A 72,089-nucleotide genomic window follows, 5' to 3' on the forward strand; every position below is an offset into this window, starting at 1 on the left:
CTTTGGTGACACCTTGATTCTGGACTTAAAGCCTCCAGAACTGTGAAAGAATATTTTTCTATTGTTTATACCTCTCAGTTTGTGGTACTTAGTTATAGAAACCTTAAGAAAAGGCTGAGAAGGATACAGGATGGCACAGCAGTAGTCTTTGCCATGTGGTGGCATCATGATTATACAAATTATTATACTATTGGCTTAGGACAAAATAAATCTAGTATGGAAGATTTTGAAAAATCAAGAAACTGTAGCACTTAGGCACAGTATTAACTACAGTCTTTCTACAAAAATGTGCAATCCTATAGAGTAGAACAGAAGTTAAACAGAACAGAAATGGAAACTCGTTTTTGAAAGTTTTGAAGGAGTCACTTATTTCTTATAATTTTTTTGGAAAAATATGTTCATCATCCCTGAACATGATTATGTTTGTAGAGTTGTGGTGTTAAGGGTCTAACTTTGCTAAGACTCTTCTAAGAAAAGAGAAGTGGTAGGGAAAGAGAGTCTAAAATAGGAGATGGGAAATTTGACCTAATGGATGAAGCTGAACCACCTTTAAGGTCTTTTCCTCCCAACTTGGAGGAAAAAATATATAAATCTGGGATATGTTGATAAAGCTTAGCCAAATTTAACACACTAAATAACAGATCTCTATGATCAAGAGACTAATTCCTTCTCTACCTTCGTGGCTTGCAACTCTCTATTTGTTATGGCTAAGAACAACCCTTGAGTTCTTTTACTCTGGGATCTCATTTCTCTCATCAATATCAGGGAAGAGATTCTGTTACAACATTCTCCATACTTATCTTCAACCTAAAGAGAACAAGCACCAGAGACAGTATTGACAGTATGATGTTATATAACATCCCACCAGAAGGCAGCCCTGTAGGCAAGACAATAATCAGTTCAATTGATCAAACAGACCCAAAGCAGATGCATTTCCTGGAGTTGCTAGTTTGGTTTGCCATATGTTCATAGATCTGACCAGTAAGGAGAAAACAAATGAAAATTGACTTAGAGTTTATTATTCATGGCACAAGATGGATGTAGCAGGAGCTTCATGTCTGCATTGGTTCCTTTTGACCCCAGTTCTCATTAAGGTGATGCAGGCATCATGCACACAGTGCTTAGGAAACCCCTAATCCTTTAAGGGCATTGCTAGCAAACATGTCTAATCTTTGTCTCCAAGGGAAGACATTACCTGTATTCCCCTGACCAGGAAACAGATCTGTTCTCTGACCCAAAGAGAGACACTCTCTGTAGCTTACAAACAAAAGATGATCCTAGATATCTTATGTAGATAAGTTAGGGAGAATTTTCTTTAAATAGAAAATATTACTTGTCTTATGGATATAAATAGGATTTCTACCCCCCAGCAATTGCAGTGCTTCTTTAATAAGAAAATGTCCAAGGTTATCATGTTGGCAAGGGTTGTAGCTGTGCAGGGGTCTACAAAGTGGGTTTTTCCTTAAAAAGGCTGATTTGATTATAAAATTCACGTATTACCCAACCTTCAAAACCAGAGGCCAACTGAGCACCCCCTCGCCAGTCCCCATAGGATAAAATTTCCTGGGGAAGCCAGCTAGTAGGTTGATGACATTAAATCCTTTCCATCCTGGGGATGGCAGTGATGTTTCCTTCCAGGGGCGGATATATTCCAGGTGTGAAAATGCCTTCCCTGACCTGATCCTTTTGCCAGTGCCCCTATCATGGATTTCCTGAATGCCTTAGTCATCACCATGGTAATCTACACAGCACTGACTGCGTGACATGCAAGGATAAATTCATTCACATGGAATTCACTAGTGTTACCATGTACCCAGATGCAAAGAAGCAGTTGAATCAATACAGCTTAGTCGTATTTCTAGTTGAGAGGAAAATCCCTGCAGTGTTGGAATTCTTTACAGTAATATGAAGTATTTACTTTGAATCAGCATCCAATATTTGGAGTCAAATCCTTTTAGTTAGGATACACAGGTCCAGTAATCAAATGGAGGTGGTTATTACACAAGTAACCTACTGAAAGAATTTTTGACTCTTGTACAATCAACCTGGGGAATCAATGAATTTGGAAGTCTTTGAGTACCTAAGAAAATAATACTTCTTCTAGAAAACAGTTATGATTATAACTGGAAACTGAACATACTTGTTGGGTATTTAGGGGTTTTCATGTTGTTCATTCAACAGGGATGAAGGGGAGATTACTCTAGGGCCAGAATGACTAAATTAGTTTTCCAAAGGTAACCGATGGGTGAAAAGATGATTCAGCATGAAGATCAGGGGACTTACTGCACATCTCTAATATTGCCTTCCCAATAATCTTGAACGTTAGTAAGCTTCAGCAGTTTGGTAAACACAGATCCATAGAATACCCAAATACAACAGGAACAAAGCTTCGTTAAAAAATCTTTCCATCCAAAGACAGCCTCTTCAATAAATGGTGCTGGGAAAATTGGACAGCGACATGCAGAAAAAATGAAATTGGACCACTTCTTACACCACACATGAAAATAGATTCAAAATGGATGAAGGACCTCAGTGTGAGAAAGGAATCCATCAAAATCCTTGAGGAGAACACAGGCAGCAACCTCTTCAACCTCAGCTGCAGCAACATCTTCCTAGGAACATTGCCAAAGGCAAGGGAAGCAAGGGCAAAAATGAACTATTGGGATTTCATCAAGATCAAAAGCTTTTGCACAGCAAAGGAAACAGTTAACAAAACCAAAAGACAACTGACAGAATGGGAGAAGATATTTGCAAACGACATATCAGATAAAGAGCTAGTGTCCAAAATCTATAAGGAACTTAGCAAACTCAATACCCAAAGAACAAACAATCCAATCAAGAAATGGGCAGAGGACATGAACAGACATTTCTGCAAAGAAGACATCCAGATGGCCAACAGACACATGAAAAAGTGCTCCACATCACTCGCCATCAGGGAAATACAAATCAAAACCACAATGAGATATCACCTCACACCAGTCAGAATGGCTAAAATTAACAAGTCAGGAAATGACAGATGCTGGCAAGGATGCGGAGAAAGGGGAACCCTCCTACACTGTTGGTGGGAATGCAAGCTGATGCAACCACTCTGGAAAACAGCATGGAGTTTCCTCAAAATGTTGAAAATAGAACTACCCTATGACCCAGCAATTGCACTACTGGGTATTTACCCTAAAGATACAAACGTTGTGATCCGAAGGGGCACGTGTACCCGAATGGTTATAGCAGCAATGTCTACAATAGCCAAACTATGGAAAGAACCTAGATGTCCATCAACAGATGAATGGATAAAGAAGATGTGGTATATATACACAATGGAATACTATGCAGCCATCAAAAGAAATGAAATCTTGCCATTTGCAACGACATGGATGGAACTGAGGGTATCATGCTTAGTGAAATAAGTCAATCGGAGAAAGACAACTATCATATGATCTCCCTGATATGAGGACGTGGAGATGCAACATGGGGTGGTTAGGGGGATAGGAGAAGAATAAATGAAACAAGATGGGATTGGGAGGGAGACAAACCATAAGTGACTCTTAATCTCACAAAACAAACTGGGGGTTGCTGAGGGGAGGTGGGATTGGGAGAGGGGGAGGGGGCTATGGACATTGGGGAGGGTAAGTGCTATCGTGAGTGCTGTGAAGTGTGTAAACCTGGCGATTCACAGACCTGTACCCCTGGGGATAAAAATACATTATATGTTTATTAAAAACAACAACAACAAAAAAGAAAGGATGAATATCCAACTTTGGTAGCAACATGGATGGGACTGGAAGTGATTATGCTGAGTGAAATAAGTCAAGTAGCGAGAGTCAAGTATCATATGGTTTCACTTATTTGTGGAGCATAACAAATGATATGGAGGACATTGGGAGATGGAGAGGAGAAGGAAGTTGAGGGAAATTGGAAGGGGAGGCGAACAATAAGAGAATATGGACTCTGAAAAACAACCTGAGGGTTTTGAAGGGGTGGGAGCTGGGAGGTTGGGGGAACCAGGTGGTGGGTAATAGGGAGGGCACGTATTGCATGGAGCACTTGGTGTTGTGCAAAAACAATGAATACTGTTTCGCTGAAAAAATAAATAAATAAAAATTAAACAAAACAAAAAAAACAAAAAACAACCCACAGAAACCTTCCATCCAGTCAGAATGCTGAAAAAAGTAAGGAAGTCATGGAATCCCCTTGAAAAAGGAAGCTATAATTATCATCCTACACCTCATGAGTAGCTACAGAAGTGAAAACAAAAAAAGCCATGCCTTTTAGTTTCTGTTTTCTTCATTTTTATCCCTGGTATCTTATTGAAAAGGACTAGAAGTGACTAATACTTTAGGCCCCAGGGAGCAGTATGACAACATAAGTGGTATGCTGTTTATGATGCGGTAACTGATGGGGTCCCTATGTGTTCCCTGTATGACTGTCACAGTTTTTCTTATTCTGGATAAAAGAAGTTAGTGTATGTTGAGGGGTAAGTTGGGGAATATTGGTAGCTTTGTTCAGTTTTTTCCTCCACATTCACTTTTCACCAATATCACCTTCATGGTAGGGGCTAGGGGAGTGACTTTTATGGACAGCTTTATAAATTCTCCTGCCATTTATTTTCTGGCTGACTTTGGCCAGTGGAAGGCCCTGGCCGTATATCAGAGGGTTGAAGAAGAGAGAGACTGAGATATTTAATCCATGGCCCCATTCCTCTGAGGTTTTATCTCAATCCAATGTGTTGACAGTTGATTTCCCATAAAACCCCCAGAAAAAAATCTCTGTGGGCCAAGATAAGATTATTAAATTTATGCATGAAGAGCAAATGCCCCCCTCACAGTCCTAGAATCTCAAATGAGGAAATCATTAAAGTGTCTTATAAGGTGTTAGGGCCTGGGTTGAGGGTCTTTGAGGCAGGTCTGATAAGTTCAAATGAGCAGTGTGATTCCCATGCTTTAGAAAACATCAGCCAGGACTTGTTAGACCACAGATTATTGGGGGCACTCCAAGTGGTCTGACTCAGTACATCTGTGGGGGTAGTACCTGAAATTTGAATTTCTAATAGATTTCCCTGGTCAAGGCCCAGACTTAAGAACCACTATCAAGTACATTATAGATGTTTATGCTTTTTTGCCATTTTTCTCAAGCTGGGAGTCATGTTCAAGTGTTTTACCATCTCAACCTTGCTGTGACTGACAAGACTCTACAATCCATATGGAAACATTATTTTATTTTTCCTCTTAAAGAGAACCTTTTTGATTTGGGAGTCAAAAGTGAAGCTATGGGCTTCAATTTTGATCCCTTCATTTAGTATCTATGTGAAATTTTCCAGATTGCTTAATCTTTATATTATCTGTTAAGCAGCAATAGTAACATCTATATTGTATGGCTTGTGTGCAAAGAAAATGAGATCATACTTATAAACAACATAGTGGATTGCTTGGTGTAGTAAATGCCCAAGAAATGTTTGCCCTTGTTGATATATATCTTCTTCATGTCATGGTATTCTCATTTGTAGATAGCAAATAGATAGCAGATAGAGTAGATAGCAAAGAGGTATTTGCGGGATTTGAATAAAGTTAAGTAAGTTTTTTAAAGTAAGTTTTAAAGTGTGTTGTGCAAAACAAGGATTAAATAAGTATATTGCCCATCTGTCTTCTGTGAAGGCCACCAAAGGAAATAGGATCTTTCTCTACTCTAGAACTTCTTTAACATGATTGCTACATTTCTTCCTTTCTTTTTCCTTATTTATGAAATATTCTCAACTCAGAGAAAACATCAAGAAAGTGCTGCATGCAGGGCGGTGGGGGGTGAGGAGGAGCTTTGTTTAGGGGAGATTAGAAATTGCAGCTCTAGCCACATCTTTCTCATAACACTAAACATGTGGTCCAAAAGATTGGTTGATTTCTTTTACAATGAAGATGGCAACTCTGTGGTTCTTTCCTTCTTCCAAAAGCAAAGGTGTGAATATTTTGTAAGGACAAAATAAAGAAACCACTTTTCTTTTTTCCTTTGTGAACATTTTCAACATTATTGAAATAGATCAGATATGGCTTTCAACTTTGCCTGGTAGTTAACACCTCAATTAGTGATGGATTTCAATGATTATGGGAAGAAAAGTAATGAGACATTGTGCATATTGAACATGAGATAAATTCAGACTGTTGCAGTTTATCTTTTCTTTGGAGGTACAAAGGTTTATGAAGATTTTGCAGAGCTGATTCTATCCATTAACCTTTCTCTCAGCCTGTCTTCTGACAATGTTCTAATTTCTAGGACACAAGTCAAATCCAAGGAGACTGAGAAAATAAAATGTGTTTAACATTAGATGGACAGATATAGTTGGAAAAAAATGAAAAGAAAAATAAGATTAGTTACTGAAATAATTCAGATATAAAAATAAAACTGACATGAAGTAAGGAAACTGACACTAATTTGTGAGTCAGATAACACCAGACTTAATCTTGATTTTATAATAAAGAATTATATGATTTCGATTATTTTTTCAACCTCTCTGAACCTCTGTTTTCTCATCTAGTAAAAGACGTGTGGCCAAGCTATCCCTTTTAGGTCTGAAATTAATTTGTTGATATTTGGCCCACAAATAGTTTTGGACATTACTAGGCTAAAGCACCTGCTAGACAGTAGGAATTTGGAGATGGTAATATTATTTCTGCTTCAAAGAGACATAGTCTAATGGGGAAGCCAACATGTAAAAATAAAGTGATATGGCCAAAAAAAAAATCACCGATTAAAATACGCCCCATGTAATACAGAAGGAAGAAGAGATGATGGGTTAGGAAAAGACTGAGGAATGACTTCACATTATTTAAGACAAAATGTAAGTCCTTGTGGGACAGAAAAGGAAGGAAAGACTTTTAAGCAGAGGAAGCAGCAAGTTCTGGTACATAGAGCTGGGAAGGATATCAGTGCTTGAAATGACAGAGCTTCAGTAGGTGTTCAAGAAAAATCTATGTATTAAATTCTGAAAAATGCGGAGAGAGCATGAGGGTAGCAAGAATTGAGCCTGTAAAGGAAGATATAGACCTGATCATAAATCCCACTCTCATTCGGCTACATATTTTAAATTTCGTCTTGTGGACAATAGGCAGAAATAACCAGAGTAATATACATGATTGGATTCGGGTTTCAAGAAGTTCCAGTTGGCAGTTACCTGAAGTTTGTTTTGGAATGGAGTCATATCAGATCAGGTAAAATATTAAAAGCTATGGAATACTATGCAGCCATCAAAAGAAATGAAATCTTGCCATTTGCGACGACGTGGATGGAACTAGAGCGTATCATGCTTAGTGAAATAAGTCAATCGGAGAAAGACAACTATCATATGATCTCCCTGATATGAGGACATGGAGAAGCAACATGGGGGGTTAGGGGGATAGGAGAAGAATAAATGAAACAAGATGGGATTGGAAGGGAGACAAACCATAAATGACTCTTAATCTCACAAAACAAACTGGGGGTTGCTGGGGGGAGGTGGGATTGGGAGAGGGGGAGGGGGCTATGGACATTGGGGAGGGTAAGTGCTATCCTGAGTGCTGTGAAGTGTGTAAACCTGGCGATTCACAGACCTGTACCCCTGGGGATAAAAATACATTATATGTTTATTAAATAAAAAAATAAAATTAAAAAAAAAAACTCTTTCAAGCAAAAGTTGAGGGTATTTATTTTAGGATTAGGTATGGCTTCAATAACAAAAATATACAAAATAATCACATTAATCAAGATAAATGAATATTTTTTTTCTCGTATTTGATAAGTCTCAAGGTTGTTGGCAGAGGGTCACAATGGCTCTTCATATTGTCAGGACCACAGGTTTTACCCCTGTTGTTCCACCTGGCCTGATGGTCATTCCTGAGACTACTTCATGAGCCACAGGGTCAGCCCCAGCTGTTGCTGTCTGCTCATATTTTAACCAGCAAGAAAAAGAAAAAGAAAGGGGGAAAAAAGCACTCTCCTCTTGAAGATTCTTTTCTATATGTCTTCCCCAGGAGCTATCAGAAGCTCCATGACTACAAGAAGCTACAAAGAATTGAGACATATGAAGATTTTCTTCTGAAGGCCACAGCTCTGGCTCATATTGATTAGCACTGTAACATTGTAACATTCTGATACAATGGAGGATAATAAGCTTCACTGTCATAAGGTTTGAACAAAGACAAAATGCCAATTGCTGTAGAAAGGAGGCAACACGTTGGAGGATTATTTTGAGGAAATGGCTAACAAGACGTGGTAACTTGAAAGTGAAATGTGAGTGTGAGGAATTAATGAGAAGTTTGTTTATGATGCCATCTGGCCTGACTGTGTGGTGAGAGATACTACTAACTGCGCTGAGCTTAGAATGGAGAGCAGGATGGGACAGGTCTGGTTGCATACTTGGTATAAAAAATACCGTAATGTATAGTTGCCATGTAATCATCTAACAAAATAAGAAAGGAAAGGAATTTGAAATGGAGATTAGGAAGAAGATGAACAAGTAGGCATGGTGTTTGTTCAAAAAAGAAGGCTCAGAAGAAAGTTTTTACTTCCTCCCACTCAGTACAATAGAATGAGTTATGAGAGCTAATTCATGTTTCTTGGCATTATTCCCCAACCTTTTCCCACCTACACAGATATAATGCATTCTAGTCATTCCGTGACACATTTGGAGTTTTGCTCATCATGGTAGCTAACAAAGGTCTTGGTCATTTTTGGCATCTCTTCATTTTTCTGATTATCATCTGTGAACAATTTTGTATCACATTTTTAAAATGTAGGTTCTTCTTTCTCACATCCTATATGTAACTTTGTTTAGTGGAATTTATTAATTTTTTAATTAGATTTCCTGCTTGGAGCAGATAGCATTTTTATCAAAATTGATTTACAATAAAACTAATTTGGCCCCCATTTTGCCCTTTATTTATTGCATTCTGTTTAATTGAATGTATGTATGTGTGTGTGTACATGTGTGTGGCTCTCTTCATGTAATCAACTATAAAATATGCCCTGATTTTTTAGAAGCCTGTCACATTAAAATAAATGTTTTTTTTTAATTTATTTATTTTTATTTGTTTATTTACAGCATAACAGTGTTCATTGTTTTGGCATCACACCCAGTGCTCCATGCAGTACATGCCCTCCCCATTACCCACCACCTGGTCCCTCAACCTCCCAACCCCCCCACCCCCCTGCCGCCCCTTCATAACCCTCTAGTTGTTTTTCAGAGTCCATAGTCTCTCATGGTTCATCTCCCCTTCCAGTTTCCCTCAACTCCCTCTCCTCTGCATCTCCCCATGTCCTCCATGTAAAATAAATGGGGTTTAAGTGCACAAATTAGAGAAGCTATTGTAGAGCTATTTATGTCAGAACCTTTACAATTATGTTTGTGATTTCATGTGTTTTTTAAATCTACTTTTGAAGTAATATGTACAAGGACTCATTGGTCCTTCAGATGGAAAATAATCAAGACAGCAGATAAGTTTTGGTATGTAGAATCCAGTGTTTTCGTTACATATTACCTTGAATTGCACTGATGGCTCTTGTATGTGTTGTGTGCTCTTCTGGCCAATGTCCTGACATCGTATCCAACATTTTTAATTTTAGAGGAATAAGAAATAAAATGAAAATGGGTATTCTTGTTAATTCTTCTAGGCTCTACAATAGTTACCCTCTAGATGTATTTCAATTCTGTGTGGTCACAAACACAAGAAAATTTAGAATCTGTAGGAGGGAAGTTTATAGTAGGGAGAGAGAAAGTATCTTAGAATATAAACCTTGATTAAATTAAAAGTTATGGAAAGATATTTCAATAAACAGAAACTGAAAGGAAGTTGTGAAATCTCTCTTCAATGAGTAAAATCAAGTATGATCAATTTATCACAGACTTCCCAAGTTAGAATAGGTTGGCTTTTGATCTTAAAAACAACGACAAACTGTCCTGAGTTGGCCCCTGTATGAGTATGGTTCCCAAATTGTGGGTGTGATCAGGATCACCCCATTATAGGATCTGTTAATACTTGGAATGCTGTGGCTTACACCCAGAATGTGTAATTCAATAAGACTGACATGGGCCCTGAGAATTTGCATTTCTAACAAGTTCCCAGGGGATGCTGATACTGCTGGTCCAGGAACCATGCTGAAGAGCACTGCTGTATTATGAGCCACACATAAGAATGGACAAAACATAAGCAACAACCCTGAAAGAGGACTAGTTTGCTTTGCTTATGTGAATACCAATTTAAGGTAATATATTATATTTGATGCCGCATTAACCTTCCTATTAAATTATATAATGAAAAATCTCTCAATAAACTTTTTAATTTTCTGAAAGAGGGCCTCTGGAGAGGTTTCTTTTGAACTTGGGTGATATAATTCACAGTCTATTCTGTGATTACAGTAGAATAAATTAGCCACATTATATTCCTTAAATGGTAGGTAGGATTTTTAAATCCTAAGCATTGTTTTAATTTTTTAAATAAATTAATGCTGGATTTTTAGAGAAGGTTTTAATTTACCTTACTGGATGAATTTAGAATTTTTTAAAATAATTTTTTGGCTAACACCTGTAATGCTTCAATGCAACCCTTTCTGCCTCTGCCTCTTATAATCGTGGTTCTTATTCTTTATTATGAAAGAGGATTGTTCATAACAGGAGGAGCAGAACTGGAAGGGAATTAGAAAGACTCATATTTCAGACAAAGGAGTCTGGCCTGTATAAGCCTGAAACATCCCAAGACCTCCTGTCATGCTCATTATATTGCATTCTGAACTGTGCTTTCTGAAGGGTAGTTGGACATGCAAGAAGGATAGGTATACCTAAATATTCTAATTTTCTCTCAACCGTAACTCCCTATTCCATTAAAATAAACCAAAGGTAACATAAATACCTATGTTCAAACTAGGAATAGCTTGTGTTTACATACTTCGAAGTATACTAGCTTGCTATAACTTAAACCAAATTAGAAGACTCAAGATACTGATATTAAATTCTGCCATTGGTTGCATAGTGCCTTGTTGTGCATATAGAATTATGAACTTATAAATAAAAGTCTCCAGTTAGGATAGTTTATGGAAACAGTCTTTATTTTTAAATTAGGGTAAAAAAATAATGAATTTAATATCATTCATATAATATTATTTTAATGCATTCATATAATATTAAGGAGAGAAAATCAACATGGAGTCCAGTTTCTACCTCAATCTGTTAAAGCTGACAATGTTGAAGAAAAAAGTTTTCATCCTTCCAAACAAAGGAGCACTGTTTCTGAAACTCAAAGGGTAAGCTGGAGAGCAAAAACATCAAGACATTGTCTCTGTGGAGTTTATATTCTAATGAGTTCTGGCGAATGTGTGGGGGGAAATTAAAAACAAGGATTATCAGAAAGGCTGTCTGTAGGGAAATTGGGCAATAGGATAGAATTTGGTATTCCAGACAGAATGCTATCAATATGTTACCCCTGACAAGACTGGAGCCATAAGAAAGCAATGCAAAGATCAGGGGACAAGACCTCCAAATATAAGGAAGAACGAATGCAGTGATCTGAAGGCTTGAGGTTTGGATACCCACAAAAAAGTCTAACTTCTTTTTTTTAATGAAACAAAACAAATGGGAGATGGAGTAGGGGTGACTTATAAGCATCAACTCACCCAGGGCACACGAGGCCATGACAGGTGTTTATTTATTTTTTTGTAAAAGATTATTTATTTATTTATTTGACAGACAGAGATTACCAGTAGGCAGAGAGAGAGAGGAGGAAGCAGGCTCCCTGCTGAGCAGAGAGCCCGATGCGGGGCTCGATCCCAGGACCCTGGGATGATGACCTGAGCTGAAGGCAGAGGCTTTTACTCACTGAGCCACCCAGGCGCCCCCATGACGGAGGTTTAGATTTTATTGGAAATAAAACAGAAATCGAAGAATCACACAGCCAAGTGAGGAGGCAGATTTTATAATTTATAAGGTATAGTCATCATGATATAGTAGGAAAAAAAAGAAAAATGTAAAATGTTTAAAAAATGAAGAGTCTGGGGCGCCTGGATGGCTCAGTCAGTTAAGTTTCTGCCTTCGGCTCAGGACATGATCCTGGGGTCCTGGTATCGACGCCCGCATCTGGCTCCCTGCTCGCCAGGAAACCTGCTTCTCCCTCTCCTACTCCCCCACTTGTGTTCCTTCTCTCACTCTCTCTCTCTGTCAAATAAATAAATAAATATTTTTTTTAAATGAAGAGTTTTCAAAGTAAAATAGTATTAGCTGATTTCAGGAAGCCAAAATTCAATTTAGGTAATAGCTTTAGTAATTATCATTACAAGGATATTATGTTTATTGCTTTCCACAACTATCTCTGTCAACTTTATGGGAAGAACCTAATTGCAAATTGTTAAGTTAAGAATGTTCTGGCTACATGTAAATGAATTCTTAACCTTATTAATCCCTATATAGGTGATGGCCTGTGCAAAGTCATACCTTTATATGGACATTGACTATTTTTTACTATTTTCACAATTGATAATGACATCTTTTATAGTAGGTATGATGAGCTTTGACCACTAGCAATATTTTTTTCCAATATGCGTAACTAATTATTTAAGAACTCACTAGATGATTGATGATCAATAAGCCAATCTCAGCTTAAAACAATCTGTAATATTTAATGATCCTCAACAACATTTCACTAAAATTCCAAAATGAAATAAAGACTTCTATTATGAAGTTGATTTAGGCCTTGTCTATTCTAAACTCTCCAATGAAAAATGATGGTGATACAGTGTTCTCACAGTGTATCTTAGAACCAGGAATAAAAGTGCTTCCTAAACAAGAATGAGTTATGGGATTTAATTCCAGCTCTGGCAATGATTCATTGGATAACCTTGGGAAAGTTACTTCAACACTCTCCTGTGGTTTCCTAGTTGTAAATGTGGATATTAACCATTTGCCACTAAACTCCTAAGCCTGACTTATAGGATAGTAGTTGCTTACTAAGAATTTTAAAATATAACCGTAAACTTTGTGATAAGCTAGATAGTCTGTTATAAATACAACTAAACAACTGAAATATGAAGATAACTGAAAATGTCTTAGCAAGATTTTATGTTCCAGGTCCTAGATTAGGAGCAGGACAGCAAAAATTATCTCAAGGACATCATTTTCAAGGTAAAAAGATAGGCTCACATGAAAAGTAAATTTATTTACATGATACATAGTATAGAACTGTGACCACGAGAACATAAGAGCCATGAAAGAGAAGAGCTCATTTATCTTGTTCAGTGCCTTGGTCCACCTCTTGAAACAGTGCCTGGTATTTTGGTCATTCAACATTCATTCTTTAAGTCAATATTTATGGAATTTTTACCATGTCCCAGCCACAGTTCCAGAGCTGGAGATAGTACCACGGACAAGAGAACACCCCTGACCTCAAACACTTTATCTTGTAGTGGGTAGACAGGCAATAATAAATAAGCAAGATATATGATATAAATCAAGTAGTGGTAAGTCCTTTAAAGAAATATAGTGTATAGGATGAAACAGAGAGTGTCTAAGGCTGCTATTTTAGCTATTTTGATAAAAAAAAAAAGACTTGTCTAGAGAGGCCACATTTGAACAGTGGCCTGAAAAATACGAGTGCCTGAAACATTACATTTTATGGGAGAATGTCCTCTACTAAGTCCAAAGGTCCTGAGGTGGGAAACACCTGGGTTTATCTGAAGAATGACAAATTCTTTTAGTTTAGTGTAAGAGCTGAAATTTGTCAAAATGCAATTGGAAAATGTTGGAGGGTTTTGAGCAAGGGAGTGACATGATCGGATAGGTATTTAAAAGACCACTTTGACTTCCCTAGAGAATAGTCTGTGGGATAGTAATAATGGAGCAAGGAGACCTGTTATGACCATGTTACAGTGATCCAGACAAGGAGCAAAACAAAACAAAACCAAAAAACCCTCCATGGACAAAACAATGAAAGAAGAATAAGAAATACTGGAAAAAAACTAAACCCATACAAGCAATGAAGAAGACCAGAAGCAGGCTGCTTTGTACCACAGAATTCCAAAAATGCTCAGGAATTATAACCAACAGGTGCTGTGAGCAAATGGCTGGCTGGCAGAGAAAATGGGTAATGGATTAAAGAATCAGTGAATGATAAGGAAGATGTGGTCCATATACACAATGGAGTATTATGCCTCCATCAGAAAGGATGAATACCCAACTTTTGTAGCAACATGGACGGGGCTGGAAGAGATTATGCTGAGTGAAATAAGTCAAGCAGAGAGAGTCAAGTATCATATGGTTTCACTTATTTGTGGAGCATAACAAATAACATGAAGGACATGGGGAGATGGAGAGGAGAAGGGAGTGGAGGGAAATTGGAAGGGGAGATGAACCATGAGACACTATGGACTCTGAAAAAGAACCTGAGGGTTTTGAAGGGGTGGGGGGTGGGAGGTTGGGGGAACCAGGTGGTGGGTAATAGGGAGGGCACATATTGCATGGAGCACTGGGTGTGGTGCAAAAACAATGAATACTGTTATGCTGAAAAGAAATTAAAAAAAAAAAAGAATCAATGGCCATGATATTTCAGGACACTGGGTGAAAAGATCATGTGACATTGACAAAAATAGGAAGTCAAGAATCCAAAGAACATCATAGCTCATAAGAGGTAACAATCAAATTCAGTGGAGCAGGCTTTAGAAAATCTGAGAAAAATTATTTTCGACCTAAAATTTTTTTTAAGATTTTATTTATTTATTTGACAGAGAGAGAGAGCACGAGAGAACAGCAGAGGAAGGAGGAGAGGGAGAAGTGGACCCCCCTCTGAGCAGGGAGCCCGCCCTGGGACTCGATCCCAGGACCCCGAGATCATGACCTGAGCCAAAGGCAGATGCTTAACCGACTGAGCCACCCAGGTGCCCCCTCGACCTAAAATTTTTTACCTGGGAAGTCCAACTTAGAATCCAGTCAAACTACAACTCAATGAGTTGGGTATATTGTGGAACCACTTGCCTGATAGGAAATAAAGGGAAACATTGTAAAGATTATATTATATGCAATTGTGGGAGCTATTGAGAAATTTATGGAAGTTTATTGTTTTCATGTCTGATGGCGGGCCTGAAGTTATTGTAGGTCAGCAGGACTGGCAAATAGGATGAAAATCTGGACATGAAGCGGAGAAGAGTAGGGGAGAAACTGAAATGCTTGTTGTCTTTCAGTCCTTCCAATTTTGATGTAGGGGGCTTGCAAAAGATGTCAGTACCATTACCTCACAGCTGCACATCCTCCTGGCCCAGGATTCTGAGAAGCCAAGGCAGAGATCAGGCAGGAGCTGGAGGAGCTGCAGGTCTGGTTGCTACTCTGCATGGGCAAGGTGAGCCAGGAGATAAAGAACAAGGTATGAGGGCTGCAGTGATGCCTGACCCTAGATTGGCCTTAGAGTTGAATGGCTGCTGCTTCAGTATCACTCCCAGATTTCACCCACATTTTTCTTATGGCCAAACCTAACCTGGAATCTGAGGGACAGAAATTGTGTATACATTGTTCCAATGTATACACTGTAGCCCAGTTATTCGTGTTAGAAACCACCACATAAAGTATACTGCAGGCATTGTCAGAAATTCAGACATTAAACAATCATCTCCCACGAATCCTATTTCCAGAAGCTTTTGGAGAATATACTCCAATTAAAAGTATAAACCACCATAAAGAAAAAGATACAGAGGACACAGAGGTTTAATACATCAGAGAAATGATGGGAATCCATAGGCAGATGGTGGAGGAATGCCAAGGACTATGTCAAATTCAAGAGCATATAGTCTAGTAGAGCAAAGAGGATTCTAAGAAGAAAAGTGCCCAGGAAAAACATATTAGAGGTTGCAAATTTTCCTAATATGTTTTACTAATGTCGGGAGGAGATTTATCAGTCTGGCAGAAGTTTTAGGAATGAACTAAGAACAAGTAGGCAAAAAACTGATGGAACAAGGAAGAGAAAGAAAGAGAAATTGAGAGAGAGAGAGAGAGAGAATATAAAGGACTCAGAAGAAAACAGAAAGTAATATAAGGAAGGAAGAGTACTCAAGTGTAATTAATATTTTAAATTCCAGACAGTTAATGTGAGTGAATGCTAATTAACTAAAAATAATGATTATATTGGGAAGACAGTGGAGGGGGTATAGTGCATATGTGGAGATAACACAGATTATTATGAAATAGAAAAAAAAAATCCCTGTTATTTAGAAACTTGGTGGCAAACAGAAGATGAAACAGTGGTCATCAGGATAGAGCAGTTGATTACTGTTTTTCATGAAAAAGCTTGTTGAAAATATTGAGCTTTAAAATAAAACACACATTTTGACAAAAGTTGAAAAGAAAGTTTCTGACTCTGAAAGTAGTTTCTTTTTTTCTTTTTTTTTTTTAGGTTTTATTTATTTATTTGACAGGGAGAGACACAGCGAGAGAGGGAACACAAGCAGGGGAAGTGAGAGAGGAAGAAGCAGGCTTCCTGCTGAGCAGTGAGCCCAATGTGGGTTCTATCCCAGGACCCTGGGATCATGACCCGAGCTGAAGGCAGACGCTTAACCACTGAGCCACCCAGGTGCCCCTGAAAGTAGGTTCTATGGAAAGATATCATCAAAAGCCAGACTTGTTTGGTACAAAAGATGTGAGAAGAAAGCAAAGAAAGAGCAAATATTCCCTTTGGAAATTTTTATATAAAGAGGGGCAGAGAAATAGGGGCACTCTCAAGTAGGAAGTATTTAATTTAATTTTTACTTTTAGAATTATTTGGATTAGAAGGGAATACTACTATAGCTTGTCTCTATGCTGACAGGAATAATCCTGAAAAGAAGAAATGAGGGGTAATTGTTAGGATAAAATTCTTGAATTCACAAGGCAAAGCTGGATTGTATTCCTTGTGGGGTGAAAGTACAGGCCCATATTTCCCACTCTGGTCTAATTCATCAAAAGCACTTGAAATACTACATCACCTCAGAATATATTACCCTATGTCTTCACTTAGTTACCACAGTCTTATCCTAACATAGCAGCTTGAGTGATCATTGTAAAATATAATTCAAATCATACTAGTCTTCTGCTTTACACCCCACAATCCTTTCTCTTCTTGCTTAAATTAAATCCAAAAAATCTTACAGTTACTTACATGTCTTTTGGGGTTCTAGATCCCAATTACCTTGCCAAACATTTCTCCTCATTGTTCTTGACTTGTTATCCTCTCACTCTCTCAACTCAAGCCCACAAGTCTTCCTGTGGAAACCTGAACTTGCCAGACACACCCCTGATTCTTGGCCTTGCTCCAGCTCATTCCTTATTTTTTTCCTCCCCTCCTCGATGTCTATATGAGTCACTCTTACACCTCCTTCAAGGTTTTGCTTAGATTTGACCTACTTGGGGAAGCTTTGTAGAGTTATTTTATTTAAATCTGCACCATCCCCAATTCCTTATCCTATAGACACCTATTAATTACTCTTCGAAAGTTGAACCTGATTCTATTGATTCATTTAAACTTGAGGTTATCAATTTTAGGTGAGATGGATCAGCATCCTCCTGTGGTTTTCTCCAGCTACACTGAGGAGGGGAGGAATGGAGAGACTAATATAGATTTAACCAGGACTGAGGTTTACTAGAAAATATATAGGGATAAAGGAATGATGAATAAGTAAGGCTGAAAACAATGAAGTTTTTGCAACAGTGGATCATCCAACTCACACTGTTAAGGACGTGGTCTTACACAGTAAAACTGGTAGGGTAGATGGAAGTCCTGGTGGGTACAGGAGTTATTGGTCCTGTAGAGGGAACAGAAGAGAGAGAATGTGGTTGGAGATGGGCATATTTTAAATTGGAAGTCTATATTAATTCATAATGGCAAGTTCTGGGACTTTGACACCATGGTTGAAATTCAGATAGAGGACCGAGGCATTAGAAATATATAGAGGTCTAAGACAGAGAGGTCAGAGAGTTGGATGAATCACATGAATGATATTAAAATAATTAGGGGTACCCAGGTGGCTCAGTCAGATGACCACCTGACCCTTGGTTTTGGCTCAGATCATGACCTCAGGGGTCCTGGGATCAAGTCCTATGTCAGGCTCCATTCTCAGAGGGAGTCTATTTCTCTCCCTCTCCCTTTACCCCTCCCCTTGCTCCCTCTAATATAAATAAATAAATCTTTTTTAAAATAACCAAAAAGTTGACAAGGGTTAGTTGTAGCTAGTGAGAGAGAAAACCAGGTATGAAATATGATGTGGACAGAAAACAGTAACATATTAACAGAACTACAGGGGAAACTGTTTTCAGGGAGTATACAGGTTTCTGAGAGGACAAAAATATAAAGTAACTTTAGAGAAAATTTGAGGACACAGAGAAGTTTTTCCAAAAAACAGACTCATTTCCAGCAACCAATGGAGAGCGAACAGGGCTGAGTCAAGCTATAGCCATGTGGGCCCACGGATGGCCAGTGATGAAGTCTGTCCTTGGAAGCCTGGCTTCCCCAGAGAGTCTGAGAGTTCCTGAGATGTGAGATACAGTGGTATTTGCCCTGAGAGCTTCTTAGTGGGAGGCAGATACTCAGTTCTCATTGCAGCCTATTCTTGGTCCTGGAGTCTTTTTTTTTTTTTTTTTTTTGTTTATTTACAGCATAACAGTGTTCATTGTTTTGGCATCACACCCAGTGCTCCATGCAGTACGTGCCCTCCCTATTACCCACCACCTGGTTCCTCAACCTCTCACCCCCCCCCCGCCCCTTCAAAAACCTCTGGTTGTTTTTCAGAGTCCATAGTCTCTCATGGTTCATCTCCCCTTTCAGTTTCCCTCAACTCCCTCTCCTCTCCATCTCCCCATGTCCTCCATGTTATTTGTTATGCTCCACAAATAAGTGAAACCATATGATACTTGACTCTCTCTGCTTGACTTATTTCACTCAGCATAATCTCTTCCAGCCCCGTCCATGTTGCTACAAAAGTTGGGTATTCATCCTTTCTGATGGAGGCATAATACTCCATTGTGTATATGAACCACATCTTCCTTATCCATTCATCTGTTGAAGGGCGTCTTGGTTCTTTCCACAGTTTGGCGACCGTAGCCATTGCTGCAATAAACATTGGGGTACAGATGGCCCTTCTTTTCACTACATCTGTATCTTTGGTGTAAATACCCAGCAGTGCAATTGCAGGGTCATAGGGAAGCTCTATTCTTTTTTTTTTTAATTTTTTTCCATTTTATTTATTTTTTCAGCATAACAGTATTCATTCTTTTTGCACAACACCCAGTGCTCCATGCAAAACGTGCCCTCCCCATTACCCACCACCTGTTCCCCCAACCTCCCACCCTTGACCCTTCAAAACCCTCAGGTTGCCCCAACCTCCCACCCCTGACCCTTCAAAACCCTCAGGTTGTTTTTCAGAGTCCATAGTCTCTTATGGTTCGCCTCCCCTCCCCAGTGTCCATAGCCCCCTCCCCCTCTCCCAATCCCACCTCCCCCCAGCAACCCCCAGTTTGTTTTGTGAGATTAAAAGTCATTTATGGTTTGTCTCCCTCCCAATCCCATCTTGTTTCATTTATTCTTCTCCTATCCCCCTATCCCCCCATGTTGCTTCTCCATGTCCTCATATCAGGGAGATTATATGATAGTTGTCTTTCTCCGATTGACTTATTTCACTAAGCATGATACGCTCTAGTTCCATCCACGTCGTTGCAAATGGCAAGATTTCATTTCTTTTGATGGCTGCATAGTATTCCATTGTGTATATATACCACATCTTCTTTATCCATTCATCTGTTGATGGACATCTAGGTTCTTTCCATAGTCTGGCTATTGTAGACATTGCTGCTATAAACATTCGGGTACACGTGCCCCTTCGGATCACTATGTTTGTATCTTTAGGGTAAATACCCAGTAGTGCAATCGCTGGGTCATAGGGTAGTTCTATTTTCAACACTTTGAGGAACCTCCATGCTGTTTTCCAGAGTGGTTGCACCAGCTTGCATTCCCACCAACAGTGGAGGAGGGTTCCCCTTTCTCCACATCCTCTCCAGCATCTGTCATTTCCTGACTTGTTAATTTTAGCCATTCTGACTGGTGTGAGGTGATATCTCATTGTGGTTTTGATTTGTATTTCCCTGATGCCGAGTGACGTGGAGCACTTTTTCATGTGTCTGTTGGCCATCTGGATGTCTTCTTTGCAGAAATGTCTGTTCATGTCCTCTGCCCATTTCTTGATAAAGGGCTAGTATCCAAAATCTGTAAGGAACTTAGCAAACTCAACACCCAAAGAACAAACAATCCAATCGGGAAGCTCTATTCTTAATTTCTTCAGGAATCTCCACACTGTTCTCCAAAGTGGCTGCACCAACTTGCATTCCCACCAACAGTGTAAGAGGGCTCCCCTTTCTCCACATCCTCTCCAGCACACGTTGTTTCCTGTCTTGCTAATTTTGGCCATTCTAACTGGTGTCAGGTGGTATCTCAATGTGGTTTTAATTTGAATCTCCCTGATGGCTAGTGATGATGAACATTTTTTCATGTGTCTGATAGCCACTTGTATGTCTTCATTGGAGAAGTGTCTGTTCATATCTTCTGCCCATTTTTTGATATGATTATCTGTTTTGTGTGTGTTGAGTTTGAGAAGTTCTTTATAGATCCTGGATATCAACCTTTTTTCTGTACTGTCATTTGCAAATATCTTCTCCCATTCCGTGGGTTGCCTTTTTGTTTTGTTGACAGTTTCCTTTGCTGTGCAGAAGCTTTTGATCTTGATGAAGTCCCAAAAGTTCATTTTTGCTTTTGTTTCCTTGGTCTTTGGAGACATATCTTGAAAGAAGTTGCTGTGGCTGATATCGAAGAGGTTACTGCCTATATTCTCCTCTAGGATTCTGATAGATTCCTGTCTCACGTTGAGGTCTTTTATCCATTTCGAGTTTATCTTTGTGTACGGTGTAAGAGAATGGTCGAGTTTCATTCTTCTACATATCGCTGTCCAGTTTTCCCAGCACCATTTATTGAAGAGACTGTCTTTTTTCCATTGTATATTTTTTCCTGTTTTGTCGAAGAGTATTTGACCATAGATTTGAGGGTCCATATCTGGGCTTTCCACTCTGTTCCACTGGACTATGTGTCTATTTTCATGCCAGTACCATGCTGTCTTGGTGATCACAGCTTTGTAATAAAGCTTGAAATCAGGTAACATGATGCCGCCAGTTTTATTTTTGTTTTTCAACATTTCCTTAGCAATTTGGGGTCTTTTCTGATTCCATACAAATTTTAGGATTATTTGCTCCAGCTCTTTGAAAAATACCGGTGGAATTTTGATCGGAATGGCATTAAAAGTATAGATTGCTCTAGGCAGTATAGACATTTTAACAATGTTTATTCTTCCAATCCAAGAGCATGAAACAGTCTTCCATCTTTTTGTGTCTTCTTCCATTTCTTTCATGAGTGTTCTGTAGTTCCTCGAGTACAGGTCCTTTACCTCTTTGGTTAGGTTTATTCCCAGGTATCTTATGGTTCTTGGTGCTATAGTAAATGGAATCAATTCTCTAATTTCCCTTTCTGTATTTTCATTGTTAGTGTATAAGAAAGCCACTGATTTCTGTACATTGACTTTGTATCCTGCCACATTACTGAATTGCTGTATGAGTTCTAGTAGTTTGGGGGTGGAATCTTTGGGGTTTTCCATATAAAGAATCATGTCATCTGCGAAGAGAGAGAGTTTGACTTCTTCCTTGCCAATTTGGATACCTTTTATTTCTCTTTGTTGTCTGATTGCCATTGCTAGAACTTCTAATACTTTATTGAACCAGAGTGGTGAGAGTGGGCATCCTTGTCGTGTTCCTGATCTCAATGGGAAGGCTGCAGGCTTTTTCCCATTGAGGATGATATTTGCTGTGGGTCTTTCATAGACAGATTTTATGAAGTTCAGGAATGTTCCCTCTATCCCTATACTTTAAAGTGTTTTCATCAGGAACGGATGCTGAATTTTGTCAAATGCTTTTTCTGCATCAATTGAGAGGACCATGTGGCTCTTCTCTCTTCTCTTATTGATTTGTTCTATCACATTGATTGATTTGCGACCAGGGATGATGTTCACAATGTTAGGGCAGAACTGAAAGCCACCAGGGATGATGTTCAAAATGCTCTCAATGAGTTCCAATCTAATCTAAATTCTCTAAAAGCTAGGGTAACTGAGACAGAAGATAGAATTAGTAATCTGGAGGACAAACAGATAGAGAGAAAGGATCAGGAGGAAACCTGGAACAAACAGCTCAGAAGCCACAAAAACAGAATCAGGGAAATAAACGATGCCATGAAATGTTCCAACGTCAGAATTATTGGAATCCCTGAAGGGGAGGAAAAAGAAAGAAGTCTAGAAGATATAGTGGAAGAAGTTGTCTATGAAAATTTTCCCAATCTCATGAATGGAAACAACGTTCATGTACTAGAGGCAGAGAGATTTCCTCCCAAGATTTTAGATTCTTGAAAGTTCTCATGACACCTTATAGTTAGAATGAGGAATTATGTTTTAAGAGAGACCCTCTTAAAAGCAGCTAGGACAAAGAAGCTCCTTACATACAGAGGAAAGCCCATTAGAATAACGTCAGACCTTTCCACAGAGACCTGGCAAGCCAGGAAGGGCTGGCAAAATATATTCAGAGTACTAAATGAGAAGAACATGCAACCAAGAATACTCTATCCAGCAAGACTGACATTTAAAATGGATGGAGAGATAAAGAGTTTCCAAGACCAGCAAGGCTTAAAAGACAATGCAAACACCAAGCCGACACTGAAGGAAATATTAAGGGGGGTCCTATAAAAGAGAAAAAATCCTAAGAATATCATTGAACAGAAATATAGAAACAATCTATAGACAGAAAGACTTCAAAGGCAACACGATGTCAATAAAAACCTATCTCTCAATAATCACTCTCTTGGTTTTGTTAACTGTTTCCTTTGCTGTGCAAAAGGTTTTGATCTTGATGAAATCCCAATAGTTCATTTTCGCCCTTGCTTCCCTTGCCTTTGCCGTTGTTCCTAGGAAGATGTTGCTGCGGCTGAGGTCGAAGAGGTTGCTGCCTGCGTTCTCCTCAAGGATTTTGATGGATTCCTTTCTCACATTGAGGTCCTTCATCCATTTGGAGTCTATTTTCGTGTGTGGTGTAAGGAAGTGGTCCAATTTCATTTTTCTGCATGTGGCTGTCCAATTTTCCCAGCACCATTTATTGAAGAGGCTGTCTTTTTTCCATTGGACATTCTTTCCTGCTTTGTCGAAGATTAGTTGACCATAGAGTTGAGGGTCGATTTCTGGGCTCTCTATTCTGTTCCACTGGTCTATGTGTCTGTTTTTGTGCCAGTACCATGCTGTCTTGATGATGACAGCTTTGTAATAGAGCTTGAAGTCCGGAATTGTGATGCCACCAACTTTGGCTTTGTTCTTCAATATTCCTTTGGCTATTCGAGGTCTTTTCTGGTTCCATATAAATTTTAGGATTATTTATTCCATTTCTTTGAATAAAATGGATGGTATTTTGATAGGGATTGCATTAAATGTGTAGATTGCTTTAGGTAGCATAGACATTCTCACAATATTTATTCTTCCAATCCAGGAGCATGGAACATTTTTCCATTTTTTGGTGTCTTCCTCAATTTCTTTCATGAGTACTTTATAATTTTCTGTGTATAGATTCTTAGTCTCTTTGGTTAGGTTTATTCCTAGGTATCTTATAGTTTTGGGTACAATTGTGAATGGGATTGACTCCTTAATTTCTCTTTCTTCAGTCTTGTTGTTGGTGTACAGAAATGCAACTGATTTCTGTGCATTGATTTTATATCCTGACACTTTACTGAATTCCTGTACAAGTTCTAGCAGTTTTGGAGTGGAGTCTTTTGGGTTTTCCACATATAGTATCATATCATCTGCGAAGAGTGATAGTTTGACTTCTTCTTTACCAATTTGGATGCCTTTAATTTCTTTTTGTTGTCTGATTGCTGAGGCTAGGACTTCTAATACTATGTTGAATAGCAGTGGTGATAATGGACATCCCTGCCGTGTTCCTGACCTTAATGGAAAAGCTTTCAGTTTTTCTCCATTGAGAATGATATTTGCGGTGGGTTTTTCATAGATGGCTTTGATAATATTGAGGTATGTGCCCTCTATCCCTACACTTTGAAGAGTTTTGATCAGGAAGGGATGCTGTACTTTGTCAAATGCTTTTTCAGCATCTATTGAGAGTATCATATGGTTCTTGTTCTTTCTTTTATTAATGTGGGAATGCAAGCTTGGAGGTTCCTCAAAATGTTGAAAATAGAACTACCCTATGACCCAGCAATTGCACTACTGGGTATTTACCCTAAAGATACAAACATAGTGATCTGAAGGGGCACGTGTACCCGAATGTTTATAGCAGCAATGTCTACAATAGCCAGACTATGGAAAGAACCTAGATGTCCATCAACAGATGAATGGATCAAGAAGATGTGGTATATATACACAATGGAATACTATGCAGCCATCAAAAGAAATGAAATCTTGCCATTTGCAACGACGTGGATGGAACTAGAGCGTATCATGCTTAGTGAAATAAGTCAATCGGAGAAAGACAACTATCATATGATCTCCCTGATATGAGGACATGGAGAAGCAACATGGGGGGGTAGGGGGATAGGAGAAGAATAAATGAAACAAGATGGGATTGGGAGGGAGACAAACCATAAATGACTCTTAATCTCACAAAACAAACTGGGGGTTGCTGGGGGGAGGTGGGATTGGGAGAGGGGGAGCGGGCTATGGACATTGGGGAGGGGAGGCGAAACATAAGAGACTATGGACTCTGAAAAACAACCTGAGGGTTTTGAAGGGTCAGGGGTGGGAGGTTGCGGGAACAGGTGGTGGGTGATGGGGAGGGCACGTTTTGCATGGAGCACTGGGTGTTGTGCAAAAAGAATGAATACTGTTACGCTGAAAAAAAAAATATCAACAGATAAAAAAAAAAAAGAGAATTAAATAATAATGGACTCTGAGAGCCTTAGAAAGGTAAAGTGCGTAAACTGTATTTCAACACAAACTGTATTTCAAAGGTAAACTGTATTTCAGCTGTGTAAAATTTTTTGAGTTGAGTCTAGGGGAATATCTATGAACTAGACAGCATTAGAAGATGCAGCAAATTAGACCCACAAGGGAAGCACTGAGACTTGATGTGCTCAAGGCTTCTAGATAAGAGTTCCCCAAAACAATCTTACCTTTGTTTTCTGCCTTCAGTTCCTCGGCCATCAAGCTGTCTTGTCGGTTACCAAGCACAAATGCCAGAAATGAAAGGATCAGGGCATCCAAAATCCCTATAATAGCCAGGATGTACGCCCAGCGGACTGAACAAGCCCCCAGAGTGTACTTGTCTGTCTTTTCTCCACACATCCGTTTTACTTCATCTGAATCCCAGCCATCGGGGAAAATCATGCAGCCAAGCACAAGGCAGGCAGCTGAGAGAGAGAGAGAAAAGGAAAAAAAAATAGTTAACATAAATGTTATTTTAAGAAATAAAAAAAAAAAATCACTCTCAATGTGAATGGCCTAAATGCGCCCATAAAATGACACAGGGTTGCAGATTGGATAAAACGACAGGACCCATCCATATGTTGTCCACAGGAGACCCATTTTGAACCTAAGGATACACCCAGACTGAAAGTGAAGGGATGGAGAAGCATCTTTCATGCCAATGGGCCTCAAAAGAAGGCCAGTGTAGCGATTCTCATATCAGATAAATTAGATTTTAAACTAAAGACTGTAGTCAGAGATACAGAAGGACACTACATAATTCTTAAAGGGACTATCCGCCAAGATGATCTAACAATTGTGAATATCTATGCCCCCAATATGGGAGCAGCCAATTACATAAGAAAACTATTAATCAAGATAAAGAGTCATATTGATATGAATACAATAATAGTAGGAGGTCCTGGAGTCTTAAGTGGTTGTTAGGAATAACAAACACTTAATAAGAAGAGAGTTATTAGAAGGGGCCAAGTATAAGTCTCACTGGGAACATGAGGGACTCCTGGAGACCCCACTTTCAATCCTAACCAGTAAGGAGTATGGCTTTCTGGTCAATCATGTTCATTCTGGAAAAAAAAATCTACAAGTTTCTTAGATGGAATGAATGGAAAAGAGAAAAAGAAGAACAAGAATAAGTTTAAAAATAACAAAACAATTAGGTTGGTTTATGAACATTCACAATATTCACTACACTGGTAAGATGCAATGAACTTTATTAAGATCTGGTCCTTCTGACTTCTGGTTCAATTATCCATACCCTTTCTGGCTAAGTGGATTCTTGGAGTGATCCAGAAAGGGTTAAACATCACTTGGCAAATGTAAAATCTTTCAAGGCTTCTTCAGAAGAAACATTTATAAACACTGAAATTATCTTGAAATGACTTACTTACAGGTATTATTTTCAAAGACCATGATTATTTATATAGCAATATCCTGGCAGAGAACCACACACCACCTGTTTTCCTCTCCTGACAAACAGGGGCAAAAATACTGATGCTCGTTTGCAAATTAACCACTCTGATCTACTTCTGGCAATGCACTTTCTTCATCATTTTTGTATTATAATACATGTAGCACCTCTAAATTGAAGGCATTTAACTAAAGAAAAGAACATAAACACTCATATACAGAGAGACCATAGCAAATTAGAGCAAATCAGCAGCAAATAGTAAGAGGCTGCTTTAGAGCATCAAAATACAACTTAGCTCAAATCTGTTCAACTTAATTTGTTTTGTATGACAGTTTAACTCACACTTTCCTTGGCCTTAATTTCTAAATAATATTAAGTGATTCTGCTCATCACTAGCTGATGCCACTGATGAACAACACAAGAACAAGTTGATAGGTAAACATAATTAATAATTATATGCATTATCTTTGTGAACTAAGGAAAATAAAATTTGGAAGGAAAAAAATCAGAAATGAGTCTTCTGTCAAAAAGCAAGGGTAGAGACAAAAGTGAATTTGGGGTAAAAATCGTTCATGTTAACTAAAATCAGGTGTACTTGGATAAAGTAAATGAAGCCAGGAAATGAGGTACTTATTATTATATAATAATGCTCTAAAATGCATTTCCATAATAGCAGATATTACAAGGCATCTGAAATCTAGGCTTTCCAATTCACTTTGCTATTATGAAGAATAAAAAGAATTATCTGGGCATAATGTTTTTAAAATTATTGCCACTGAAAATATAATAATAATGTTTTTTAAATTATTGTCACACAGTGTCTGTGTATTTGTCTGTGTGTGTACAATATAACATACTATGTACATACGAGAAAGAGAGAGAGAATTCTATTATAATAGGAAAATAACAATCAAGAAAACCCATCACATAAGACATGTCTGCTGATTCACAACTCTGGGAGCTCCCCAGGTTACATCTAAAAGTGGCCCAGGTACACAGAGGGTAAGGAGAGACCTATGAGAGAGGAAGGCTAGGCTGCTCCAGATTGATAGTGGCGGGTTCAATAGCCAGGGAGCTCACCTACAAGTCTTGTCCTTTCCTGGGAGGCATAAGACCAATAGATCTCTGTACCAGAGCCCCACAATCCTGAAATAAAGTTTATATAGAGGCCTCATCTGAGGTCATCCATGTATCTTGTTCAGGTAGTCTCAGCAACACCTTACTCTCTCCAGGCTATGTCCTTGAAATGGCTCTCACTGTGGAAAGGGTTGACAGAATGTACATTGAAGGACAGGGGAGGAGGTGAGGAAACTCTGGTTGCCTGGCTCGAGCTCCAGGGTCAATCAGCACTCATATTTTCAATGATCTCCAACATTGTTCCATTGTGACCCAAACTGACATGTTCATTCCTAAAAAAGTTCTTTTTTTTTCCTTTTTTTAAACCATGAACCCTATCATGACTTGAGGAGAATTTGAAGAATGATATGCCTTTTCATAAACCCTAGATGCACAAGTTCCTTGCACATAGTGGGTACTCAATAAATATCCTTCTTAGGGTCTTCTCTTAAATATATGTGGCTTTTAAAAATTGTTGTGACCTAGTGGTTGGATGTAATAACAAAATCTAAATTATCAGTTACATACTTATGTAAAAAAATTGATACATATTATCTTTGATTATATGTGGCTATGTAAACAATAATTGCCTTCCATAAAGCAACCTGGATTTCTCACATACTTGCAATTCTTCTCATTCCAAAATTGTCCGTTGTGTTTTATGATGGGCCTAACACAATGGAAAAAATATGGTGAAAAACCAACCTGTAGACTCATAATAAATGGAAGCCAACAGAATCTTCATATGGCCTGTATGTGAATGGATTGTTAATATTTAACTAGCTTACTGTCAATTTCTCATTAGTTTCTAACTCAGCTGATGTGTCTCCTTAACTCTATAGACATAAAATTAATAATGCACTAGCCCTAAGACACTAAGAATAAGTTTGTGATAGAAGTAAAACGATGCATGGTTATTTTCAAAATATGCATCTTTAAACAGATGCTAATATCTTAAGTGCATATCTAATGACATCACAAATGTTATTTGGTGACTGTAGTATCTATCAACATTAGTAATAGACAATAAAAAGCATGTCACTCTCTCATGGTAGCTGAGGAAATCAAGGTGTAGTCAATGTTAAATGAGTTGTCCATAGTCACAGAAATTGTAAGAAAGAGATTGAAAATTAATACCTTGCTTATTATTCTTCTCACTAAATTTTTCTATAAAGTAGATTTTTAAGTTAAATTTATGAGTGCATATTCTATTATGAATCTCTAGTCTAATATGAAAGGATTCACTGCTGACTTTATTCCTCATTTTTCAATTCAATTTTTGTATAACCTGAAAATTTTAAATCTTAAGAGTCATATGGAAATAATTGAATGAGTGTACTAATATTCCAGTGTCATGAGGTGGCCCCTGATCTTTGTACTCTAATTACATTTACATAAGACCTTGTTTAATGTGGATATAACCAGATGCAGAGATGAGCTTGAATGGTCATACTATAGTAGGCAAATAGTATATCTCTCTAAAAATTAAAACTATCTAAAACTTAGAACTATACTTCTAGCCCTGATCCAAATATCCAGTTTGATTCATAAAAATACACTAGAGGGCAATGATATTAATATTGAGTACATGATTTAGTAAATCATCTCAATTAAACAGTTAGTAAATTAGAAATCCTTGAAATCCTCTCAAAAAAGAGAGTATTCCCCAACTGATACATGCCAACAAATTTGTGATTATATTATAGAGGCAGGTATGTGAGAACATTCTTTTAAAGATGAGAATAATTGCAGAGGGGAGCCTGACGTGCCAAACACAAGATACATAATTACTGACTGGGGAGGTCTAGGTATATCTGCGAGGAGGTGTTCTTGAAGTAAATCGTGAAGACCTAAGTGACTAGTGGTGTATTAGTAAGTGTATAATGTAGGAAATAGTGTTTTTTTAAAATTAACTCAATGTTGGGTCTTCTGGGTGGCTCAGTTGATTAAGCATCTGCCTTTGGCTCAGGTCGTGATCTCAGTGTCCTGAGGTGAGCCTTGTGTCAAGCTATCAGTCAAGCTTCCACTGAAGAGATAACCTGGTTCTCCCTCTCCTTCTGCCCCTCTCCCTGGCCCCCGACTTGTGTTCTCTCTTTCTCAAGTAAATAAATAAAATCTTCAAAAATTCACTCCTTCACTCCGCTTTTACTTAACTTTTACATTTCATTTTTACTTTTAGCGAAGAAAGCATATATATAATGCAATAGGCAAATACTACTGCGTGTTTATAACCCCTAAAATTAGTCCACTACCCTATATGCAAATCACCTCTGCACTCCAGTTAGAGGTAATAACTTTCAACTCTTTTAACTGTTAATTCTGCACTTACTACCATATTTCTAAATAGCATACTCACTCTTTACTGGTTAGAATTTTAGGTAATGTTCATTGATATCTCTTTTGGAAAACAAGGGCAAATTGTTATACTATCATTTTGTAAAAGATAAAAAAAAATACATACTAACATGTATATGCACTACACTGTGCCACTCTCTAATATCACAATTTGGGGATAAAACAATAATCAATATTTGCATATTTTATTTAGAAATCTAACTGAAAGCTGACTGAATAGTTAGCCAAGTCCTGATCCTACAATGACATTCTATGCTTGCTCCTGAACCCTGAGAATCCTGCCTTCAAGCTATGTTCCACCATAGAGTTCTCTGTCTTAGGGGATTTTATTTTTCAGGTGATCATGGATAATCTAATTAAACAAATTTATAGTTTCAAAGAAAAGTTTACAAACATAATCATATTTGCTTGCCACAAAGGTCTTGAAGACAAGTGAGACAGGTAGGAAAATCTGGAGGATTCATTTAGATTTTTCTAGTCTTCATGGTTCTATCTCCTTTATTAATTTGATGAGAAACTGCCCATCAGTGATCAAGGAGGTTCACACTGTGTTTTTATGTATCTTAAATCTTTCAGTAGAGTCATTTATAGGATTTTTGTATGAACTGTTAATATTTCGCCTTTTGAGGGGCTCCTGGTTGGCTCAGTAGGTTTAGTGTCTGTCTTAGGCTCAGATAATGATCCTGGGGTCCTGGGATCCAGCCCCACACCAGGTTCTCTGCTCAGTGGGAAGCCTACTTCTCCCTCTTCCTCTGACTGCACTCCCCCTGCTTGTGCTCTCTGTCAAATAAGTAAATAAAATCTTTAAAAAAATATTTTGCGGGGCACCTGGGTGGCTCAGTGGTTTAAGCCGCTGCCTTTGGCTCAGGTCATGATCTCAGGGTCCTGGGATCGAGTCTCACATTGGGCTCTCTGCTCAGCAGGGAGCCTGCTTCCCTCTCACTCTCTCTGACTACCTCTCTGCCTACTTATGATCTCTCTCTGTCAAATAAATAAAATCTTTAAAAAAAATAAATAAAAAATAAAAAAAATATTTTGCCTTTTGATTCATTGTCTATTGTGATTACTTTGGGGGAAGTTATGTGTGAGGGCGACACAAAGGACTATGCATCTATATCTAGATCAAGACCAAGGTGAAACACAGTTCCACAGAATTTTTCTCTTGGGAGATTCTCTCACATTTCTTTCTCAGGATTCCATTACTAGTTGCCTACTATCTTCCTTTTATTTCCCTTGCTACCTGAGTCCTTCATTAATATTTCTTTCCCTTTCTCCAAATCTTCATTGATAGATACATCATTTAGAAAAATGATATGTTTCTTTAATTAAAAATAGAGTTAAACATCTTTCATATATTTGATTGATATGTGAATTTTTTCTTTATGAGCACATATTCATTCAGTAGATTACACCTATCTTTTAAGTATTATATTCCTAGAAACACCTCAAAATTTGTAATAAAACTTGTTTCCAACTTTGTTTCACATCCCTATCTCTCACACAAATATAAGCTCTATAATTCTCTAAAGCAGAAATAAGAATATTTAGGAGTCTGCTGTTTGCCTCTACAGTGCCTTTTCTATGCAATTATGCCTATATACATATCTGTACAATATATTTCTATTTTTCTCACATTTATGGAATCCTACAGTTCTGTCATTCTTTCTCACCTCCTAATATGCTTTGGAGCATGATATAATATTGGCACTTCTTATTTCAAAATATGGTTTGTCTTTCAACTTCTTTAGGTTTTATTTTATGTCCTTTTGCAAAGTTGTAAAATTTTCTCTTTGTGCATTTTTTTTCCTTTATGGTTGCTGTTCAAACACTTTATTCTTTTTTTTTTTTTTACAATTTTAGGGTTTTTTAAGTTTTTAATTTAAATTCTAGCTAGTTAACGTATACTGTTGATGTGCCTGGGTGGCTCAGTTGATTAAGCATCCAAATCAAGACTCTTGATTTCAGCTCAGGTCATGATCACAGGGTCATGAGATCAAGCCCCAACTTGGGCTCCATGTTGTGCATGGAGCCTGCTTGGCATTCTCTCTCTCCCTATCTCTCCACCCTTCCTCCCCCAAGTCATACTAACAACAACAACAACAAAAAGGATATAGTGTTATATTGGTTTCAGGGGAATTTAGTGATTCATCACTTGCATATAACACTTAGTGCTCATTACAGTAAGTGCTGTCCTTAATGCTTATCACCCACTGAGCCTATCCCTCATCCACCTCCCCTCCAGCAACCCTCAGTTTTTTTTTTATATATTTAAAAGTCTCTTACAGTTTGCTTACCTCTCTCTTATTTTCCCATTCCCCTATGTTCATCTGTTTTGCTTCTTAAATTCTACATATGAGTGAGGTCATACGGAATTTGTGTTTTTCTGACTAACCTGTTTACACTCTAGCTCCATTCACATCATTGCAAGTAGCAAGAGTTCATTCTTTTTGATGGCTGAGTAATATTCCTGCGTGTGTGTGTGGGGGGGGGTGCGTGCATTTGGACATTTACATTCTTTCCATAATTTGTCTATTATTCATAAGTTCATATCCTATTTCTATGTTTACTAGCTTCTATGATTGTGGTTGCTCTTTTAGATAGAACTATCTTTTATTATAGTTTCTTATTAGGTGTTGTTATCTGACCTCTTAGTCTAATTGATTTTCAAGTATTGTTTGCACATTAAGGTAATACATGTTTCAGAAATAATGCAACTAGTTTTGGTACACTGACATGATTTTAATTTTGAACATCATTTATATTTTGGAGTTCTAAATTCATCATTTCCCTTTTCCTTTATATTTCTATTATGTCTTTAAATTAATATTGAAATATAAATAAAGCAAAGTGAATAAATCATAAGGATACAGCTTTATGAATTTTACAGTGAATCCACCCATGTAACCAGCACCCAAAACAAGAAATAGAACATTATTAGAACTTGAACTGATCCCTTAATGTAAGCTCTGAGGTACTCCTTCTTCTCAAACCCTAACCCTAACCCTAACCCTAACCCTTGATTTCCTTGATGCCGAGTAATAATGAACACTTTTTCATGTGTTGCTGAGTAATAGTGAACACTTTTTCATGTGTCTATTGGCCATCTGATGTCTTCTTTGGAAAAATGTCTGTTCATGCCTTTTGCCCATTTCTTGATTGGATTATTTGTTCTTTGGATGTTGAGTTTGATAAGTTGTTTATAGATTCTGGATGCTAGCCCTTTATCTGACAAGACATTTGCAAATATCTTCTCCCAATCTGTAGGCTGACTTTTGATTTTGTCAACTGTTTCCTTTTCTGTGCAAAGGCTTTTTATTTTGATGAAGTCTCAATAGTTCATTGTTGCCTTTGTTTCCCTTGCCCTTGGAGATGTGTCTTTCAAGGACTTGCTGTGGCTGAGGTCACAGACATTGCTGTCTGTGTTCTCCTCTAGGATTTTGATGGATTCCTGCCCCACATTTAGGTCTTCCATCCATTTTGAGTCTATTTTTGTGTGTGGTGTAAGGAAATGGTCCAGTTTCATTCTTCTGTATGTGGCTATCCAATTTTCCCAACATCATTTGTTAAAGAGACTTTTCCATTAGATATTCTTTCCTGCTTTGTTGAATATTAGTTGACCATAGAGTTGAGGGACCATTTTTGGACTCTCTATGGTGTTCCATGTGTCTGTTTTTGTGCAAATACCATACTGTCTTGATGATTACAGCTTTGTAATAGAGCTTGAAATCCAGAATTGTGATGCAACCCTGCTTTGGTTTTCTTTTTCAACAATCCTTTGAATATTTGGGGTCCCTTCTGGTTCCATACAGATTTTAGGATTATTTGTTCCATTTATTTGAAAAAGGTTGATGGTATTTTGATAGGGATTGCATTGAATATATAGATTGCTCTAGGTAGCTAGACATTTTCACAGTATTTCTTCTTCCAATCCATGAGCATGAAACGTTTTTCCATTTCTTTGGGTCTTCTTCAATTTATTTCCTGAGTGTCTTATAGTTCTTTGAGTACAGATCCTTTGCCTCTTTGGTTAGGTTTATTCCTAGGTATCTTGTGCTTTTGGGTGCAGTTGTAAATGGGATTGACTCCTAAATTTCTCTTTTTTCTGTATCATTGTTAGTGTATAGGAATGTCATTGATTTCTGTACATTGATTTTATATCCTGCCACTTTGCTGAATTCCTGTATGAGTTCTACAGTTTGGGGGTAGAATCTTTGGATTTATCACATAGAGTATCATGTCATCTGCAAAGAATGAGAGTTTGACTTCTTTGCAGATTAGGATGCATTTTATTTATTTGTTTATTTATTTATTTATTTGTTTGTTTATTTTGCTGTCTGATTGCTGAGGCTAGACTTCTAATACTATGTTGAATAACAGTGGTGACAGTGGACATCCCTGCCATGTTTCTGACCTTAGCAGTAAAGCTCCCAGTTTTTCCTCATTGAGAATGATGCTCGCTATGGGCTTTTCATATATGGCTTTTATGATATTGAGGTATGTACCCACTATCCTTGCACTATGAAAATTTAAATCAAGAATGTATGCTATACTTTGTCAAATTCTTTCTTTGCATCTATTGAGAGAATCATATGGTTCTTGTCCTTTCTTTTATTTATGCAATGTATCACTTTGATTGATTTCTGGATGTTGAACCACCCTTGCAGCCCAGGAATAAATGCCAGTTGGTCATGGTGAATAATCCTTTTAATGTACTGTTGGATCCTATTGACTAGTATCTTGGTGATAATTTTGGCATCCATGTCGATCAGGCATATTGGTCTGTAATTCTCATTTTTGGTGGGGTCTTTGTCTGGTTTTGGGACCAAGGTAATATTCGACTCATAGAAAGAGTTTGAAAGTTTCCTTCCATTTCAATTCTTTGAAAGAGCTTCAGAAAGACTAGTTACTAATTCTTTAAGTTTCGTGGAATTCTCCTGGGAAACCATCCTGCTCTGGATTCTTGTTTCTTGGGAGATTTTTTATTACTGCTTTAATTTCCTTGCTGGTTATGGTTCTGCTCATGTTTTCTATTTCTTCCTGTTTCAGTTTTGGTAACTTATGCATTTCTAAGAATGCATCTTCCAGACTGCCTAATTTGTTGAGATATATTTTCTCACAATATGTTCTTATAATTGTTTGTATTTCTTCAATGTTGATTGTAATCTCCCCTCTTTCATTCACAATTTTATTTGGGTCCTATCTCTTTTCTTTTTGATAAGTTGTCCAGAGGTTTATCAATCTTATTAATTCTTTCAGAGAACCAGCTCCTAGTTTCATTGATTTGTTCTACTGTTCTTTTGGTTTCTAATTCATTGTTTTCTGCTCTAATTTTTTTTTTCTCCTGTTCAGTTTAGGCTTTATTTGTTGTACTTTCTCCAGCTCCTTTAGGTGAAAGTTTAAGTCGTGTTTTTGAGACTTTTCTTGTTTCTTAGGAAAAGCTTGTATTGTTATATACTTCCCTCTTAGGAGCACCTTTACTACATCCTGAAGGTTTTGAAAAGTTGTGTTTTCATTTTCATTTATTTCCATGAATTATTTTAATTCTTTAATTTCCTGGTTGACCCAATTATTCTTTAGTAAGATGTTCTTTAGCCTCCATTTATTTTAGTTCTTTCCAACTCTCCTCTTGTGATTGAGTTCAAGTTTCAAAGCATTGTGGTCTGAAAATACGTAAGAAATTGATCCCAATCTTTTGGTACCAGTTGAGACTTGATTTATGACCCAGTATGTCTTCTACTGTGGAGAATATTCCATGCACATTTGAGAAGAATGTGTGTTCTGTTGCTTCAAGATGGAATGCTCTGAATATATCTGTAAAGTCCATCTGGTCCAGTGTGTCATTCAAAGCATTTCTTTCCTTATTGATCTTCTGTTTAGATAATTTGTCCATTGCTGTGAGTGGGCTTTTAAAAGTCCCCTACTATTATTAAATTATTATCACTGTGTTTAATTTTGTTATTAATTGGTTTATATAATTGGCTGCTCGCGTGTTAGGGGCACAAATATTTACATTTGTTAGATCTTCTTGTTGGATAGACCTTTTAATTATGATATAGTGTCCTTCTTCATCTCTTATTACAGTCTTTGGTTTACACTTGGTCTTAGCCAAAAGGCCAAGAAGCGATACAGTCTTTGGTTTAAAAACTAATTTGTCTAATATAAGGATTTTTACCCCACCTTTCTTTTGATGTCTATTAGCATAATAAATGGATTTCCACTCCCTCACTTTTGATCTGGAGGTGTCTTTGGGTTTACAATAAATCTCTTCTAGATAGTATATGATATACTCTGTCTTTTGATTTGGGCATTTAACCCATTTATATTCAGAGTAACTATTGAAAAATATGAATTTAGTGTCATTGTATTACCTATAAAGTCACTGTTTATATATATCATCTCTGTTCCTTGCTGGTCTATGTTACTTTTGAGCTCTCTTGTCACTTAAAGGATCTCCTTTAATATTTCTTGCATGGCTGGTTTAGTGATCACAAATTCTTTTAGTTTCTGTCTGTGCTAGAAGCTCTGTATTCCTCCTTCTATTCTGAATGACAGCCTTCCTGGATAAAAATATCCTTGGCTGCATATTTTTGTCACTTAGCATCCTGAATATAAAATGTCAGTTCTTTCTAGCCTGCCAGGTTTCTGTGAATAGGTCAGCTGCCAGTCTCATATTTTTACACTTGTGTGTTAAGGACCTCCTGGCCAAGCTGCTTTCAGGATTTTCTCTTTGTCTCTGAAATTTGCAATCTTCACTGTTATAGGTTGAGGTTTGACCTATTTTTCTTGATTTTGAGAAGGATTCTCTGAGCCTCCTGGACTTGAATGCCTGTTTTCTTTCCCATATTGGGGAAGTTCTTAGCTATAATTTGCCCTAACATCTCTCTCTCTCTCTCTCTTTCCTTTTCTGGGACCCCCATTATTCTAATATTGTTTCACTTTATGGTATCACTTATCTCTCAAATTCTTTCCTCATGATCCATAGTTGTTTATCTCTCTTTTTCTCAGCTTCTTTTTTCTCCATCATTTTGTCTTCTATATCACCAATCTCTCTTCTGCTTCATTTATCCTAGGAGTTAGAGCCTCTATTTTTTTAAGATTTTATTTGTTTGACAGAGATCACAAGTAGGCAGAGAGGCAGGCAGAGAGAGGAGGAAGCAGGCTCCCCATGGAGCAGAGAGCTCAATGCGGGACTTGATCCCAGGACCCGAGATCATGACCTGAGCTGAAGGCAGAGGCTTAACCCACTGAGCCACCCAGGCATCCCTAAAGATTCTATTTTTATTGCATCTCACTAATAACCTATTTTATTTTGATCTGATTAGATTTTCATTCTTTTATTTCTCCAAAAAAGGATTCTCTAGTGTCTTTTATGCGTTTTTCAAGCCCAGCTAGTAACTTTATAATCATTATTCTGAACTTTAGTTCTGTCATCTTACTTATATCCATACTGATTAGGTCTATGGCAGTCAGTACTGCCTTTTATTCTCTCTCTCTCTCCCTCCTTTTTTTTTTAAAGATTTCATTTACTTATTTATTTGACAGAGAGACACAGCGAAGGAGGGAACACAAGCAGGGGGAGTGGGAGAGGGAGAAGCAGGCTCCCCACTGAGCAGGGAGCCTAATTTGAGGCTTGATCCCAGGACCCTGGGATTATGACCTGAGCCAAAGGCAGATACTTAATGACTGATCCACCCAGGTGACCCTCTTGTTCTCTTTTTTGGTGTGAATTTTTCTGTCTTGTCATTCTTGCAGGAAGTGGTAACTTTTCTATTTGTAGAATAGCAGCAACTCTTTTATTAGATCTTCGGTCGAGTTTACAGGTGTTCAAAATGATTTGATAGTTATTGAACTGAATTCCAGGGACCAGACAAAACTAGGGTCCTCTCCTCTGCCATCTTTCTCCATGGTCAAGTCTTTTTCTTTTATTGATTTTTAGGATGTCCTTCATAAACTGTAGAGGAGCTGTTTGCTTTACATATGTTTTACAACTTTAATATGTCCTCCTCTTTCACTTTAATAGTGTTTTTGTTGAATAAAAGTTTTTAATTTTAATAAAGTCTTATATATCAATATTATTTTATTCCCTTATGATTAAGACTTTTTTTTTTTTGGTCTTATTTGAGAAATTTTTATCAGCCCTATTTTCCTGAGTTTTTTTTTTAAGTTGTTGCTTTATTTGGATGATGAATTATTTTGCCTTTCACATAAAGATTTGCAACCCATATGGAAATTATGTTGATGTATTTCATGAAATAAAGGCAAGATACTTTTCTGTGTGGATATCCAATTGACTCAACACATTATTGAGGTGATAAACTCATATCCACTATAATTCAGTGTCACTTTTACCATGAACCATGTAAATATATCTATTTGGGCATCTTCCTGAACTCTCAGCTTCATACTACAGACTATTTGTTTGTCTATGCTTATATCAACAACAGCTTACCTGAATTACTCTAGCTTTATAATGGAGGTACACCACTTGCACTTTTCCAGTAAGCATTGGCTACTCCTGGCCATTTACATTTCATTTAAATTTTAGCCTAGTATATTGATTTTATTTTTTTCAAAACCGATGGGCAATTGCTGGGTTTGCATTAATGCTGGAGATCAGTTCCGGAAGCAGTGTCATTTTTACATGTCTGAGTCTTCTATTCATTAACATGCTGCTTCTCCCTATTTTTTAAGACATTTCTTTCACTTTGGGGGTGCCTAGGTGGCTCAGTGGGTTAAAGCCTCTGCCTTCAGCTTGGGTCACAATCTCAGGTCCTGGTATTGAGCCCCACATCGGTATCTCTGCTCAGTGAGGAGCCTGCTTCCCCCTCTCTCTCTGCCTGCTTCTCTGCCTGCTTGTGATCTCTCTCTCTCTCTCTGTTAAATAAATAAATAAAATCTTTAAAAAAAGACATTTCTTTCATTTTCACAATAATTCTGGTACCTTCCAATATAGATATCTTGCAGGTTTTTCATAAGATTTATTCTTTAATAATTTATTTGATGGTATCCAAAATATTATCATTATTTAAATTGGATTTTCTATTTGTTTCTTGCTGGGACAAAGACATCAACTGATTTTTTTCTATTATTATAGTCATGTATCCTAAAATATTGTTAAGGTCATTTATTAATCCCATATTTTACTTAAATTTTTTATGAAATCAATTGCAACATGAACATATAACAATGACCGTATTTATTTATTATTTAACTTATTTCTCTGTCTCTCAGTAATAGTTTTTTATTTATTATTTATTTATTTATTTATTTATTTTCAGTGTAACAGTATTTATTGTTTTTGCACAACACTCAGTGCTCCATGCAATACGTGTCCTCCCTATTACCCACCACCTGGTTCCCCCAACCTCCCACCCCCCGCCCCTTCAAAACCCTCAGGTTGTTTTTCAGAGTCCATAGTCTCTCATGGTTTTTAATACTATTTTCTGTTTCCCTAAGGATGGCAACAGATATTTTGAGTTATTATTAATATAAATTATGATGTTTCCCAGCTCATGATAATGTGATAAACTTAGGATTCATTAACTCCATTCATTCCCTTACCATCAATATCATACATTTTAATTCTACATATATTTAAGCTCATAAAATTATTATTGTTATTATTATTTCATATGGTTGCTATTTGCTTGTATATATCTGATATTTTGTATATATTTTGGACTTCTTTTTTAGATTTTTATGTTTCCTTGAGTTTTGGGGAGAGTGGGGCTTGAAGAATTATCTTCAATATTTTTTCAAGTGCATATATTTGTCAATGAATTCTCTAAATATGTATTTACTCAAAATATTTGCACTAATATTTTTAAAAGATATTTCTCCAGAGAGATTTTTTTATTTCAGTACATTGAACCATTGTCTTTTTGCTTCCTATTTTTCTTTTGAACCTCAACCATATTTGATTTTCTATTTCTTTTTGGTTTTTAATAGTTTGTATTATGAAACACCTAGGCATGAAATTTTTCTATCATCATTTTGCTTAAATATGTGTCTTGCTAGTTTTCATCAATTTTATAAAATACTTGAAATATTTGGCTATTAACTCTTGAAATATTTCTAGTCCATGCAGTCTCTCTACTCTTTGGGAAGGCTTTTTAATGTATCCCATATTCTAGATTTTCTACTCTTTTACCTCTATGTGATTCAGTGTAAAAATTTGTATTGAATCCTCTTCTAGTTTTTAAACTATCTTTTGGGTTTTGTATAATCTGTTAACCCATCTTTTAAGTTCATAATTTTAGTTCTTGCTATTTTTAATGCTAGAGGTCCTATTTTTATCTATTTTATAGTTTCCAATTTTTCTGTTAACACTTTGAATCTTATTGTTTAATTTCTTGTCTTGTGTTTTCTTGAATATATTATTTAAACAAACTTAAAATCCTTATCAGATAACTCCAAAGTTTTCATCACCTGTGATTCTGTTTCTACCCTCTTCTTTGATCATGAAGACTTGTCATTTGGCAATTACAATGTCTTTTTAAAGAAAATGTTGACCATTATGTACTAGAATTGTGGATATTTTGTATTATTTTATCTTCTTCCAGAAAGTTTACTTTTTCTTTGATAGGGAGAATAGAAGCTAATCATTTTAATTTAGTCAAGGGCTAAACTCCGTAAGGCTGGATTTCAGGAGAATTCATTTAGCCTCCATTTACCTGCTGTTTGCTTTAGATTTGGGGCCATGGTCCTGAAGTTTTCCAAATGAGAGCCTAATGTGATCCCCAGGCTCCTGGTAATTTCTGAACTTGAATCTTTGTCTGTGTATCACTACAAGAGTCCACAAGCTCTATTTAATACATTATACAGTTATCCTATTGAAACATATGGGATTTTAAAAATACAAACAAGTAAATTATCTGTATTATAAGTAGGTAAGTAGAATTCTCATTAACACACCCAAATAGTAATGACAGTAAGTTTTTAAAACACAAAACATGTAACATCTCAAATAAGATGGAGGACACCAATGTCCAAAAGTTGTTAGAATCATTAGTTACCATGTGCCTTTCATAACCCAATTTCAAATGGCATTCTATTTAGGACTTTTATATTGTTATGATACCATAGCACATATGTCCTTTCTAGTAATCAAGACTCCTATAGCTACTTAAAACTATTTCAATATTTAAATAGATTGAATGCTTCAATATATTTATTCAACAGGATATTCAAATGTCAAATGATTTTAACAAGATGTAATAAGAACAATGAGCTTTTATGTATTGGTATAAAAATACAGCTGTAATCTATTATGAAGTGCACCTAGATTCATGTAAATTCCAACTGAATTTTGTAAAAGGCCATGTAAACAGGGAGCGTGTTTGACATTATAGGCATTCATATTTGAAATAGTTTAATTTCAGTGCAAAATGTCTATGGTCAGCAAAGTAAGGAAAAAATAGTTACAGAATATTTATATTCTGTATCAATCAGAATCTTTTTGGGAAAATTAAAATCAAACCAGTTACATTAACCTAGCATTTAGTATAAAGTATTATTTATACCTGTATGAAGGATTTGAAAGGAAAGAAAATAAAATAAGTAAAACTGATGTCACAGACAGAAGTGCAGGAAGTTGCTACCATGCTTAAGGCTGCAGAAGAGGTCAAGGAGGATTTTTAGGGATTAAAAACAAGAGAGACTTCTGATCTACACAAGATATTGTACACCTAGTTCTCTTCGCTTCTCCTTGCTAGGTAACAACTACAAACCCAGAAATAATGGAAGAGGCAAAGAGGCAATGCAAAGAGGATCTGAAAAATGTTAAGACAATGAAGTGGTTTAGCATGGGGGATTAGAAGAATGACAAAAGGCATGCCATACTACCCAAGAGAAGAAGGTGACCCAGACCTAGTACTTTCTTACTCTCAATCTTGCAAAACAGGCAGATTTTTTTTTTTAATGACAGCTCACAAAAAGACAAATGCTGTATGTTAAACTTAAATAGGGTGACTGATAGCTAAAACAAGAGACCCAAACTCTCGTAACATAATGGGCAAATGTACAGAATAAAGTAGAAAACCATCTGTCATACCAAGAACTCCGAAAATCACAGCGTGAACAAGAAATGACAGTTGATAACTGAGATGAATCCAATGGTGGATTTATCTAACTAGGGTTTGTTTTGCCCTATATGTTTTCTTTTCTCCCTTCCTTTCCCTTTCCCCTCCCTTCCCTTCCCCTCCTCTTCCCTCCTCTCCTCTCCTTTTTTTTTTTTCCTTTCACTTTACTTCTCTTTCTTTCTTTCCCTTCTTTCCTCCTTCCTTCCTCTTTCCTTCCTTGTCTCTGTCTCTCTGTCTCTTTCTTTCTTGTGGTGACAGACACAGAGCATACAATTTGCCAAGTTAACCCTTTTAAGTATAGGGTTCAGTAATATTAAGTATGTTCACATTGATGTTCAATAGATCCCCAGAACTTTTTCATCTTATAGAACCACATTTAAACAACATTTAACAACATTTACACAGCAACAACAATTTAAACAACAATTAAACAATTAAACATATTCCGCCCCCCTATCCATTACTACTACTTTACTTTCTGTTCCTATGAATCCACTACTTTAGATACCTCTTAAAAGTGTAAACATACTCTATTTGCCTTTCTGTGTTGTATTATTTAATATTATCCTCAAGGCTCATTTATGTTGTAGCACATGACAGGTATTCCTTCTTTTTTAAGGTTGAGCAGTATTCCATTGTATAAATATAATGTATTAATTTATCCATTCATCCTTAGATAGACATTTGGGCTGCTTCTACCTCTTGGCTATTTTGAGTAGTACTTCTGTGAATGTGGTTATGCAAATATACCTTCCAGACCCTGCTTTCAATTATTTATACACAGAATGTATATAAACAGAAGTGGGACTACTAGATTTTATGTTAGTCCTATTTTCAATTTTTTTTGAGGAACTGCCATCCTGCTTTTCACCGTGGTTGCACCATTTTATAATTCCACCAACAGTGTACACAGGTTTCATTTCTCTGCATTCTCACCAACACTTGGCTATTCTTCTGATAGCCATCCTAATGGGTATGAAATGACATCTCATTGTGGTTTTGATTGCAATTCATTGGTGATAAGTGATGTTAAGCATATTTTCATGTTTCTTAGCCATTTGTATATCTTTGGAGAAATATCTATTCAAGTCCTTTGCTCATCTCTTACTCAGGTCATTTATTTTTTTCCTACTTTTTTTTTTAATTGCTAGGTTTTGAGAATTTTTTATGTATTAACTAAACACTAGAGCACTTTCACAAATATGGTTCACAAATATTTTCTTCCAGTCTATAATTTCTCTTTTCATTCTTCTAGCAGTATCATTTGTAGAGCAAATATATTTAATTTTGCTAATGTTTAGTTAATAAGAAAAAAAAATTTTTTTTGGATCTTGCTTTTGGTCAAGTCTCAGAACTTTTTGCATGAGAGCGTGATCTTAAAATTTTTAAGTTTGGGACGCTTGGGTGGCTCAGTGGGTTAAGACGCTGCCTTCGGCTCAGGTCATGATCCCAGTCCTGCATGGGCTCCTTGCTCCGCAGGGAACCTGCTGCTCTCTCTGCCTCTGCCTGCCTCTCTGCCTGCTTGTGTGTTCTCTCTCTCTCTACTCTCTGACAAATAAATAATAAAAAAAATTTTTTAAAGTTTTTTTCCTAAAAGTTTTATTGCTTATATTTTATATTAATTCTATATTAATTTTGAGTTAATTTTTAATAAGGTATGGAAATTTGATGTTTATTAGATCTTTTCTGTTCTGTTCTGTCCTACTGATCTCTGTGTTACTCTCTCTGCAGACAACATACTGCCTTGATTACTGTAGCGATATAGTGTGTCTTGGTGTTAAGGAGAGTTATTTCTCCCACTTTATTCTACTTTTTCAGGATTGCTTAATGGATTCAAGAGCTTGTCTTTCCAGATGAATTACAGAATATCAGTCATTGCATGATATAATTTATACAACATTTTTGATGTAGAAAATTTTCAGAAACAAAGGAAAAATAGTGATTACCCTGAGTTGGGGATGATGTGGGAAGGGGAACAGGAGAGAGTTGGTTTGACTTATAAAAGGGTAACACCGGAGATCCTTGTGGGGATGGAATTGTATCTTGACTGTGGTAGTGAATAAACAAAACTACACCAGTGACAAAATTGTATAGAGCTAAATTTACTCACAGACAGACACACAATAAGTAATGAAAAACTGGAAAACTGAGTAAGATTAGTTAATTATATCAATGTCAGCATTGTGTTTGTAATGTTGCACTATTGTTTTACAAACTGCTTCACTTGGGGTAACTGAGTAAAAGGTAGACTGGGATTTCTGGATACTAGTTCTATCTGCACTCAAATCTTAATAAATTATCTCAACATAATTTTAATTAAAAAAATAAAATGAGAGTTCTTCCATTTTTACATTCTAAACAATTCAGTCCTAAATCCATTAGGTGGGAGAGAACAAGTTAGGTGTCTATAGCTAGGTTTAGGGGAATACAATGGACCAGAGCAGGATGTCAGAACTTGATCAGAGTAAGAAGTATGCCCACAGCAGGCAGTCCATAACGAGGGAACAGAGTCAGCAGCAAAAGGACTTCTATATATGGGAGGGGATGGAATGCTGTGGCAAAGTCCAAAGAAGTAGAGTATGCACATGAAGTTTCTGGACTTGTGTGGCATCAGAACACAAATGGTGGTACATATGTTCTAATGTTAATCTCCTTGTGTCATTGACTTATTTAGCTTATGTAGGAGAATGTTCTCATTTGTGAAAAATACACAAAAAGGATTTGGAGATGAAGGGACATCAGGTCATTAACATCCATTCAAATAGTTCAGAAAAAAAATTCTTATACTGGAATTCAAGGTTTTATACTTCAAAAAATTCTGAGGTAATATACAAATGAACAAAAACCACAAATAATGTCCTATAACTGTGGTCCTGAGTTTATAAGTAAAAGAGAATGCATATTCAAGAAATTCAGATAGTACAGTATTGTTCAATCTCCTGTAACATTAGTCAAGGTAAATATAAATGAATCAGAAAGTCAGTAAGTCAAAAAGTTTACATATCTACCATGCCTTATATACTCTGCTTGAAAGGCTGATACTTAGAAGAAAGTCCCAAGTCTGAATGAATGTGAGACCATCCTAGCTATGTGCTTCTGGAAGCCATTTTGAGTTATTGTCAATCATGATAGCCTGATGCCTTGAATGGGTTTTAGACATTATAATATCATCCTGCTTTTGTGGATTAATCAACTTTTCTTTGTAAACTTTTCTTATGTAATATTTTACATATAAAATTACATATGCTATCGTGAGTGCTGTGAAGTGTGTAAACCTGGCGATTCACAGACCTGTACCCCTGGGGATAAAAATACATTATATGTTTATTAAAAAGAAAAATTTGGAAGGGGAGGCGAACCATAAGAGACTATGGACTCTGAAAAACAACCTGAGGGTTTTGAAGGGTCAGGGGTGGGAGGTTGGGGGAACAGGTGGTGGGTAATGGGGAGGGCACGTTTTGCATGGAGCACTGGGTGTTGTGAAAAAGAATGAATACTGTTACGCTGAAAAAATAAATAAAATGGAAAAAAAATTACATATGTATTATAAAATGATAAATATTTAAATAAATATTTGCAGTAATAGATCAGTATATCATAGTCATTTCTAGTATTCTGATAACTTACACATAATTTTAACACATATAATTTCTGCTTATACTTTTTCCTACATAGAGTCAGTAAAGATCTGTTATCTACCAAAACAGAAAACAAACAAAAACCTTTTCTATATTTTAATTTACCTCTTCCTGCACATTACTCATCTGTAAAGTAATATCTTATCTCATTCTCAAGAGGATATTAATCATTGCTTTTATAAATCTGTGTGTTCCACTAAATCTGTTTCTTTGGATGTTATTTTGATTAATGATGTATTTTAACTTATTTGTAACATTGTAATTTTACTCTCTGTTTGCTTCACTATTTTATGATGAAATAATTATATTTTCTTTCTAGATGCTTTGTCAAAAATTATTTAGCCAACTAAAATCAGTACTGTTTTTTCTCACTACTGATTTTGTGTCCCAAATATTTGTATTTCTGAATACTTTTTATTTCACAAGCAGTTTTTTTACTAAACATAGCAGAGAAGGTTTCAAGATGCAAAAAGAGCATTTAAGTGTCCTAAAATATCTTTATTTTGATCTCTAATTTGAAAGCTAGCTTAGTTTTATAAAATGCTAGATCCAAAAATGACTTTTCTTTAGAACTTTTATTAAAGATTCTTTACTTTAGAACTTTGTATCTTTCAGTATCTCCTAAAATTTCTTCTGATTTTCTAAATATTGCTGCCAAGAGGTCTGATGCCAATGTGATTTCAATTTCATTATAAATTGTAATTTTTTCTATTTTAGAGACTTTAGAATTTTCTCTTTATCTCTGGAGTTCTAAAAGATCACCATTTTTCTAGCATTAAATCACTTTCATTCATCTGGCTTAGGAACTAGTGAGACTCTTTAATATAATACGCTTTCAGCTGTATAATTTCCTCTTCAACTGAGTCTATAATATTTATCATATATGATGTTTTAAAATATGTAATGATTGTATTTTCATTTATAAGGCAATGAATATTGTTTTCTACTTTCATAGCAATATGTTCTTCTATGGTTATGATTTTCTTTTTTCTCATAATACATCAGTCATCTCTGTTTCAACTTCCTCTTTTGTGTGTGCTTTGACTAATTCCAATTTCTTGGTGTTACTGAGATTATGACATGTTATATCTTGCTTTTTCAATTTTATTTTCGAATTCTGCATTTACAGAAAAGATGCAAAAATGTTCAGGAGTACCCATTATTCTTTATCCACTGATGTTAATGTCTAACAAAATTATAGTACAATCACCAACGTTAGAAAATTCTTAAAATATTGATATAATGCTATAATCACAGACCTTATTCAAAATTTGCTAATTCTCCCACTATAACCCCCATTTTCTTATTCAGGATCCAATCTGGCATAGCACAATGCATTTGTTGTCATGGCTCTCTAATCTCCCTCAGTCAATGGCAGTTCCTCTTTCTTTGTCCTTTGGGACCTTAATAATCCCAAAGAGTTATTTGTAGACTGTCTTTCAATTTATATTTGTCTGAAGTTTTTGTGTAATTGCAGCAAAGTTATTTGTTTTGAGAAATATTATGACAAAAGTGATGGTTTTCCTCCTCAGTGCAACATACCAGGGTGTACACGAAATGCATATGTGTCATACCATGGGTGTGAACATTTATTACTTGGTTAAGGTGATGTCTTCTGTTATGATTTTTTTTTGTTACAATGTCTTGTGGAGACATTCTTTGAGACTGTGCAAATACTGTTCTCTAATTATTTTTGCCCACTAATTTTAGCATTTCCTTACTTTTTTTAAAAGATTTTTTTATTTATTTGAGAAAGAGTGATCATAAGTAGGCAGAGATGCAGGCAGAGAGAGAGGAAGTGAAGCAGGCTCCCCGCTGAGCCTGATGTGGGGCTCAATCCCAGGACCCTGAGATCATAACCTGAGCCGAAGGCAGAGACTTAACCCATGGAGCCACCCAGGTGCCCCTAACATTTCCTTACTTTGCCTAAAATAATTATTACTGTGACATTTGCCTAACCATTCTTTTTTTAAATTTTCATCATTCCTTCCACATCCCTTGTCTAGAATTCCAATACAAGGAAAAGCTGTCTCTTCTCCCCCATTCATTCATCTGTTCATTCATTTTTACTACTTTATAACACTGAATTCATTCTATATTGCTGTGAGACAAATTACCATAAATGTAGTGCTTTGAACAACTCACATTATTATCTCACAGCTTTCCAAGATCAGGAGAATTGTCATTGATTAGTTAGCTACTCTACATAGGGTTTCACAAGGCTGCAATCAAGCTGTTGACCAGGTTGCTTTCTCATGTGGAGGTTTGATCACAGAAGAATTCACTTCCAAATCCATTCCAGTTCTGGGAAGAATTAATTTGAGTATGATATAATATATAATATAATGAGTATAATGTAAGCATAACTAAGACCCTCACCTTCATTCTTACTGTTGACTAAGTCATCATTAGATCCTAGAAACCACTGGATATCATTGCATATTAGTTCAAAGTGATCTCCCTCATATATTTTTTAAAGATTTTATTTATTTATTTGAGAGAGAGTGAGCTGGGGTGGGACAGAGGGAGAGGGAAAGACCCTCAAGCTGACTCTGCTATGAGCATGGAGTCTGGAGTGGGGCTCAATGTCACGACCCTGACATCACAACCTCAGTCTATACCAAGAGTTGGCTCTTAACAGTGACTGAGCCACACAGATACCTCTCCCTCATTTTTTAAAAAAAAGCTACATAACATTCTAAAGTTTAAACTAACCATATTTTGTTAAACCATTATTTTCTATGTATAGACATGTAGGTTGCTTCTATTGTTTTCAATTACAAACAACGTTGCAGTGAATAACTTTGCATATATATTTCTTATTATTGGAGGTTTAGCCCCAGAGGAAATTCCCAGAAATGGGATTGAAAGGTCAAGATGAAGAAGCATATGTACTTTTGTTAATTTCTAAACCCCCTCTCAGAAGGGCTGAAGAAATTCACATTCCCACCAGGATTTAATGAATGTGTTTTCTTCTCCACAGGTTTCACAACAGAATATGCTGCTATACATTTCAATAGTTTTTGTCAATCTGATACATGAACTATGGTGTCAGTGTTCAATTTGAACATTTCTAAAGAATCTTTTCAGACGTTTTGGGGAAATTTTCTAATCATGTCTTTTTTTCCCTTTTTCTACTGGGTATTTGGAATTTTATTTCTCAGTATTAAGATATTTTTAATACATTAAGGTTATTGGTCCTTTGGAGAATATTTTGTAATGTGTCTTTCATTCTGCTAATAGAGTTTTTTGCCATGACTTTTAAAATTTTGTGTATCTTTAAATTATTAAATTAAAGTTAACCTTACACTATAAGATATATATGCCATGTTTTGCCATCCCCACCCTACCAGTCACAGATCAAGCAAGAAAGAAACTATGGAAGGTCATATGGGAAATATTAAAGGCCAAGTTCAGAACTGATGTGCATCAATAATAATACCTTCATTCACTCAAATAGAATTCAGTCAAATAGGCCCGTTAATCCTCCAGGAAATCGTGGGATTGTAGTTTTTCTATTTACTGAAGAGGAAAATAAAGTCTGACAAAAAATAGTGCTTTTTTTTTTTGCTACAATCTGATCTTCTGATCACCAAATAGCAGTTTCACCTTTTTTTCCTCTTGCATATTGAGCACATTCTTTTTATAAAGGCGATAATAAAAAGTTTCATTACCAACTGCACCCAGCTCAGTTCTTGTTTTTCTAGGTGGTACACATTATTCTGCATTAGGTAAGGAAGTGTCTTCATGGTCCAGTGGCCTTTGAATTCAAAAGATATTGCTTACTCTATCCACTCTCCTCAACCAATATACAGTGGTAGAACAGAGACAGCTTAGACATAATAAATCTTCCATTTGGAAAAAAGGGTGGGAAATACAGATCAGTGATTATTCTGCAGAACAGGAACAAAGAAAAAGAAATTCTTTGATTGGACTTTATTTTTTTCTGTCTTGTCCATTATTCTTTAAGATTCCAGGCTCTGACTTCTGGAAGACACTTGTTGTCTATCATCCTCCCCAGCCACAGTCAAAATGCTGTTAGTGGGTAATGCCTTCCATTGACACTACCCAGTATTCCTGGATTGCTTCTTTTCTGATGCTCATCATATAATCAGAAGCTTGCTAGACAAGGGTCTTGGATTCTTTGGCATTGAAATCCCCTAAAGAAACTTAGTAGGCTTCTTATCTATTTCCTACCATCAGTACTATATACCGTTAATCAAACTCACATTTTTTCAAGAAATAACCTTCAAGTTTATGTAATATTGCTGATACGTATTAATAGTTGTCAAAAACTGTAAACCACCCAATTGTCCTTCAATGGGCTAATGGATAATCAAACTTGGTGTAGTCATACAGTGGAATACTATTTGACAATAAACAAGAATGTAGTATTAATATACTTAATCCCCTGGATGAACCTCAAACGCATTTTGTTGAGTACAAGAAGCCAAGCTCAAAAGCATACAAACTGTGCTTCTATTTGATGACATTTTCAAAAAGACAAAATGTAGTGATAGAGAAGAGATCAGTGTTTTGCCAGAGGTTAAGGATTAGGGAGTTGTGTCTTCAGAGAATTCCCACAAGAGAGATTATTTTGGGTGATGGAAAAGTTCTATTGTAATTATAATGGTACTTGCACAAATCTATAAATGTGCTAAACTGGCAGAATTGTAAATATACACCCAAAAGAGAAAACAAGACAATGGTAATGTAAATTACCTTAAAAAATAAAAAATTTTAAATGTTCTTTCATCAGCAAGGCTGGTGTGGTACATCTAACTGGGGTAACTGGAATTCTTGACAAAAGATAGGAAGTATGGGCTACCTCTAAACTGTTGCATGATTGGAATATACAAGTCACAACATCCTCTAATGTTATGAGAGAGAGACCAGTGAAAAAAGTCCCTTTGAAAGTCTTAAAAGACTGAGAGCATATACATTCTCTTAACCTCTTAGAGTCTTTTAGAAACAGAGATCTTGAGGTGAATATCTATTACTGAAGATCAAAAGATGGGGCAGTTGTGAGCATGGTGGTGCCCTTTGCAGTAACCAACAGGCCCTAAGTTTTTGTATTTGATAATGCTGATCAGTGTCATCCAGATAACTTATAATGCAACCTACATCACTGATGCATGCTTTGCCTGAAGCCATCTCATCTGGTGAAAAATGTGTAAGTCTTCTGAGGGACTCTAACTTCAAGGTGCTGACTGGGAAACAGAATCTTAGTCAAGTTGGTCTTTTGGGTTTTCAGAAACTACATTACATATTTCTCTTACATAATAAATACTGACCTTTTTGACAGTGTACAATTGAGCTCATCTAAAAGCATCTTATTAAAAAGGATCAGAATTTAATACAGCAGGATTTCACTTCCAAATTACATACTGCCTGATTGCTAATCGGTCTCAAAAGTTAGTCAGCAATTTTTGAAATTGAAAAGTCTATTCCAGCTTCAAAAATAAAATGCAATCAAGATTTTCAAAGCCCTTATTTTAGAACATTTAATTTTAAAATTTCTGATTATATATCATGTCAAGGTAATAAAAATCTCTACTGTTTTTAAGAAACATTATCCCATTACTGCTATAAAATTAACATGTGTTTATTATACAACCATTCAAACACGATTGAGGACTTCAAAAGAAAATAATAACTCCATCCAAGCTACCAGCATATCAAATGTCTATACCAGATATCCATCCATCCATCTAACCATCTATCTAATCTCCAGAAATGATATTGAAAGAACTATCCTGACTAGTCCTCACTGAAGACTACAACTGAACCTTAATTTAAGGCTTGTTTCAGGTGATATGACCACACATTAAATTCCTGAAAGCATCATACAGAGCTCCTCATAAAATCTAGAAAGAATAACAAAGATTAAGACGAAAGAAGACAGTTTCCTAACATAAGGACTATGAGGAAATAGCAAAAGGAATCCCACAATAATTAAAAGGTTAATAAAGGAATACTATATACAAAATGACATTTTAAAATTCAGTAACATTTTTAATTCAATTCAATTCAACAAGTATTGAATTCCTCAAAAATTACCCAGGAAGATATAGTATTAGTCTTATAACTATTAAAGAAATTGAATTTGTAAATTAAAAGCTTTAGAAAAGGGAATCTCCAGGCCTTGATGGTTTTAGTGGATAATTTTACCAAGCACCTAAAGAAATTGACAAAAATTTTCACAATCTTTTCTAGAACACAGAAGAGAGAACACTTCTCAACTCATTTTATGAAGCTAGTATTATCATACTTCCAAAACTAGGGAAAGCCAATACAAAAAAAACAAACAATATCCCTTATGAATTTAGGTGCAAAAGTCTTAACAAAATTTTAGCAAAGTGAATTCAACAACATATAAAACAATCAATACATCATAACCATTTTGAATCATTTATTCCAGATATGTAAGATTGTTTCTTTATTTAAAAATAAATTATGCAATCCACCACTATAACAGGTCAAAGTAGAAAAATCATATGATCATATTAATTGAAACCAAGAAGATACACCATAAAGTTCATTACTCATTTATGATTTTAAAAATTTCCTTATACTGGAATAGAGAGGAAGCTAGCTTCATGAAGATCATACACAAGAAAACCTACAGCTGATACTTGATGGTGAAAGACTGAGTGAATTTCTCTGAGATCAGGGACAAAGATACTTTCTCACTTCTCTTACTTGACATATTGGAAATTCTAGACACTATAATAAGAAAAAAATGAATTCAGTTTGAAAGAAGAAATACAATGGTCTTTCTTTACAGACAATATGATTGTCTATGGGTCTATAAAATCCCAAGGAATTTACAAAAAAGAAAATCACCTAGACTTAAGAAGTAAATTCACAAAGGTCCCAGGACATAAGATTGACACCTAAAAATCAATTATATTTTTAGATAGTAACAATGAGCAAGCGGAAACAAATCAAAATTATAATACCATTTATAGTTTTTCCAAAAAAATGTATTAGAAGTGAGTCTAGCAACACATATACAGCTTCTGTATGGTGAAAATTATAAAATGCTCATAAAATAAATCAAAGACCTAAATATTTGGAGAGACATATCATGTTCATGGGTTGAATGTCGCAACAAGGTAAAGATGTCAATGCTAAAGTAACTTAGGAGTGTAGCACAATTCCTTATGAAATCTCAGTCTGTGAACATAAACAAAAGGTCTTCTTGTAGACATAAATAAGCTTACTCTAAAATTAACATAGAAAGACAAAAGCCCAAAAGTTGAAAAAAAAAATTTTAAATTCAATAAATGGTGCTGAAGCAATAATACATACCTTGGTAAAAATATGATTCACTTAAGTTTCATACCTTATACAAAAATTAGCTCAAAAATAGATCATAGATCAAATGTAAAACAGAAGACTATAAAACTTCTAGGGAAAGAATGAAGTAGAAAATTTTTAGGACATAGAGCTTGGCAAATAATTCCTAGGTTTAACAGCAAAAACAAGACCCATAAGTGGAAAAACTGATTGGATCTCATCAAAATTTTTTAAAAATCTCAAAAATTTGAGAAAGACCTGTTAATAGGATGAAAAGACAAGCTTTATACTGGAGAAAATAATTTCAAATCACAGTGGACAAAGATGTATCTTGAATACATAATGAACTCTTAAAACTCAACAATAAAACAAAACCAAAAAAGCTCATTAGAAAATGGGCTATAGTGGACATTGCTGCTATGAACATTGGGGTGCATGAGCCCCTTCTTTTTACTACCTCTGTATCTTTAGGGTAAATACCCAGTAGTGCAATTGCTGGGTCATAGGATAGCTCTATTTTTAACTTTTTGAGGAAACTCCATACTGTTTTCCAAAGTGGCTACCCTAGCCACTTTGTAGTGGCTAGTATCTAAAGATACTAGTGTAGTGATCTGAAGGGGCACATGCACCCAAATGTTTATAGCAGCAATGTCCACAGTAGCCAAACTATGGAAAGAACCTAGCTGTCCATCAACAGATGAATGGATAAAGAAGATGTGATATCTATATACATCTACATATATATCTAATATATGTGTGTGTGTGTGTGTGTGTGTGTGTGTGTGTATAGCAGGCATCAAAAAAAAAACCTGAAATCTTGCCATTTGCAATGATGTAGATGGAACTAGAGATTATTATGCTAAGTGAAATAAGTCAACCAGAGAAAGACAATTATCATATAATCTTTCTGATATGAGGAATTTGAGAGGCAGGGTAGGGGATCATTGGGGAAAGGTAGGGGAAAAATGAAACAAGAAGGACCAGGGAGGGAAACAAACCATAAGAGACTCCTAATCTCAGGAAACAAACTGAGGATTGCTGGAGGAGTTGGGGGTGGGATGGATGGGGTGGTTGTGCTATGGACATTGGGGTGTGTATGTGCTATGGTGAGTGCTGTGAAATGTGTAAGACTGATGATTCACAGACCTGTATCCCTGAAGCACATACATTATATGTTAATTAAAAAAAAAAAAACTAGTGGAGTTCTGTATGGTGACTAACATAATAAAAAAAAAGAAAATAGACAAAAGACACAATATACTGAAAAGGAAATATACATGGTAAATAAACACATAAAAAGAGGTTTCAACTTGCTAAGCAATTAAGGAATTAGAAATTAAAACCACAGTGAGCTATCACAAGAAGTCTGTCAAAATGGAAAAATTGAAACATAGTGACAACACCAAATACTGGTGAGGATTTGGAGAAAATGAATCTTCTGCACATTGGTGTTGGGAATGTAAACTGGAACAGTCACTCTGGAAAAATACCTTGTAGTTCTTTTAAAGCTGAAAATGGGCTTACCATACAACCCAGCATTTGCACTCTTGAGCATTTGCTATAGAGAAATCAAGACTAAGTTTTACCGATGACATATATGCAAATGTGCGTAGCAGCATTACTCATCAAAGCCATAAACTGAGGGACATATGGATGGCTCGGTCGGTTTAGTAACTGCCTTCCATTCAGGTCAGGATCTTGGGGCCTAGAACAGAGCCCCACATCGAGCTTCATACTCAGCAGGGAGCCTGCTTCTCCCTGTTCCTCTACCTGCAGCCCTCCTGCTTGTGCTTTCTCTCCCACTCTCTCTCTCTAATAAATAAAATCTTAAAAAAATTTTTTTAAAGGCATAAATTGGAAACTACCCAAATGTTCTTCAGTGGATGAATGTTAAACAAACTATGATACATCCATAAATACTATGACAAACTATTTAGTAATAAAATGAACTATTCAATACCCATTAAGGAATGAACTATTCATATGCCAAACAACTTGGACAAACCTCAGGGAAATTATACTAAGAGAAAAAAGAAGCCAATCTTAAAATGATATAAGCTGCATGGCTCCATTTTTTGGGGTAACATTTGTAAAAGAAGATAATTATAGAGAAGAGGAATCGATCATGGTTGCCCACTGTTAAGGATAGAGTAGAAGGCGATAGATGTGGCCACAGAAGGTTAATACAAGTAAGCCTCTAGTGGTACACAGTTGAGTATCTTGATTGTGGTGGTACATAAGGTTACACATGTGATCAAATTATACACACAAACACAAATGAGTGCCTGTGAACTGGTAAATTCTGAATAAGCACTATGAACTACACAGGAAGGTTTTATTGCCTTTGAAACTGTTAATTTGTATGGTTTTAGCAAGTATTAACATTGAGGAGGCTTACATGAGCCTTCCTTATCTTTATAACATCTTGTGAATCTATAATAAAAATTAAAAAAAAAAAAAATGTTCCCATAGAAACTATCAGGCATTAAAACCTTAGTGCCTACCTGACAGAGTGCAACTGAACCTATCAGGGACTTCAAAACCCCCACAGTGCCATCCAAAATGTATGCACAGTCCTGAAGTACTGAAAGACTGAATGGCATGGACTGCTCCTGGTATCTTTCCGTAACTCTCATTCAACACTCATTTAACAGACATGATGGATGCTGGCCTGGCCCGCTAGACCTGAAGATTCCAGGCTTGCCTACTGGAAGAGTAGTAAGCAAGAAGGAGCTGCTGCATAGCCTCCTGAAGGCACCCATGACCCAGATCCTTCCTGTTCCTGCTTCACCTGGCCCTTCAACTTTGTCACCTCTAACCATCCTGACCTAGGCATGTGGGGTAGTCATGTGGGGTGGGTGTCTTTATTTTAATCACCTGTGACCAACAAAAGAATAACCAGATCCTAAAAAAGGAAGTAAGCCATTGAAGGTGTTATCAATAGAGATTTTTAAAGGATTTAAGTTCCCTGGCTAGCTTTCTGTAAAAGTCCAGTCCTAAAGGCCCTCACTGGTGACCCTGTTGGGACTTCTCTCACACTTGAGAGCTTTCCCTGTATCTTCACTTAATAAACTTCTATCATTTTCCTCACAAAAACAAAACAAATCAATAAAACAAAAAAGATTTTAAATCTCAAATGTATTAAAAGGAAGACAGTGTTCAACTTGAGAATGACATTGAGGGAGATTCAGGGAGAGTACCTGGGAGTTCCCCACACATCTATTGTATTTTATTAGTATTGTTTGATTAATTAATTTATTTTAGAGAGAGTGTGTGTACAAGCAAGAGGAGCAGAGGGAGAAAGGGAGAGAGAATCTCAATCAGACTCCATGCTTAGCACAGAGCCCGTAGCAGGGTTCATTCCCACAACCCTGAGATCATGACCCGAGCAGAAATCAAGAACCCAGGCTCAACCCGCTGAGCCACTCATGTGCCCCTATACTTATTGTAAAATAAACACTTAAAGAGAACACTCCTATTTTCCAGTAGAAATTATCCTAAGTGCTAATGTTAAAAGTTTTTAATAGACAGAGCTGGATCCCAACCTGCAGCAGGGCCCCAAAGGCGGCTGCTTAGACCTTAATCTAGCCATTAGATCTTTCTAAAACTCAGTTCCAACATTTCTAAAATTTAAAACAAAAAAACAAAAAACAACAGCAGTTCTACCTGCCTCAGTGCTGTGGATAGCAAAGTTGAAGGAAATAATGCACGTAGACCACGTACGACAGGACTGTGATGCTGCAAGTGCTAAGTAAACTGGAGCTGCCATCATTTCTGTGTGCTGACTTGGCTCCTAGGCCCCTTGCTGCCTAACTGAAAGCAGAGGTCAGCAAGTTTCTTCTGCATGGTGTCAGATTGTAAAGACTTTAGATTCTGTGGGCCACGCAGCCTCTGCAGGAACTACTCAACCTTGCTGTTGGAAGCCGAAGCCGCCATAGGCAACACGGAAGTCAATGAGCACAGGACTGTTGTTGCCATAAAACCCTATGGACATTTGACTTGCTGCCTTACAAAAAGAGGTGGTGGGGGCGCCCGGGTGGCTCAGTGGGTTAAGCCTCTACCTTTGGCTCAGGTCATGATCCCAGGGTCCTTGGGATCCAGCCCTGCTTCCAGCTATCTGCTCAGCAGGGAGCCTGCTCCTCCCTCTCTCTCTGCCTGCCTCTCTGCCTACTTGTGATCTTTCTCTCTGTCAAATAAGTAAATAAATAAAAATCCTAAAAACAAAAACAAAAACAAAAAGAGGTGGTGAAAAAGCAGAAAGGTGGAGGGCGGGAGGAAAGATTTGGATATAAACAAAAGGAATAAACTTAAAAAAAAATACATGAGTGCCACCAGTTTTCTGGTAGATTGTCCCAGATTTTGAACTAGTCTGATGACCCTTTCCATCTTCTTTATTTCCAGCACACCAGGAGAATTCCAGAGCAGGAGAGGTTGTAGACCTTTGGGAAAGGGAGTCATGGCCCCTGTGCAGTCATATATAATTTCCTTTGAAAGAAACAAAGAGGCCTCAAAGCATGTGCTGAGTCAGTTTAGCCAGAATCCCCACCTGCTCACCTTCTAGATCCAATGAAATTCTTCATCCGCTCTTCTAGTTTTCTGATCACACTGACCTAAGTCCGCTGTCTCTTGTCGAGTTAGCTCAGTTAGAATCCTCTTTACCCATGAGGTTTCCTCTTAGTAATTTTCCAACCACTGACCTGGACCCTGTTTCTTGGCTTTAAATTCCTTGTCCAAGCTCAGTTTGGAATTGAGTCTAGCTCTGTACTGAGGTCTAGTTTCCCCTACTGCCGTAGTTCCCCAGTAAAATCTATTTTTACTACTTTATTGTATGACTCTAGTGTTTCTTTGACAAACTGCTACTTTGGAAAGGATTCTTTTACTTTACTTCACAGAACGTATTTGGGCACTGTAGTTCTGCTCAACACAAAGCCTATTTTCTTTTCTTTTTTTTATTCTTTTTTTTTTTAAAGCAGACTCCTTGCCCAGTGTGCAGCCCAACGTGGGGCTTGAACTCACAACCCTGAGATCAAGACCTGAGCTGAAATCAAGAGGTGAACACTTAAGCAACCGAGCCACAAGCTGTCCCCAAAGTCTATCTTTTTTTTTCTCCAACTTCAGGACTTTAAAAAAGTCCAACCTGGAAGCAGAGGCAGAAGCAGGCTCCCTGCCAAGCAAGGAGCCCAATGTGGGACTCCATCCCAGGATGCTGGGATCATGACCTGAGCCAAAGGCAGCTGCTTAACCAACTGAGCCACCCGGGCATCCCATGAAGTGACTTTTTAAAATAATTTTCAATAGGTGTGGTTGGTTTTGGAAATCTTGGATTCTCATAAATATGAGAATACATGATTCTCATAGAATACATATATTTTATGTATATAGAATACATATATACATATGCTTCATATGTGTCAACTTCAGACACTAGAAAATTTTTTTCCTATTTGATCATTTTCATAGAAAATTTGATAGCTTGATGTTAGATCTTTCTGGATCTCTCCTTTGCCTTATCATTTCCTCTTTCCTTCTCTCTCACACACACTGTGTGTGTGTGTGTGTGTGTGTGTGTGTGTGTAGATAAATTAGTTTCACTTCTTATTTTTAATACCACATTATATTTGTTATATGTCAAGTAGCAAGAGTTCTTGTGTCTCCACCAAATGTAGGCTCCCCTTAGCAAATTACCACTAAGCAATTAGTCTTATTAAAATAATAATTACACCTGCATTTGGCTAATTTGAGGAGTAATTGCCCAATTTCAGCCATAATGAGTCACTTGGCTCTATTTTTCAGGCACAAATTCATTGTCATGAGAAACAAACAAACAAAAAAATCTGTGGTAGTTGTTCCTTTTGCAATTTGCCTACTAATGAGACTGCCTTCTGAACGTATTTTCTTCACTTGAATACTGCAACAAAGTACTTAGAATACCCTAGGGAATCTCCTTGACTAGTGCAAGAGAAATACTTTTCCAATGTTTGAAGATTTTTAAATGTTTTCTAAATAGCTGTAATCTATTTAAAAACACTTTCTTGAGACTGGAAAGGAAACATTAATAAAATTTTGATTCTGAAAATGTCAAAATTATCTGTTTGTAATTAAACATCAGGCTTATTTATGTCTCCACATCACCAAGACAAATGACTATAGAATTCCAACAGCCAATACTTAAATGTGTCTTTCATCCATATGACACCACATACTAACCAACAATGTTGGGCCTTACCTGAGCTCCATGCTCCTGGAAAACAGCAACAGTTAAGAAATACCCCCACACTTTTTGTGCTTTGGGACCTGCTAATAACCCTGTTCTCATCTATTCTGAGATAACACCTGTTTCCATCCTTCTTCATGACTTCCATGAGATTGGTGAATGACTCAATTATATACCCACCTTTATAAATCCCCAGGTCACTCTCCTCTTCTTTGAGATATTTCTCATTAATAAACATTCACCCTATTGCAATAGCCTAAGTAAAATCAGGTCCTTAATTGTCTGGTGCATTTGTCTTTCACATTATAAATTGCAATCTGTTTCTAAACCTAGTGAACCAAGTAAGAAACAAAAATTCATCTCACCATTAAATTGGAACATTAGTGCTTACAGATTTATATGGATTGTTAAAATTGTGGAAGGACATTTTGAATGGTGACATTTAAAGAAATATCCACACATAGTCTATGTAGACACATTTTTAGGAGTATCATACACAGCTTCCAAAGTCAAATTAAGGTAATAGCATTTTTTAATTCTTATGATGAAAACTTATTTTTATAAGTTGAAAATTCAGGCAGAATTATGTATACATCTTAATTTAAAAAATGTTTTAAAGTGTTAAATTTTAACTATTTCTGTAAAACATAGTAGAAGTTATGACTACTTAGGGGCACCTGGGTGGCTCAGTCAGTTAAGCCTCCAATTCTCGACTTTGGTTCAGGTCATGATTTCAGCTCAGGTTGTGATCTCAAGGTTTGGGGATCTAGCCCTATGTGGGGACCTGGGCTCAGTGTGGCATCTGCTTATCTCTCTCCCTGCTACATACACACTCTCTCTTTCTCTCAAAAAAATAAATAAATAATTTTTTAAAGAAAAAGTTATAAATATTTAATAATGGGATGCAATGTGGAAAATCACAATAAAAATTCAATGGAACTGAAACAATTAAAATTGAAAATATCCATACATATCTGTAAAAATACATTTTAAGCTAAAATAAAAAGGCAAACTCCCACCAGTGAAAGATATTTGCAAAGATGTAATGCTCAGAAGTGTCAAAAATCCTTTATAATACTTACAGTGATTTGAAATAATTGATGATCAAAAGAATAAGAAAGAAACAATCACTGAGGAAAAAATGCATATGACTAATTTACTCATCATGATCAATGGAAATGTAAATTTAAATAATAATGAGATATTTTCCCACATAACAAGTTGCTGATTTCCTCATTTAGACTAAAAGTACAAGACCTTCCTGAAGAATAATTTTTAAGTGTAAAGTCATAAGATTTTAGAGTTTTTAATAGTTAATCCACAAATAACAGTGTTAAAAGTCCAGTCTGAAAAAAAAATCAAAACTAAAGAAAATTTTACTGTAAAATCAAGTCAGTGTAATTTACAATTTAGAGAAATTAGAAATATACTAACTGTTCAGCAAGAGAAGTTGAGTCAATTTTACCATATTCAAAAAAATATAAAGCTTAAAAATTAAGCTGTTAATGAATTATTAATATGGAAAGTCTCAATATGTAATATTAATTGAGAAAATATAATGTCTATGCGTACATATACATATCAATTAAAATGTTCAGAATGATACCTCAATATACTAATTTTTGGTTAATTCATCATATATTTTTGTTTTATGCATTTCCAAGTGCTTTGTACACTAAATACCTAAAATAAAACTGTCCCATAATAAATTCCTCAAATCTTTAAAAGCCTTAGTTGATTACTGATGGGAAAATATGAATTCAGGAACTGAAAGAAATTATGGAGTCATTTACATGAGGAATATTCTGACCCACTGGAAACTAGAAGGTATAAAACGATGTAATGGGTTATTTTTTAAAAGTAAGTTGCAATAGAGTGAAGACTCAATTTTTCCATGAGAAAAAAAAGTGTCAAACTAGGCATAAATCAGAATTTTAGATTAAATTCCTAGATGCTGATTTTTTAAATCCTTAATCCCAGTCTTGTTTATCAAAACTGTCACTAATCTCACTTATAGTTCATGAAACATTAAGGAAACATAATATACATATTATCTTTCTTTGGTCCTGGTGGAAATGAGGAATTTGAGCTTGAAGATGCCTCTATAGGCTTTCTGCAAGCAATTATGCTTAAATGCAGCATGGTAGACAAGAAAGGACATAATTGTGCCTTTAAATGTAGTCCCCATTTAACTTTCAAAGAGAGTAGAAAAAGAAAAAAAAAAGTATTGTCAGCCATGGAGATATTTTCAGACAATCACAATAATCTGCATTACAATAATCTCTCCTATGAAAAGGAGAGCCATTATACCATTGCTTGCAAGCAGCAGCGGTTAAGTGATAACCACTCAGATTTGATGCCTTAACTGTGAACATCTGTTCCTATCATTAAAGCTATCAGAGTGCTGTTAATTACTTTTCTTCATCTATTTTCAGTATCTGTAAAAAATATATTCAAGGTCTAGAAAAGTAACTCCCAAAATTTAAATGATTCATTCTGCCATCTAATGAAACTGTTTATCATATGTATTTGGAAGTGGCCATTTCCTTCTGACACACATGTACATAACTAACATACGAAATCCAATTCTTATTTAAAATTTCCTTGTTTCCCAACTTCACTGTTGTTTCAAATAAACATTATACATGTATGCATGTACACACAACACACACAAACACACCCACTGAGATACCAATATATGTAAACACATACATCTGCATGGTAAAAGACAAATACATCTTTAAGTATGCATTACTTAGAAGTTATTATAATTTAGCTCATTAAAAACTTTTGTGATTCAAAAACATATAGCCTAGGATCCTTGAAGATATCCCCTTTTCCTCCTTATAGGTACATATATACAGAGGGAGAGAGGTCACAGTAAAACTAGACATTAAGATTTCAAGACAATGTTCATAGGTTTCTCTTGTGTCAATATTATATATTTTACATTGTGGTCAATACAGCATAATCTCCATTGTAGCTGAAAAATATCATAGGATATAGTAGATCTCTTCAATATTTCTGTAATGTGGATGGTTAACTTCAGCTATTTGAGGAAAAAAAGGATAAAGGAAAGCACCAGAAGGAGTATCATCATGTAAGAAAGGACAAAAGAGGCTTGCTAGAGTGTTATGATAAGGATGCCTAACATTTAGAATTTGTGGATTTTCCCTCTAGGGTTTCTAGTGACTCAACTCAGTGCTCACAAATGGACAGTTGTTCTATCTTTTCAGTATTCAAAATTATATGGGGAGAGAAAGGCTGACTCATTGTCCATAGAGTATTATACAGCAATAACATGACTGAAATGAGCCATCTATGTAGGAGTAACAGCAGTTTAGAAAAATTGCCTGAGCGCTTTCCTCTATATTGATGACCTTGGTTAGGCAGGACAAGCACTTCCTGCCCTTGTGATGCCTGAATGTAACAAGACACAATAACATGTAGAAGGATGCTAGCCTCAGGGAGATTCAAGCAGAGGGAATAGCTCTCCCGAGGATGTGTTAAAGAGATGTTGCTATTAGACATCAGAATCCCAAAGTTGTATCCATTACCTTCTGTATCCTTTACTATTCCTTGGAAATCTGGACCAAATGGATCATATAAGGATCACAATAAATGCAGCCTTTGAGGAGGTGTCTGTCTCTCAGAATTGTTATCACCAGTCTTCTCAATATGTATTGAAAAAAACTGGGGACATAAAAAAAGAAGAAGAAAGATGGGCAAAAATATGACCTTCATCACTGATTAGACATATGCTGGCAGGCAATGCGGCTTTAAGAATTCTTGTCAATATCTTAACATGACCCGTAATATTAATCAGACTGACTCACCCAGGGATTTTATCAGTGACTTAGGCTGGTCTTCCCTTATAGGACGAGGCTCTTGGACAAATAAAAGTCTGGAGGAGGAGAGGAGAATGTGTGTTTTGGTGCATTCTCAGGAAAAACAATGGCAAATGAGTCTAGCATGGCAAATTATCCCTCCAAATACAGCAATCAGTTAGGGCAGAGAGAGGGTACCCAACAATTTCCCAGGGAAGAATAAGTATAGGGTTGATGGAAAGGCCATGGGTATGCTTAAGAGAAAGTCCTCTGCATGGGAATCATGAGATGGAAAAGGAAATTTCCTCTGAAACTTTATATAGTATATTATATATATATATATATAACTATATATTATAGTTATAGAGGAAAAATGTTAAATAACAAATTTCAGTTTCCAATAAATTCAGGAGAAAGAAGTAACCAATAAAAAACTAGTAAATTAATAACTTAATAGAGGAGTGAAGTGGAAATAATTATACTTAAAGAGTCAATCAATACACAAGAAAATTATAACAAATCTGAATTTGTATCTAATAAAATAATTTCTAATATATATATAATATATATTCTTTTTTATTTTTTATTTTTATTATATATATATATATAAATTAGTGGATAAAATGTGAAATAGATAAATCCGTAATCATCAGGAAAGATTTTAGCTTATGGAACACACATTGTTTTCAAATGCATTTCACTGTCTATTTACACTATGACATGCTCTGACATCCCACTTACCTGTTTCTTTAGTTCACTGAAGCTCAGATTTCTATGTATTAAAATCCGTAAAGATGAAGACGCACTCAGACCCTATCCTTAGAGATGCTATTTCATCTGAATTTGGTGCTCAAGAATTTGCATTTCTTAGTAACTCTGTGGGTGATTCAAGGAGTATTATTGGGTGTCCTTTTTGTCGCATATGTCCTTGAAAATGAAATGTGTAAGACTGAATTGCAAAATATATTATTAGACATGCAGCAGGCTACATTTTCTGAAGCTTATCTGGGGGGATTTAACCAGGTCAGTAGAAAGGCTTATCAGGAGTAAAATGAGGGTACCAAAATGAGGGTACCAAAATGTCCTCCCTACCCTCTGCCTTCTCCCAAGGGATACGTGTGAAACGGGTCTTTGTGTGTCTCAGGTCCAAGACTTTGCCACAGTCACATTAACAAAAACAAGGAACTAAAGGGTTATTTTATGTTTTCCACTTTCAAGAACGTATACTAGGGTGCTAAAAAGAAAATGGGGAAGGCATAGCCTAAAAAAAGTTTTAATTGTGTGATTATCTATGAGAGTCTCGCTAGATTTCAGGAAAGTGGGGTTCATTGGCTGTCAGAGGGGTCCATGCAGGAGCAGGGTTCACCATCTCACTCAAAGTAAATACTCACTTGGGAGCCACATGCCTGATCTGGCCTCGAGGCAAGGAGGGCCAATGTCTCCTATGCTTTGGTACTCGGCCCATTTGTCTTTCAGTATCCATGGAAATACGATTTTCTCTGTCCGCATCTACTAGTCATTTGGTCATAACCTGAGATGTTAGCTCAACTAAAGGCTTAACGCCAATTTGAAAGCTTGTGAAGAGCACTGAGCCCTTTGCCTGGTATGAAAGAGAAATTTAATGGCCAGTAATTTGCAGATAGATGGGAGCATATGGAATCACTCTGAGCTAGATAGAAAGGTTAGAGGTTGTTTGTACTGAATCTCTGTACATGCTAGATATGTTATGAACATAATAACATCTCTATGGCATACCAAATCCTATCTCTGTTGCCTTGAAGAATTCATGCTAGAAAACTGATAAGAGAAAATCTATACAAGGAATGGATAGAGATCAGCTATTTCTTACAGGTAATACAGTAAACCACTAGCTATTCCAGGAAAGTAGAGAAGGAGGTAAAGCAATGGATTTCAACATTAACTTTATATCTGGATCTCCAGGGCACTTTTAAAAAATTATGAAGACCTAGGTCCTACTCAGAAATTTGGCTTCAGTTGTTGTAGAGAGGACCTGGCCCTTTGTCCTTGTGTCAGACATACATGGATGATCTGATGTGCATCCAGGGTAAAGATTACTAGGGTAAAGATGATAAAACCAAATCTAAATGCATTGGAGGAACATGAAACTTGGAGCTTTATACACTGAAACTCAGTAAAGTTATGTGATTTTTACATAGGGCACTCAAGATCACTTGGCATGGAAGTATAATTCCTAAAGAACCAGAGTAGGAGAAATGGGCATTGTTTATAATCTGGTCTACCTTGAAATAGACTTCTTAAAACTAAGTTATTTCATTCTTGAAAGGATAGGTTAACCAATGCCACAGTTTCAGTTAGGAATGACTCTGTAGTCAGAGTGGATCTCTCACTAGCTCTCATTCCTCTTTCTTCCAGATAACTTTTTGCACAGCAGTAACTTGTGATGGATGGTTCTGATAATGGAGGGAAAGAATGAACAAACAAATAAAATAGCTTGGTCTTTCTTGGAGGAAGACAAGCAAAATGCAAAGTAAACAAGTAAATATATCTGGTCTTAGTGAAGAAAAAGAGCAAAACACAGAACCATAAAGAATGGGCCTTGCTCTAGGTCTATGAGAAAAAGTCCAGAGGCCACACAGGTGAGGTGATCCTGGAGCTGACACCTGAAGAAAGCAAGGACACGAGTAAGTGAGCCATGGGATTCCCCTAAGCATGTTCTTAGTTTCCCTTTGTGTATAATTCTTGAAGTTTAAAATTTCTAACTGCAGACTTCATTCATAACTTTTCTCTGCTGCTTTTGTCATTTTCACCTTAAAAATGCAAAATCTTCTTTAATCTTCATACAAATTGGTTTTTCTCATGTTTTATTGTTTCCTAGACTAAAATAAATTTCATAAGGGGTTCTTTGCTCTGAATCCTTATATAATTCCTCCTCTTTCTCCTTAACAGCATTAGCTGTTTGATGTTTTTACTCAGTTTTCCCAATTGTAAATGGAAATGGAAAAGCTGACATTTACCATGGTTTTATTTGGCTAGTCTGTGCTTGTTCTAGATGGTTGGGGAGAACACAGAGGGAGGTACTTGTAGCTGGGGAGAACACCACCACTCTGCTGACCATGCTTGAGTTAGCTGAACTGTTCCTCTTTCTTTAAGCCTTTAGGAGTTGGCTATAGAGATCGTTAAGTTTCACTTAGCTATGCATTTGTATTAAAACAATGACTACATGTACTATACAGTAAACTGGTTTGTTGTTGATGCAATAAAGTCAGGAACTGCTCAGACTATCCCAGTTATCTCCCATTCACCACCCCAGAGTTTCCCATGATTTTGAGTCTCTGCTGCTTCCAATTTGTTTCTTTGTGGGTTTTTTTTTTTTTCCTATGAATATAGATCCCTGGGGAACTCCATTAATTTCCTTTTTAAGTGCTTTTGTTCTGTGCTGTAATGCTGTGTAATGGGTTACCACTGACAGTCAGTTCCTGAATTTGGAGCCTATTTTTTGATATCTGAAACTCCTCATTATTAACATTATATATATCCCCACATTTATTTCTTACTTTTTACTAATTTTAGGAGAACCCAGGGACGGGTGGTGGTGGAAAGAAGGAAGAGTTAAATAAATGAGCTCAAACTGCCTTACTGAAACTAAATGAATGCTCTACTTACACCCAACCTTTATATCACTGGTTGCTAGGAGAGCAAGGAGATCCTCATCCCTATGTACCCCCTCCACCAGTGTCTCTAAGTTATTGTTCTCTAGGACTGACTCTACAGTTAGCATCTAGTTACTCAAGGAAATATCTTAAGAGATTTATAGGGAGAGATACTGCACACCCGATGGTTACCATTTATTTCTTGTAAAATAACAAGATGCCAGAAAATCCTGGCATCTTATATCCATATTGCTGATAATATGCATGTTAACTGTACAAGCAAGACAATTAAAATAAGTAACTCATTATTAGGCAGTTATTGCATTTGAAACGTTCTTACTGCTTTCCCATAATTCTTGCATCCTCACAGCTCACATGTAAAATATGCAGGATAGAAATTACTTTTTGAGTTAAGATCATGGTTGACTTTTGTCATGTATCTTAAAGCACCCTTTCAGAAATTATGCAAAATGAGTGTCAGTCAGTTACCTTGTGAATTTGAAATTTAGCTAATCAATTTCTTATACATCAGGAGAGAGCAAATGTATAACACTTCATCATTGCCCAGTGAAACATTTAATTTAATATCTGGATTTATACACCATTTATCTTGAGTCTGCAGCCTCACATTACTCTTTTTTATTTAATTTACTCTACCGTATATATGTGCAACAAATTTCCTTCTCCACAGAGAATTTTAATGTCTGCAGCAGAATATAAGAGGGTAAATATGGATTTTGTCAAGTTGAGATATTGATAGTTTAGTTATATTCCTGATTCAGCAAACACTGTGGCTCTGGGATGTTTAACCCCGCACAAGAATATGAACCTCAGAATAGTGTTCTGGAATGAATTAGATCTATAAGCCAAAGCCAAGTGCTAATATGTGTTTGAAAAGAGATTAGCTGTTGTATGAACTCTTAGCCTCTTTTACATTTAATTTTGAATGATGCTTTTTCATACACAAGAAACCGAGCGAGTCAGGAAACTACAATGCAAGAGAGAAATAAATGGAAGAACTTCCAGCCTACTGATCACTTCCCCTTGCCTTTACTGAATAAAGATGGGACTCCACTCTCCAGAATTGAGGTCCATCCTGGTTTTGCAGACTCATCCTGAGTCTGTCCCATAAGAACAGCCTATTTTTTTTGTTGTTATTATTTATTTATTTATTTATTTATTTATTTATTTATTTGACAGATAAGAGATTGCAAGTATGCAGAGAGGCAGGCAGAGACAGAAAGGAGGAAGCAGGCTCCCTGCTGAGCAGAGAGCCTGATGTGGAGCTATATCCCAGGACCCTGAGATTAAGACTGAGCCAAAGGCAGAGGTTTTAACCCAGTGAGCCACCCAGGGACCCCAAGAACAGCTTATGTTTTAAGCCACACTTGATTCCTCCTAGCTTCTGAGATCACTGATCCTTTCCTTGATTTTATTCCCTAAATCTGTTGTTTATACTTCCTAGATACCCTTTTTTTAATTGTTCAGGTGGCAAACTGCTGCTTTTAAGACCTGCTAAAAATTCATCTTTCCTGTGAGTTGTCCTTAGCTTCTTCTACTTCATACTAAATTTCATTTCCTTCTCTGTGTTCTTGCACTACTCTCTGCATACATGAATACTTTGAATGAATTAATGTACATGTCACTCTAGATGGACTGTGAGCTCCTTAAGAAAGGAGTGTGTTTAACTCTCTCTTGGTCCTCAGCAACTAACACTGTGCCCAATTGCAAACGGGCATTGAAAATGCTCTTTGAAGTGGGCATTCAAAGAAAAGAAGATATTCAAATCTCTGTATTGTATACCTGAAACTAGTATAACATTTTTAAAAAGAGTTTGTTTATTTATTTGGCAGAAAGAGAGACAGCAAGAGAAGGAATACAAGCAGAGGAAATAGGAGAGGGAGAAGCAGGCTTCCTGCTGAGCAGGGAGCCCGATGTGGGCTCATTCCCAGGACTCTGGGATAATAACCTGAGCCAAAGGCAGATGCTTAATGACTGAACCACCCAGGCATCCCCTGAAACTAATATAACATTGCATGTCACTATATTTCTGTAATACACATTAAAATGAATTAATTAAATGAAGAAAATAAGATAAATTACAGGATAACATCATACCCGAGTATGGCAATTTAATAATAATAAACTCAGGATTAAACTATAATGGTTAGGTTGAGAATTGTCACACACACTGGGTAGGGGACAAAAACAACAAAAAATTACTTGTGATTTCATAGCCATTACTAGTGTATTGAAAATCAGGTAAGTTAGCATTTTTCTATATCATCAACCATGGCTCTTCTTCTGTTGAAATTCATGAAAATAAATTCTAAGGAAGCAGAATTATACTTCTAAAATTTTTACCAAGAATATTTGTGTGCTTACTTGTTTTATAAATATTTATGACACACTGGCTAGATCCTACGCTTTGTGTAAGGCACTCATGATGCTGTAACGAGCAAGACAGACCAGGTGCTCATCTTCAAGCAATCAAAAAAATGAGCAATTGAAAAAAGTGCAATTAGTCTTAAGATTACGAAAGTACAGAGCGTATGTGATCAGATAATGTGGTCTAAGAGAGAAAATACATCAGTCCCCGCACACTTGTACCTCTCCTTGCATAGGCTTCCTGCTTGGGTCTCATTGTTCTGCAAAGGCTCATGCATGAGTCTGTGTACCCAGGGAATCCAGGGTCACCAAGGGCTTAGATGGAGCTGTCTGTTTTTTTCTCATCAAGTGGCAGAATGTCAGCACATAGTAGGTGCTCAATAAATATTTATTGAATGAATGAATGAATTTCTTTCACCTCCAAAGTCACACTTTCTGCTTTATTAAAACAATCCTTTAGCCTAAGAAGAATGGAAGAATGGACCTAGGAATGTGCTCTCTCTCTCTCTCTTTTTAGCCATAAGATCAAAGTTCTATGTGAACTTCTCGGTTTACATAGCTCTCATTGGTCCACATATGACTACTCTCAGTTCTTGTATAATTTCTCTTTTATATTCATCTCTATATGTTTTGTCATCCATCCCATTAGCATGGGGAGGTTGCTAAGTGTGAGTACACGTTCTTGAATTTTAAGCTGCTCTTTGTCAAATGTGCAGTCTTCTTATTGTTGCTGCCATTGTGTTTTTAAAGTATACAATTTCTGTAGACCTCATTTGGGTTTTTTTGTTTGTGCAGTCCTGTTTTAAATATAAATTCATGTTGGTGGGAATACATCTAAGTAATTGCTACAGCTGCTGCATACACATTTTATTTCTCTATTGCCTCATATGGACTTGAAAATCACCTCAAGTCCAGTCATCTGAAACAACACTGTTGGGAAAAACCTAACACTTGTTCCTTTAAGAACTAGTATATATCTAAGAGTGGGGTTCCTAAGTAATAGCTTTTGCCATTATTCAATTTATTCAGTTACTTTAAATTTGCCTCTCAAATGTAGTATCTGTGTGCACCTCCAATCATCAGATTGCAAGATTTCTTGTTTGCCCATGTCCTTGACAAGATTTGTATGCAATAAAGAATTTGTCTGGACTTTGTCCTCCATTCCTGGGAGGTAATCTCTGAACCCTTGGAATTTCCTGAGTAACAGGATGTCTCTTATTCATGATGGGTCCTTGGAACTATACTTAATACTTAAACAATATGGATGACGAGACTGAGGACTGACCACCTTAGAAAGACCAGGGATATTCAGACCAAAACCACATTGAGATACCACCTTACACCAGTTAGAATGGCCAAAATTAACAAGACAGTAAACAACAAGTGTTGGAGAAGATGTGGAGAAAGGGGAACCCTCTTACACTGTTGGTGGGAATGCAAGTTGGTGCAGCCACTTTGGAAAACAGTGTGGAAATTCCTTAAGAATTTGAAAATAGAGCTACCATATGACCCCACAATTACACTACTGGGTATTTACCCCAAAGATAGAGTGTAGTGAAAAGAAGGGCCATCTGTTCCCCAATGTTCACAGTAGCAATGGTCACAGTTACCAAGCTGTGGAAGGAACCAAGATGCCCTTCAATGGATGAATGGATAAAGAAGATGTGGTTCATATGTACTATGGAGTATTATGCCTCCATCAGAAAGGATGAATACCCAACTTTTGTATCAACATGGATGGGACTGGAGAAGATTATGCTAAGTGAAATAAGTCAAGCAGAAAGAGTCAATTATCATATGGTTTCGCTTATTTGTGGATCATAAGGAATAACACAGAGGACATGGGGAGATGGAGAGGAGAAAGGAGTTGGGGGAAACTGGAGGGGGAGATGAACCATGAGAGACTATGGACTCTAAGGAACTAACTGAGGGTTTTGGAGGGGAGGGGGGGGTGGGAGTTTGGGTGAACCTGGTGGTGGGTATTGCATGGAGCACTGGGTATGGTGCATAAATAATGAATTCTGGAACACTGAAAAGAAACTAAAAAAAAATAAAAATTATGAAGTAGTATTGATTTTTATGTGTATTGTATCTACTAAATGAATAGAATTCTTTTAATCATTTTATTTTAGAGGTCTGTCATGTGGAGTAAACTAGTCCTTGTTAAATATTAAATAAATCTTACTTATTATAATATGAAATATGTTCTAATAGAAACTAGCTTTTAGTACCTCTTGGGACATGTGATTCATCAACTTTAAAAAACTTAAAAAAAATTTTAAGTTGCAGTACACAGAATTAGGTAATTGAATTATCTTTAATCCTTGGGTCTTTCATTTATTACTGACCCATGTGTTGTTTCATTCTGTTTACCTATATTTATTTATGTTTTTAAAAAATAGTATTTTCCTTTGGATTTCGGTGTCTGTTCTCATAGATCATTTAAATTCTCTCCTCTTGGTAAACATTTAGGATTTTCAGTTTCATTTTTTTTGTATTATATACTGTTTGCCATTATACCAAATTGTTGCACATATTTATGATTAGTCCCTCAGGACAAATTTCCTTAAGTAGAATTGCTAAGTAAAATTACATGAACATTTTCAGAGTTTCTGATAAATATTTCTAAATTGAAGTAAGTTTCTAGCAATTAACATGCCTGTCAGCAGTGATTGAAAGTGCTCATTTTTCCTCACCTTCCACCTAGTGAATTAGATTTTTAGAATTCTTTTCAAAATCAATAGGCAAAAAATTGGTTTGCATTCTTGCTAAAATTGCATTTTTTGATTGCTTAGTGAGTTTGAATATTTATGGCTATGTCCATTTGCCATTTGTATTTATTTTAGTAAATGGCTTATTATAGGCTTTGTTAATAATTCCAGTTGTGTTTTCATCTCCTGATTAGTAATTTTAAGAGTGCTGTATAAAAACCCCATCATCTGTCAGCTATGCTCTGCTTATTTACATGTTTTTTTATTTTAATTTATCTATGGTAATTTTTGAATTACAGATTTTTTTCAAATTGGACTAGCAAGATTTGTCAATATTGTCTTAATACCTGTTTTTCTCTAATGCTTAAGTGTGCTTGTTGCAACATGGTGATTTCAGT

Source organism: Meles meles, chromosome 13, assembly GCF_922984935.1.
Source record: "Meles meles chromosome 13, mMelMel3.1 paternal haplotype, whole genome shotgun sequence".
NCBI lineage: Eukaryota > Metazoa > Chordata > Mammalia > Carnivora > Mustelidae > Meles > Meles meles.